This window comes from Zalophus californianus, chromosome 1, assembly GCF_009762305.2.
Source record: "Zalophus californianus isolate mZalCal1 chromosome 1, mZalCal1.pri.v2, whole genome shotgun sequence".
Classification (NCBI taxonomy): Eukaryota; Metazoa; Chordata; class Mammalia; order Carnivora; family Otariidae; genus Zalophus; species Zalophus californianus.
The window spans coordinates 47,657,756-47,729,844 of record NC_045595.1 but is presented as its reverse complement, the minus strand read 5'-3'; the positions used below and the strand labels follow the sequence as shown (position 1 = coordinate 47,729,844).

The 72,089-nt window shown below is 38.8% G+C and overlaps 1 long non-coding RNA gene across 1 annotated transcript; it reads right to left on the bottom strand.

Moving 5' to 3' along the window:
• Positions 1-32,467: 32,467 nt before the first annotated feature.
• Positions 32,468-52,038, bottom strand: LOC113918653. Its single transcript, XR_003518633.1, has 3 exons — positions 51,851-52,038; positions 46,896-47,046; positions 32,468-32,906 (listed from the first exon to the last, which is right to left on the bottom strand). It is a non-coding gene; the product is annotated as an uncharacterized LOC113918653 (long non-coding RNA).
• Positions 52,039-72,089: the final 20,051 nt, after the last annotated feature.

The window sequence follows — 72,089 nt, the reverse complement described above, 5'->3', positions numbered from 1 at the left end:
ATCAGCCCAGAATGTAAATGCCTTGTTTTTCTTTAATCTCTGCTTTCCCTTTTGCATTATTTCCTTTCTATTTTTTTCTTCCATTCTGAGGTCTGAAAACCTGGCAAGTAAATGTCAATACCTACTTGTACTTCCCTATTTCCTTATTATGATTGATTTCCTGAAAACAATCAATTTATGTACATGGTCAATTAGTCTAAAAAACAATGTCACACTATAGACAGTGGTGGTGGTGGTGTTTTTTGTTTTTTTTGTTTGTTTGTTTGTTTGTTTTTGGTCAGAGAGAGAGAGAGAGAGCAAGCACAAGCAGGGGAGGGCCAGGCAGAGGGAGAAGCAGGCTCCCCGCTGAGCAAGAAGCCGAATGTGGGACTTGATCCCAGGACCCTGGGATCATGACTGAGCCGAAGGCAGACACTTAACTGACTGAGCCACCCAAGTGTCCCTAGATAGTGTTTTAATGACTAGAGATAGTCCTTGATAAAAGGAAAATTTTCAATATTCAATGTTTGTGGGTGGGCCCTGCTCCTGGGCTCTGAGGGAAGCTATATTCTAACTAAGGTCAAAATGATTTGTCAAAACCTCAAAGCATGGGTGCTTTTTCTGCCTCAAGCACACATTGTACATCTGCTTCATTAAAGAAAACCAAAAAGGAGCATTTTGAACAAAAGAAGAAGAAAAAAACATCCCTGGTTCCCATTAGATTAAAGTCATATACTAAAAACATAAAATAGAATATGTAACTTTCGGGAGTGTCCTTCATCATAATGATTTCTAACTCTTTACATAAAAAAAGATATTTAACCCTGCACCAAATGTTCTTGCCCCGGAGCACTCTCTTTGTGAAGACTGTATATCACCGGCAGCTGTCCTAACTTGGGCTTTAATAAAACTCTTTTCCTTTTTCTTTAAAATTTTTTTTAAAAGGTTTGTTCATTTTGTGTGGACATCCTGGAAATTCAATATTGTTGTTTTTGTATTCATCTCTCTCTCAACAAATAATTACTGAGCGTACACTATATCTTGAGTCCTATAAGCAAAGAAGAAAGGAGGCAAAAGCCACCACACCAAGTGCCCTAGTATCCTGGAGGTTACCCTTTCTTTAATTTTCATAGATAGATAGATAGATAGATAGATAGATAGATAGATAGAAATTTGCTTTTGTCTGCCATGTGACTGGTTAAGGCCAGTGCCCTCCCCAAGTGCTTTGGACCATTGCTACAAAAAAAAAAAAAAAAATGCATTGCCCCTCTTGTTTTTTATGTCTTGGGACACACTTCCACTTCCAACTTTTTCTCTCATCACTCTGGCCATCTCAGAATTGCCACCACGTGCTTCTATTTTTTTTTTCCCCCGGTTTCATTTGGGACAAAGCTTTTCCTTTACTTTTTCAAGAACCACTAATACTTGATTGCCACCAGGTTATAGAGGAGTCCAAAATTTCCTCTAGGACAAAATTACAATGCAAGAAGGGAAGACTGAACACCCCATATCAGATATAAGTATTCTTTCTTTTCTTTGACCCATCAGCCATATCTTTTTTTTTTTCATAAGTCCTCCACCTGTTCCCTCTGTTACATGTCTTTTCTCACATAAACTCTATTCTCACTAGCCGAGGAGGCACGCATTTTTCTGTAGCCTACTTCCATGCAAAACAGTGAATTTTCTCTCCCACCTTCTCCATCTCTCTTTATTTTCACTCTGCTCTGTAAGAACCCAAAGTCAAATAATATTGTAACAATTTCCTCACCCAGGGAGGACAACACTTTAGTTGACACTAAAGAACAGTTTACCTTCTCATTTTTTCTACTTTGTTTTCAAAGCTTCACTTTGGCATAATCAATGCTCATTAAAGTGTCCCCAGCCCCATTCAAAAAAAAATTTCTCTTTTCCCTCATAGGAAATTCTCATCACCTCACAGAAAATTTAAACAGGTTTAGGCAGTTTGCCAAAGAGTGATTTTATTTATTTATTGTTTGTTTGTTTGTTTGTTTGTTTCCTAACACTCCACCCAAGAGGAAACTAACTGGAACTAACTGGAACTGTAACAAATATATGTTCAAAAAATACTGAGAGTGTAGAAAAGGACTAGTTCTATCTGAGGGAGTAGAGAGGGGGAGAAAATATGCATTCTTGAATATGCCATCTGGGAAAAGGTCTCAATCAAGGAGCTAAGAGACATCTTGACATGTGTGTTAGGGTAGACAGAGGTGGGTTTGGAGTTTGGGAATTGAGCCTTTTAAAAAATACACATATTTTAAAATTATAGTTCATGTGACTGAAAAGGGACCTTTATAATTTTAGGGTGGGAAGCTTGACCAAGAATATATACCCAGGCTATAAAACCTCAGGGACACTTACAAAAATGGGGCCACACACGGAAGTGGTGTGTCTTCTCTTTTACCAGTTATATTAACTCTCAGAGAGTACTCTGGTGTGTTCCAACTTGCAGAGGAAAGCCCACAAATACTTTCACATGAGTCCTGGGCATCATTAGACCATGGATTCTTTATATCTTAGCCCTAAGATACAAAACTAATAGGGTTTCTGAAAACCACTAATAGCAAAGCTCTCATTTCTATAGACAGAGACTATGTCACCAAAGTGACTTTCTCCTGGTTGGTAACAGATCTGAAGCGAGAATCCAGGTGTTCTGCTAACATCTGTGTTCTTTCCACTACTCCAAATTTCAGTATTATTGGCACTGAAGGGTGTCATCCTGGAGGTCTCCTCAACCTCAAAATTTCTGATGATAAAACCAAGCCCCTCTGAGAACAGAACTGAGACGTGCTAGGTACTTGGAATGAGTCACCTACAGTTCACCATCACATTAGTGCTTGGGATAATATATATATTCATAGCTGACTCATCTAGAATGGACAGAAGTGCCACAAATTACTATGGACCAGAATTTCTCATCCTTGGCACTACTGACATTCTGTGTAGGACAATTCTTTGTTATGGAGGCCTTTCCTATGCATTGTAGGATTTTCAGCAGCACCTCTGACCTTTACGCACTAGATGCCAGCCACAACCACCCTCCTACCCTTCTGCCAACCTCCAGACATTGCCAAATGTCTTCCAGGAGACAAAACTGTCTCCCCTATGTTGAGAATCACTGGTATAGGCTACATAGATGATGTCTCCCCAGATTTCACCAATATACCCTGTTGAATTAAGGGAGAAACCCACCTTGCAAAGCCTTGACTGTCTTAGAGAGGGACAGTAATGTCAGAATTTATTGGGAATCGGAAGTCTGATTTATTGTGGGGTTTTCAATGCAGAGACTAGATTAGGATTAGGTAAGAATCAAGATTGAACAGTTCAATAATGGTAAAAAAAACAGGTATTTTGAGTATTTTGAAGTGAGGAATTCAAAGAATCTCAGGGTACAAGCTGCCTGTTGAAGAGTTCATAGGTCTTTTGTGAGGTTCCTGTACTAAACAACTGAACATTTGCAGGGAAAGGGGACCTGTGGAAAGACAAAGCATATAATGAAGACAGAGGAAAGCAAAGTGATGCCAGTGTAGATCACAGGGTGTGGCTTTGGTTCCTGGTGTTCAGCCTGAGTCTGTGGGTGGTTTAGGTTCTCAACTGCCACCCTTTAAACAGTTTCTGATTTAGTGCTCTACCTTGGTCTTTATTTAGATTTAATTTTTTTTTTCCATTGGTCCTAAAAAATACCAAAATGTCCTTCTGAGCCAGTGTGGCAAACATGCTTCCCATGTAAATTAGAATGCCATGGTTTTATTGAGGTCTTACACATTGAAGGAGAATTGTCAAACACTCTGAGTATCATACTTGCCCATTTCTAGTCTGGCAGGTGTGAGGCGACCTTATGAGTTACTCATGTCTTGAGTCCATTACCTTGTTGTTATAAGGATGTCAGCTTTGCATGGAGTCATTAATTCCTTAATTAAATGAATGTTTGATTTTAATTTCAACTGCACTTAAATGCAATGCCCCAAAGCTAGCCCTGCTACCCATGGATCTATACACCCTATTCTCCAGCAGTCTGATTCAGACACTGGCCAAAAATAGTCTGAGGATACCACAGCTTTCCTGTTTCCACCCTACTCAGGGGTATGCTAGTCTTTCAGTGATGCATGTGAACAAGAGGTTAAGGTCCAGGCTGTGCAGACAGATAACCCTGAGTTTATCCAAAGAATGGGGATAATAATGCAAACTCTTTTATAGGGTTTTTGTAAGGATTAAATAAATGAGTGTTTGTAAAATATGTGCGAAAACACAAACACATCTGTTGATGTCCAGCATCTATTTAACATATTTCTACCATGAAGTCCCAGATTTTACTCTGGAAAATCACCTATTCCTCACTCCCAGTCTGTAAGTGTCAGGTAGATCCCAACTACTTCTTCCAGGGGTGAAGCATGTCAACTAGAATAATTTCATTCTATCATATGGTCTACTTGCTTCAGAGACCAACACAATGATTACAACTAGGTGAAAGAGCCCATTATCATGAATCCCTAGCTTTTTCCCTAATTGTGGGAAAGTGGCATTTGTCACTAGACTCAAATCAAAGATGTGAAGCTCAAGCTGCTGGGGCCATCCCAATCCCCCACCTTTCTATCCCGAATAAAGCCTGAGATGGATCACAGCACTTGTCACATCATTTGTGTGCTTGGTTCAGTGGTTTCTGACACCAATTCTATCCCTGGATTTTCAGTTATATAAGCTCACAAATTCCTTGTTTCTTCTTACTTGCAACTACAAAAATCATGGCTGATGTGAATGCCTGGCAAATAGTATTTATTAAGTGCTTTTACTATTATTATCTATAGGATCCCTTTGTGTCTTTCAGGGCCTCCCCCCTCAGTTGGAACAATCTCTATGCAAATATCCAGAAGAAAGTGTATTATTCCTATGGGTCACGGTGGGAAAAGTCCGTGTCATTGATTGTTTCTTAGCTACAGACAGATACTTGTTGCGTTGGGAAAGAAGGAAAGTAAAAATCACTTATCCTTTCTCCACTAGAACATGTTTTAGAAGGGGAATTGGTCTTCCTGTCAGATGCAACATTATCAAAGATTTAATCAGATGACTCTACTTTCTGGAAATGTCAAAAGTGTAAGACTCCTCCTTTTATAATTTCTTAAATGAAAACAGTGCTTATTAATTGCATTATTGATTTGTGCCTTTTCAGTTTCTGAGTCTTCTTATAGAAATAAGAGAACCATGCAGTGAGCTTCCCATATAATAAATGAACCAATTTCCTTGATATTGGATCCCATACTGAAAACTCTCAGCGTTCAAAAAGAAACAAATTTCACTTCACCAGTGGATTTATTTCCTAATTTTTGGCTCATCCTTTCTCCTGATTCTTTCACCTAGGTTCTAACAGAGTATTTGGTAGTTTTGTTGTTGTTGTTTGTTTGTTTTGTTTTTGGGGGGCGGTAGGAATCATAGATATTAGAGAAATTCCAGCAAAACATGTTTGTATACATGGCGGGGGGGGAGATATTGGGGAAAGATTGAGTTTGTTAAACTGACCAGCAAAAAAGTCAAGTTATTCATTGTTTGGTTACTAATTAATGTGCTAATGTAATAATGTGAGGCAGTCAGAAGCTTTCCAGATATTAAATATAGGCTGTGTCTCACTCTCCGTATTAGAAAGCACAAGTTCTCTTGTACAAGCACAAGTGCTTGTACACTTCCACCTGTGTCTTAGAAGATTCCACTTACAGTGAACTATAAACTAGCAACTTCTGAGTTTAGACACGGCTAAATAAACACAAAAGGTCATGTGAAATTTAGTAATGGGAAGCTCATTAAAATGGTGTGGGGAGGCCAGCAGGGGGAGATCTCACACCCTACCACTCCTTGTCAATTGGAGAGCCAAAAGGAAAAGATGAATTCGACCTTACACAGACTTGACCTTGCTGCTGGATACTACTCTACTGCTCCAGCCAGAGAAAGACACACTTTCCTCATCCCCCTTGGCAACAGCTCTGCCAACGAGAAGCTACCACACTGTGAACTCCAGTTTACTCCAATGGACTTTTAGTTCATAACAGTCTTCCCAACTTACCCCTTTTCCTCCATAAAAAAGCATGCCTTTTCTTCCCCTGCTCCTCCCACCCCTGCAACTTGCAGGGTTTTGCCACAGCTTATTGTTCCAAATTGCAATTTTCTTTTATTACCAAACAAACCCATCTTTTGCTGGTAAAATACCTTGGCATTGTCTATTTTTAAGATTAACAGTAAGATGGGGCACCTGGGTGGCTCAGTTGGTTCAGCGACTGCCTTCAGCTCAGGTCATGATCCTGGAGTCTCGGGATTAAGTCCCGCATTGGGCTCCCTGCTCTGCGGGGAGTCTGCTTCTCCCTCTGACACTCCCCGCTCTCATGCTCTCTCTCTCATTCTAATAAATAAAATCTTAAAAAAAAAAAAGATTAACAGTAAGAAGGTGATATTCTTTGCTTTTAAGTTTCCTGCAGTAAAATAGGACATCATCCTGTAGTTCACCCAGCTTTCAGGGTAGTACCATCTGTGAAAAGAGATAACAATGCTCCACTAGCCACTTTGGCCGCAGTGACAGAATCCTAGATTTACAACTTAAGAATGATTCTGCATTCTTTATGGGATACACTGTCAAAATAAAGCCATCCTTTACAGGGACATGTATTTTGCTTTCAGTCATAGAGCAGAGTTCCCCTATCAGTCTATCCACAAGTTTCCATAAGAGTCTATTTTCTAATTAATTTGGAATTGCTAATTTAAAAATGGCTAAGTCCAGGGGACCTGGGCGGCTCAGTCGGTTAAGCGTCTGCCTTCGGCTCAGGTCATGATCCCAGGGTCCTGGGATCAAGCTCTGCATCGGGCTCCCTGCTCTGCAAGCAGCCTGCTTCTCCCTCTCCCACTCCCCCTGCTTGTGTTCCCTTTCTCACTGTCTCTCTCTCTGTCAAATAAATAAATAAAATCTTTAAAATAAAAAATAAAATAAAAATGGCTAAGTCCAAAGCATGTTACGAAAGGGTAGGTGACACTTCCTGGGAAGTCTATAAATCTTGAGCCTCAGATCATAGTGTTAATAAAAAGAAACAACAAGCCCACAATGGAGTTACTTATGCTAAGCCCTACATCAGCAAACCAAGACTTAATACCTAACATAACTGTAGTTTTAGTCTCACCCAGGAATGTGACCTTTAACCAGTCAATCTGGAATTACCTGATCAGCACTAATTAAGTAATTTGCCTAATAAACCTCTGCCTTCCCTCAAAGGAAGGTGCCCTTGCCTGAAATAATGTACTCTTTGCTGGAGTATCTTTCTTGTCCTGCTCCCTTGTGCCAATAGAAGCCTTCCATTGTGTATAGTTCCTCATAGTTACTTTCTATCTATTAAAATGGAATGCTGCCTAATTCATGAACCATTAAATAAAGCCAATAGGATCTTCAAACTTACTCAGTTGAATTTTGTTTTTTAATAATAGCTTTCAATTATCCAATACATTTAGGGGTTTAAAAGTTAATACCTCTTTGTCAAGGGACTCAATATCTGTGCACATGTGTATGTATGTGTGCATGAGAGATACTGTGATTTATAATAAAAAATATATATATATGTTTGGATACTGTGATTTATAATAAGGAATACGTATTTGGTCTTTATCCCTATTTCTGGCATAGAGCTCCTAAAATGCTTGGAATTTCCTAAATAATGAGAGCAACAAAAGCATCTTTTGTTATACTAATGAGGTGATTTTTGGAAGTCTCCTAAGGATGGAGGCTGGCTACTAGTAGAGCCACCCATGTGATTAAAAGCCTGGAACTTTCAGACACCTCTGGGATGGGGAGAGGAGCTGAAGGCTGAGTTCTCTCACCAATGACCAAAGACTTAATCAATCATGTCTATGTAATAAAGCCTCCAAAAAACCTCAAAGAACAAGGTTCAGAGAGCTTCTGGATGGTGAACACGTGGAGTTGCTGAGAAGCTCCCTGTCCTTTCCCCAAACTTTGCCCTGTGCATCTCTTTCATCTGGCTATTTCTGAGTTATATCCTTTTATTCAAAAAAAAAAGGTGATCTAGTCAGTAAAATGTTTCTCTGTGTTCTATGAGCTACTCTAGCAAATTAACCAAACTTGAGGAGGAGGTTGTGTGAACCTCTGATTGATAGCCAGTTGGTCAGAAGTACCAAGAAACAACTCAGAATTGTGATTGGCTTCTGAAGTGGGGTGGGGAAACAGTTTTGTAGGACGGAACCCTCCTACCTGTGGAATGACATTATCTCCAAGTAGACAGTGTCAGTGAATTAAATTCTGGTATCTGAGAATTGCTTAACAGTGTGGGACAGACCTCCCCCTGCCACCACATTAGAACCGGTACCAGAACCCTTTTAGTGTGCATTCAAATAATATGATATCCTAGTCATTTACTTTAGGGATAAATATAAAAAGCCAGTTCGTTAATACAGTAAATTTGGGAGAAATTATATTTGGGTAAAAATCTTGGTATCTAAATAGTTTCTGATGTAAGAAATGCCCCGAAAAACAGGAAAAATGTTGGCTGCCATTTGGACATAGTCAAATATTAATAATTCTAGGTACCCTAGTTCAAATAGAAGATAATATAAAAATAATTTACATTAGGATTGGCATTTATTTAATATAAATAACGTACTTAGTTATTCTGGGATTCTTTGCCTTTTTGAACTCAAAAAAAACCTAAGAAGAAAGAGAAATCGCTACCTGCCATGTGAAATTAGTAGTGGAGTTTCTACTTAATAGATAATCTACTCATAGATAAACAGGAGGCAATTTCATACATTACTTAGCACATCAGGATATTTGAATATAGGCTCTTAAAAGATCTAATATGTGCCCAGTTCAAAGGCAAAACTTAAACCACAGTGGGCCTAAATTAGTATATTTTTTAGGGAGAAAACAGAAGTATGCCATTAATTTTCTTTATGATTATAAGATGTTTCTAAGTCCATTTAATTTAAAACACTAATAATTTCATCAAAGGGAAAAAAAGCAAATAGTGCACATTAAGAGTTATTTAAATATGTAATTGAACATCCATCTAAATAGAATTTGGATTTCTGCAATTGTAGCAGGTCAATTAGAGAGTTAAACTCAAATAATGGTGCATATGATTTAGCTTCCTAAATACTGTAGGCTATAAAATGTATTATTTTAATATACTGTGAGTTCTGAAGTTTTAAAGGTTTATTAACATTTATGTTATTCACTGTGAACTAAAGTAACAGACCAATTACTTATATGGAACAAAGTCCTTAAAATGATTCATGTTCAGAGTGACTGCTTGAAGACAGCACTAAAAAAAACACAATATTGTAATGCTCTGACATTAATACTTCTTTAGGCATGTTGCTGGTAACATCTCAGAGCTTCACCTCATTAGACTTTAACCTCATGTAATGAATCTTGTTTTATTTCCAAGTCATCTTTCCTGTGTAGTGTACAACTATTAAGTTGGGCGCTGTTCCTTCCTCTGTTTTTATTTTACACTATTACTTGATTCTGAATTAGGATCATTTAGTAGTGGAGCTTCCTTGTGGAAATTGTAATCTTTTTCCTCAGCCTACTTGGTGGCAATGAGGGAAATAAATTGTCAACTTTCTGAAGAGCAGAGCTTAACCTCCAAGCGCAGGCTTGCCAAATCTTAGCCTCTGTGGAAGCTGGGTCAGTGAAAGAGTGGCCTCATAAGCGTTCAATACTTTCCCTCATTTTGCAGAGTCCCAGGTCACTGTCCTTTGTAGCAATCAGCTCCCAACTGTCTCTCAATTATTTGAAAATGAATTTTTACTTATAAGGTAGTATAGCATCCAGATAAGGGCTTAGGTTTAGACCCAAACCAACGTGGGTTCCAATTCACCAAGAACTACATGTGTGCTCCTGGGTAAGTTCCTGAACATCTTAGCCTCAGTTTTATTATCTATAAAATGGGAATGAAAATGGTACTAACCTCACAAGATTATTGTGAGGGTCAAATGTGACAGTGCATGTAAGGCTTCTACCACCATGCCTGCCATATATTAAGTATTCAATAAATGTATATGTAGTCCAATAAGTGTGAATAATTAATGATTTATTTCAAATTTTACTTTAGGGCCCCTTATCACAAATCACAACTGTGTATTTTTTTTTTACTATAAATGTCTGTGGCATTATGTGCTTGGTTTGAAGGTTAGCAAATACAAATGAATTTAAATGATATAGGCTGTCAATACCTTTGCCAAAACAACAGTCATAAAATGAATTCAAAACCAAAAGAAAATGGATGTTGGATTACTCCCCTTTCTTATTAGCTGGTCACTACTCCTCCCCCACTGAGTAGTTAACCATATTTTCTACAGGTATTTGGGCAAATCTGATCTAGAGGATCCAGATCCAGATTGCTGCTGCAGCCCTGACCACATCTTGGCAAGACTTCCCAGGTTTGGAGGGTTACAGAGAGGCTAAGAAACCTGCACCCTCAGCTCAGAGGAGGAGGCAGAAAAGGTCAAGATTAGCTGAAAGAGGGGAGCCTGGGTGGCTCAGTCATTAAGCGTCTGCCTTCGGCTCAGGTCATGATCCCAGGGTCCTGGGATCAAGCCCTGCATCAGGCTCCCTGCTCCGCGGGAAGCCTGCTTCTCCCTCTCCCACTCCCCTTGCTTGTGTTCCTGCTCTCACTATCTCTCTGTCAAATAAATAAATAAAAATCTTTAAAAAAAAAAAAAAAGAAAAGATTAGCTGAAAGATCCTTTTTGGGGTGAGTGCCTAGGACACAAACACCATTCTCTGAGCTCTTTGCCAACCCCAGTCACATGGGTGGGCATAGGTGATTGCCAAATGTTCTACTTTATTGCCACATGCCTATGGCTGATTGGATCTGAACTGGATCCATAACAACCATGCCTTTGGGAATTTCTAACTGGGGCTGACAGAGTTCAGTGTCTTCCTTAGTCACCTGGATTAAAGAAATGGAGACTCAGACACTAGGGAGCAGCCCTCAGCTGCCTTATAAATAGGAAAGCAAAGGAAACTCTCCAGAGAGGGAAGAATGAAAAGGAGTAAAAGCGAGATGATGTGCAGGAAGTCTGAAAGAATGTTGGCCTTTGCTCCCAAGGTGTCTAGTTCTACCTGCTGCCTCTTGTACTTCATTCTTGGTTTAGAAGAGCAGCCTACATTTTTATAACAATCACCCCCCTCTTTTTTCCCTCTAAACCCATTTAAGTAAGCTTCTGTTTGATCTGACTAAAGTAAACCTGAACAAAACAATTGTGTTCACCACTGTCCTCTCACTCACTAATTCAGAAAGTTGACTAGTTCTTTAAGGGATTTTTGTCTTTCCAGACCCAGTAAGAATAAAGTACATTGTATGCTCCACATAAAAAATGCAATGGTTGTTCTTTCAAAATAGAACAAAAAAATCATGAATATATCTCTTCAGGGTGTGAGTGTGTGTGTGTGTGTGTGTGTGTGTGTGTGTGTGTGTGTTAGCCACAGTAGGGAAGGGTATAAAAAAATACAAAATACGTTTGTTTCCAGTATTTTGTAAATTTTGGGAAAATACACTGTGAAAGAAAATACTATAGGTAACATACACATTCACAGGTTTTTTTTCAATATGCAATCACACTTATTGCAGTTGACTCTCACAATGGCCCTGGGAAGGAGGCCAGTGAGACCATGAAGCATGAGAAAGCAAATGACTAGTCCAAGATCACATATCAAGTAATTCATCTGTCTTGGATATGAATGCAGGATATATGAATTAAAAGCCTTAATATTTCTTCCTTTTTATTGCTGTTTTATTTATTTATTCATTTATTTATTTGTTCCCCAAAATGTGTTCCATATAGTCTCATGGAATATTCCATAGTCCAATAACTTTGGGAACTGCTAAATACTCAATCCCTCTTTTAGAGATTTACAATGTACACTTATAGATAGTCTGTAAAGAAATGTATTCAACTTCACTGAACCCAGGATTTGACCAACATATTTTCCAAGGAATCATTTTAAAGCATTATTAAACTCATGCTGCCAAAAGAGCTATTAATAAATTGAAGAGTGAATGGTCAGGTTGATTAAAAATTAAGAAATGCTGAACTACAATGCATTGCCTATTTTGCCATCTGTAACTGCTATTTCTTTTGAATATAATATTTTCTTACTGTTAAAAAATACTAAAATACATTAAAATATAAAGAGATAAAAATCAGCTTAAGTCCTATGGCCCAGGGAGAACCACTGACATTTCATTGATTACACTATCATATATCTCTATCCATATCTATATGCAATTACAAAATGGTTTTGCATAAATCAGATCTCATCATGTGATGATTCATCATGACTATCCCCACTTTCCTCTCTTTCTCTAACTCTACCTGCAGTCAACACTGCCCCCATCCCAGATGACCAATGCTGAAAATGTGGTGTGCAGCTCTCCATGATTAGATAGACGAACAAGATATACATACATATATGTATATTTTTTCTCATTTTACAATATAATGTGAAAATTCCTTCAAGTGAACTGGTATAGAAAATAAGAAAACACTTGGTTTCTATAATTAAATAATCTGGGGAAAGATACAGCTTCAGGCATGGCTGCCTACAGAGGCTCAAACAATATCTCCATCTTTCCTTTCTCCTAGAATGATTATTTTCTTAGATAGATTCTTCCCTTGAGGGGGACAAAAAGTAGCCTTTGGCAACCCCAGGGCTACTTCCCTACTGATTTACTTTTATCAGCCAGAAGGGAGCATTTTTATCCTAATAACCCCTACACTTTCACTCTTTCACTCTGGTTGAGTTGATTTAGGTCATCTGCTTTTCTCCAAGAAATCCCCAGGGTTAGGGCGATGCAAATCCCCAAAGAGTTTAGCCCTTTGAACTAAGCATTCAGCCTTTTCAGACCTGATGAAATGAAGATGGTAAATCCCCAGGCAAAACCTGAGAGGAGCCAAGCTAGTAATAAGGTAAATGTACCCTGGGTTACCACAAATAATCAAGGTCTTAGAAACATGCTAAAATATGGAAACCAAAAATCTGAAAACATAATATTCCACTAAACATAGCATGGTTATATTTTTTCATTCTTGGAGAGGTAACTTGAGCATGGAACGTTAGTACCAAATGAAACTACTTACCAAAATGTATCCTGGATATCTTGGTCAGTCATCATGTGGCTGCAAGGAACAAAAGTTATTTCAGCTGGTTTAAGGTGGAGAGGACTTTATCACAAGTCTACAGTAGAAACTTAGAGAACCTGATGGTGAGAACTATAGCAAGCATAGCTGGGTCTCATACAAGAAATTGCAGTTTCTCAAGAACGTTATTGAGGATTTTAGAGTCTTCTATCATTATATTTCTCTGCACATCTGTATCACTCTCTTCTCTGCAGATAAATTTATTCCATATTCTAGAAATAAGGATGTTCATTCTCTTGCTGATAAAACTGAGGTATCTATCCCTTTTCTTTTTTAGTTAACATATAATGTATCATTTGTTTCAGGGGTACAGGTCTATGACTCATCAGTCTTACACAACTCACAGCGCTTACCATAGCACATACCCTCGCCAACATCTGTGTTTCGTGACTTGTTAATTTTAGCCATTCTGACTGGTGATATCTCATTGTGGTTTTGATTTGTATTTCCCCCAAGGCCGAAGGATGTTGAGTGCTTCTTCATGTGTCTGTTGGCCATTTGGATGTCTTCTTTGCAGAAATGTCTGTTCAGGTCTTCTGCCCATTTCTTGATTGGATTATTTGTCCTTTGGGTGTTGAGTTGGATAAGTTCTTTATAGATTTTGGATACTAGCCCTTTATCTTCTATGTCTGTCATTTGCGAATATCTTTTCCTTTTTCTGTAACTTGCCACTGGAATGTTATTTATTCAGGTTCTGATACCTCTTCCCAAAAGTGTCTTGCTAGTAGTTTTGAAACAGAAAAATGCTGACTCCGGCCCCATCTCCATGTGACCTTTTGTTTGGAATATAGCCCTCTATTTCTTCTTTTTATTTGTTTCTGTCACGGTTTCTGTGCATTAGGTAAAACAGCTGCCTCTCCCAGTCTTGAAGGTGAGGCCTTCATAGATGAATCTTCACATTTGAACCTGCCCTGGCTTTTGGTTGTCTCTCAAACCTTTGTGATTGTCCAAGCAGTCTATTTTACTTTTTCCTGACTCCCCGTAGTTGAGCGAGTGACAAGAGGATCAGGAGCCAGAGCCTCAGGCAGCAGCTTTATGCAGATATAGTCCTATGGGACGGCAAGCATAAGCCTCACTGGTCACCGTGCCAGGCGACCTACAAGGTGTCCCTTGCATGGCTGTTGGAAATGTTGGGGCTCCAGACCAGTGTATGAGCTCCTTTCTGGGAGATCCTGGCCAGCGGCAGTGAGGGAGGGAGAGAAGGCAAAGATGGCGTCCTCCAGCCGTTCCCTGAAAGTCCGCAGGCACTTAGATGTGTGCTAAACCTGAAGCCTGCCCCTCAGGCTGAAACTCCAGGACAAGCACTGGGCCTGCTTCACGGAGACACTGAGGTGTGCTTCAGTCCGCTGTCCGTGCAGTGCGCTGGGGGTGGGAGCCTGCCAGGAACTGTGTCTGATCGTGACAGTCCCCGGGCTCGGCATGCAAGCCCCTCGAAGAGCTCCTGGCATTCTGGAACGAGGCAGCTGGGGGAGAGCACGTAAGGAAACGCCCGCCCTCCAGGCTCTGGAAAGGTTTACTGTCCAGAGAAAGTCCCACTGGCCACCAGAGCCAGCAATGTAGAGGTGTCCTCTGGCAGCAGCTGCAAAAACCCAGGCACCAGCTTCTCTCCGGGAGACACATGCTCAGGCGCGAAGCAGAGGGAGACGCCAAGCCAGCCCCTACCGGTCTGCGGCCCCTGAGAGCAGCCCAGCCGACTCCCAAACGTGTGTCCAATCAGAAGCCTGCCCCTCAGACTGTCGCTCTGAGACAAGCAACGAAGCTTCTCCCACGCGAAGTTGGGCACGCCTCTTCAGCCGCTCCCACTGGGCCAGGTGAGTTGGAGCGCTTAAGAGCGTCCCTCTTGCTGCTGCAGCCTTGTGGGTCTCGTGGTCGCAGCCCTGTTGGTTTTCAAAGCTAGATGTTTGGGGGGGCTCCTCTCCCAGGTGCAGGTGTTAATAGTTGGGGGTGTCTGACATGGGATTCAAACCTTTCATTCCTTAGGGCAAAACTCTGGGTTTTGCGTTCTTTCTGGACTACTGCACCAAGAGTGGAGTTCGTGGTGAACTTGTGCCCCACCCACTTTGTTGTGAGCCTCCTCTTTCTGCTGGATGCATAAGGATCCCTCAGCCGGTTTGTTGTTTTGTTTTGTTTTAGAGGGAGTTGTTCCAAGCTGCAGTTTCCATGTTATCATGGGAGGAGATGAGTTCAGGATCCTCTTGCATTTTCATCTTAAACAGGAACCTCATCTCCAGGTAATCTTATAACTCCGGATTGGGACCATCTGAGTAATTTAAAGTCTGTTTCTTAATTCCAAATTCTTGGACTGGGATATCCTGTGTCAAGTATGCATTCCTGGTACAATCAGCTGCAGCTGAAGGGGGTTAGTTTGCATGTTATCCAAGAGATGTCTGAGAAGATGTGGCTGAGGAAGAAATACTGGGCATCTAGCTGCAGGGGTTGGAAAAAATAGTTCTCAGACTTGATCTTGAGGCACTGTGGTTAAGCTTGCTGGTGCTGAAGGCAGACTACCTAAATTTGAGTCATAGGTCCATAACCTAGTAGCTATGTGATTGGGAGATTTTTAAAATCTCATGTGCAAATGGGAATAATGATAATACCTACTTCATAGGGTTGCTCTGAACAACAAAGAAGCTAATTAAGCTAAAACTCTTAGATTCATGGTTGGCACACAGTTAGCACTAAATAAATATTAGCTGTTATTAAAATAGTAGGTCTGTAAGATCTGTGTCCAAACTGACAGTTTCAGACAAGGACTCAGTGAATGCATTGAATGAAATGTACAGCAAGGAGTACTGCAAATAGATTATCCATGGTCTGGGGTCTTAGGAATCAAAAGTACAGGGACTGAAGACTAAAATTCTCCTTGAGGGCAAAGCTCCCTGGCCCCCATGTTTATGAACCCCTGGTTAACCTAGCAGCTACTACACATTGCACTAGGGAGATCTGCTTCAGCCTCCAATGGACTGGTTCTGTTTAAAACTCCTTGTTAAACTGCTGAGACTATTCTTGATCGACCTTATATGGAGTGAGAACCTGTCCACTGAAGTGGTGGGTGGGTGAAGGCCAACATGGCGTATCCTCATTAAGGCAGGGAGTGAAAGGCAAGAACGCCAATTATAGCAGCCTGCAGCCCCTGTGCAGATGCTGCCATCAGGGGCTACCAGCCATTCTTGCCTCAGGGTACCAGATAATAACTTCAGAATAGGAAGCTGGACAGCCAGCCAGGCTCAACTTCTACTTCACAGCACATGGACATGAAAGGCAATACCTTTCAGAACAACAAAAATGTCCTGAAAGCAGCAGGGGGATGGAGTATTTAATAGGTATGTTCTCCTGGTAGGCGGGTGTCAAGGAAGATGGTCTCTGGTTGCTCATTAAATGTTACCAAGACATTGAGACAGAGACGGCACAAGGGGCTGCAGAAAAACTCAAACACTGTTTCACAGCCAGGATGAGTGGACAGGTTTTATTAGAATAAACTTGGCTACCTCATGAGAGGTTCTGTCTTCTGAAGGCACCACAGGTGTGAGATGAAATTACAGAGAAAGTCAAGAAGAGTTTAACAAGTTCACAGATATTCTTAATACAGGTAAAAGTTAGGAAAAGTCAGGCTCCACTTTCACTGGCTCTATGGTCCTGCCTCCCCCAGGACATTGGTTATAACCTTAATAATTATAGGGTACTTTGGAAAAGACTTTTCAGGACTTGTGTTTCAATGCAGGACTCTTGAAAATCAACCCACATAGAGGAGGTCAACCTGATCATGTAAATAAAATGGAAAGCACAGTGCCTGGAATACAGTAAACATTCAAAACTCTGGCCACTTTTTTCTTTCCCTGTTTTGTGTAACTTGCCATCTGGAGTAAGAGTTCCTCATTTATTTCTTTATATTCGTTTGACATACATGTATGTAGTATAACTATGTGCCAGGCAACCTTCTTAGCACTTTATATATAATGCTGCATTTAATCCTTACAATAGATCTATAGGGTAGGGTCAGTTATAAACACTGCTTTACAAATAGAGAAACTGAAAATCAACTGGGTAAATTTAAAGTTCTAATTGGCTTTATTAAATGGTTCTTGAACTGACAGCATCCCATCTAGCAAATAGAGGGATGCTCTGAGTTGTGCAAAATGGAAGGTTTTTGTAGGAAGGGGGTGGGGCAAGAAAGTTATTAGCTAAAGTAAAGAAAGAATTGTTTCAGGCAAGATCACCTTCCCTTTGTGGGGGGGAACAGGAAGTCTTATTAAACAGACTAACTCATCTTCCTTTGGAGAATGGAGAAGGCGCATGTGACAGATAACCTCACTGATGCTGATCAGAAAATTCCTGACTGACTGGTTAAGACTACATTTCTGGGGGAGGTTGAAATTACAATTAGATTAGACATTAAGCCTGGTTTACTAACTTGGGGACTTAATTTAAGTGATGCCATTTTGTACCTGTGGTTTTCTTTTCTTTTTTCTTTTCTTTTTAATACTAGTAAACGGTGAAGCCAGAATTCGAAGCTAAAAATGTATGTTTTTGGTCATTAATAGTGGTCTCTGTTCTTTGAGGACAGAGAGGAAATATATTTATCTCTGTTTTATTTGGCCTCAGGTAGTTCCTCACCCCTAGGAGGCATTCAGTATCTGCTTATTGAACGTTGGAAGAGCAAGCAATACACCTTCTTAAGACCCTGGTACATACCTTTCCCATGTGCACCAAAAGGATTCAGATTCTCACTTAAGAACTTAGAAGAAAAATAACTTAATGGAAAGAAGTAGCTGCTTGCCTGTTTGCTATACCACTTCAGATGGAGACGAGACAGCAAGTGCAATCATAAAAATGTAGAGTTTTAATTCCATTTTCCAAGCACAGAACCAAAATTCAGAAGCTCTATATTGAATCATCTTATCCAATTCCCAGGCTGCTTCCACTTCTCTGTTTGAATCCCTGCTTCTGCCACAGTGGGACAAAAGACATCTTCTGTTAGGATGCTCTTTTTTCATGAGTCTTTTTTTGCAAGGGGGGGGTGAGTCCATCTTCAGGTACAGCTGGATTGCAGACTTTAATGGTCTTGTTGGTATTTGGTTACTCTTCCCTGTCTTCCATCTGCCTTTTTCAATTCTGGTGCTGCATTCTAAGATTCCCTCTTCAACGTAGTCAAACAGCTACATTAGCATGAGATTTTATGCTTCCTCATTTTTATAGCCCATGGGAAAGACAGACTTTCTCAGGAATTCTACACAGTTTTGTTATAATGCATAGGTTTGGGTTGGGTTATATGCCATCTATGAAAAAATCAATTAATAACCACTTTGGATCATGGGAATCAAGTTAACAATCACTTTGAATCAAGGGACTCTGATGTACTGATTGATTTGTGTCAGGGCTAAGTGCTCTACTGCTGGACAAAAAGAATAGATTAGTGGCTTTGCAAACAAGTGCTTCACAGTATTGACATAACAGTTGTTCCTGCAGATGCAAACAACCTCCTTAATAGCTTCCACATTTTTTTCTCGTCCACCCTCCCACTTTTCCACCTTCAAGGTTTGTCTTTCTAAGGACATTTTCATTTGGCTTTAAACTTGCCCTTATTGGAAAATCTAATGGCCATGGGCAGGATCCTGAGATATATAAGAGTGGGAACAGAGTTTTGTCATCTTAAAAGAATTATCAGCCAAGGTTTATTCCCTGAACTACTTATAAGCATCTTTTCTCTCTCTCTTCCCAAAATGCCAAAATGAATCAATTGCTTACAGACAGATAAATACATCTCCCTAGTTGTTAGATTCAAAGATGAGGTTTTTGATGCATTTCCTATTCCCACAGAAGAAGGAAGTCATATAAGGGGACTCCTTGTACTGTCAGGTTGGGAATAAATAAGAAGCTACCATTACGCTTTAAAAATAATTTCTACAAGTAAATTTGAGTAGAATCAATGTTATTTGTGAGAATTTATAAGAGTTAAAGTAATAATACAATGAACACTTTTACCTAGCTCTCACCTAAGAAGATACACTAACATTACTTTTGAAGGTACCTGTGTGTTCCTCTTTTATCCTATCTCAGGTTCCCATGATTTTCATTAAATTTTACCAAACAGCATTCCCCTAAACAACTTACTGATCAGTTTTGCAGATTTCAAATCTACTTAATAAAATCTTAACAATTATATTTTATTGTGACTTGCTTTTTCGCTCATTGTATTTCCAAGAATCACCCACATTATTATACATAGCTATAGTTCATTTCACTGATATATGATATTCAACTGAATGACTAGTCCTCGATTTATCCAATCTATTCTTGATAGATATTTGTACCATTTTCATTATTTGGCATTTATTAACATTTTCACACGTGTCCTGGTAGAAGAGTGGAATCATTTCTTTAGGGATTATCCTAGGGGCTATTTTGCTGGATCATAGGGCTTGCCCATCTTCAAATTTACTACATAATGCCAAGTTGTTTGACAAATTGATCAAAACAATAGACACTTCCACAAACAATGTGTCTGTGTTTGAGTAGATCCACACTCATGCTGACATTGATGTTGAAGTACTTTTCTTTTAATTCCTTTTTTATTTTGGAACACTTTTAGATTTACAGAAAACTTGTGAAGAGAGTATAGTATACCCCCATACCAAGTTTTTTCCATTAACTTTAGTATACTACATTATTATAGTTAATGAACCAGTAATATTGAAACATTGTCATTAATGAAAGTCTATACTGTATTCAGATTTTCTTAGTGGTTTCCTAATGTCCTATTACAGTTCCAGGATATCATTGAAGATACCATATTATATTTAGTCCTTGTGTCTCCTTAGACTCTTCTTGGTTGTGACAGTTAATCAGACTTTCTTTGTTTTTTATGATCTTGACAGTTTGGGAGAGTACTGGTCAGGTATTTTGTAGACTATCTCTCCATTGGGATTTGTCTGATGTTTGTTCTCATGATTACACTGGAACTAGGTATTCTTGGGAAGAAGACCACACAGGTAGAGTGCCATTCTCATCACATGACAGCAACACATATGCAACCAACATGACTTATCACTGCTGGTGTTGACCTTGATCACCTGGCCTAGGTAGTGTTTGTCAGATTTCTTAACTGTAAAGTTACTCTTTTTCCCCTTCTTCCATAATTGTACTATTTGAAAGGACATCACTGTGTGCAGCACCACACAGTTAAGGAGAGGAGAGATATACTCCAGCTCCCTGAGGGTGGCATATCTATAAAAATTATTTGGAATTTTTCTACATGGGAGATTATACTATTCTATTCTATTTATTCAAATATTTACATGATTGATGTAAATTCATCTATATTTATATTATAGCTTGGTTATAATTCAATACTATTTTATTTATTGTGCTGCTCAAACTGTTCTAACTTTGGCTATTGGTAGTTCTTTGAAGACTTTTTAATTTTGTCAGGATGAGTGAGTGACATATGGTATCTCCTTAGGGTTTCAATTTACATTTTTGTAACCCTCTACTCTGAGAATCACACTTGCTAATTTTTCTATTGGATTGTAGGTGTTTTCTTCTCATTTGTTTCTACTTCTTTCTTTTATGCTAAATAATTATTTTTAGTTATATATGTTGGAGATATTAGATAGTGTCTCCCAATTTGGGGCTTCTCTTTTATTTATGGACATTCTTGACATGCTGAGATTCTTAGTTCTAATATAAATAAATGTTGATATTTTTCTTTATGGTTTGCAGCATTGAAAGATTAGTTAAAAATCTCTTCTGTTCCTGGGGCACCTGGGTGGCTCAGTTGGTTAAGCATCCAACTCTCAGTTTCAGCACAGGTCCTGATCTCAGGAGCCTGAGATTGAGCCCCAAGTCAGGCTCTGCACTCAGTGAGGAGTCTGCCTTAGATTCTCTCCCTCCCTCTGCCCCTCTCCCTGCTCACACACCCTCTCTCTCTCAAATAAATAAATAAATACAATCTTTTAAAAAAAAATCTCTTCACTTCCTGAGATCATAAAGATATTCTCCAAAATATTCTTTTGTAGATTGCCTTTCACCTAAATGAAATTGATATGTGTACATAGCGTGAGGTAGGGGTCCGATTTCTATTTTTTCCATGTAGATAATTAATTATCTCAGCACCATTTATTGAAGAGTAAATTATTTTGCCAATGATCTAAGAATATTTCAATAGTGTTTTAAATTGAGTTTCCACAATTGTGTGGATCCTTATCTAGAATCAATATTTTATTCCATTCTTCAACTTTCTGTCCCTCTTAGAATGTCACATGTACTTAATTACTAAAGCTGTATATATCTATCTACTTTATTTTTTTTTATTTAGTAAGGAAAGTTATTCAAACATGTCATCTTCAGGACTAACTTGGACATTCTTTGCCATTTGCTTTACATAGAAATTCTAGTATCTTTTTGTCAATTTCCACAAAGATCAAACCAAAACATAGCAAAAGAGTTGATGGAATTTAATCTATAGATCAAGTTGGAGACAATCTCTGTACAATATTGAGTTCTTTGCAATATTCTAATCCATGTATGTGGCATATCCCTCCATTAAAGTATTGTTAGTGTCTTTCAATGAGTTTTTAGGATTTTTTCCATAATAATATTGTCTTTTTTTAAAAAAAGAATCTCTGTACAGCTAACATCTATTAAGACCACCTGGTCCATAGAATAGACTAAATATGTATTTGATAAAAGGAAGAAAATAAGAAATAGAGGGAAGGAGAGAGAGAGACAGGAAGAAAGATAAGCAGGGACCGTGTCTTCTAGGGCCTTGCAAGCCAATGTTAAATTCTGTCCAGGAGATGGGAAATCAGTAAAGAGTTTTAGGGAAATTTAAAAAAAAAATCAAATATATCTGGCAGTCTCAAGAAAAATGAATTAGGGAGGAACAAGAATGAAGGTAGTAAGATCAGTTGAAAGGAAACTGCACTGCTCAGATGAACCATTTGTAGAAAGTCTGCAGGGTCAAGCAAGGTTGGAAAGAGATATTTATGTATTTGGCATGGAGAAAATAAAGGAGTGACTTATTGAGAAAGCAAACAATTTTAGGAATATTCTATATAAGAATGCACTATAATTTATATCTGAAAAAGTTAGAGCAATTTAAAATTATTCTTTTAGAGGTTTCAGTTCTACTCTGGAACTTCAAGAACTTGGTCAATCATTCATAGGGTATAACAACTTGAGAGTTTAAGTTCCTATGTGTATGTCATTTTATCCAAACTGGTTATTTCTTCATTTTATAGGACTTATTTCCTCATTTTTATATGACTTAATTTGATTTAGATCACTGAAGTGCCACCTAATAACAAAGGGTTATGATTATGTCTTTTCAGGTATAAGAATAACCTTGGTATTGAAACAGAACTGGCCTGATAGACACTAAATGAGTTTAAAGTTGCAAATTTGGAGGATATTCTCACTTTCTTTGGATAGGAGATATGGATAAAACAGATGGAAATTACTAGATGAGGAGAGATTGGTGAGAATGGAGAGAGAAAAAATAGTATTCTACATGTAGACTCCTATCATTAATTTAATCAAGATTTCCATAATATTTTCCACTCATGGCTCAACTAACATCCTATGTGCCATAAGGTAGCAGCATAGTTAGACCATTACATGAATCCTACTATTGGACAAATCCAATGCCTGACTCATCTTTGAGCTCCCAGTGTCCAGAATGGGGCTTTGCACATAATAAGTGCGTAATACAGCATGGAGCACTGGGTGTTATACTCAAACAATGAATCATGGAACACTACACCAAAAACTAATGATGTAATGTATGGTGACTAACATAATAAAATAAAATTAATTTAAAAAAAATAAGTGCCCAATACAGCTGATGTTTCAAAGGGAATAGTTCTATCATTTTACTTGAAAGAGCCAGTGACTTGTAGGCACATGCTTATTGTCCCCTGGAAGTACTCCAGCCCTGCAAATGACCATTTTTGCTGGGTTCCTGGGATCCCCATTAGGTACCAAAAGGGTTCTTATTTGATCTACTCAGAAATAGCTTCATAAGAAGGCATCAAAATTAGGTCATGTTGGTATTGAAAAGTATCAGGAAATGGAGGCAGATTTAAATGTTTGTACTATTTATATGAATATCAAAATCATTTTGTCAAAAGATCAAGAAACAAAGTATCAGTTGGTCTCTTCTCTTTTAGAATTAGCCTTTCATAAATAATTCTTCTGTTTGTGGCTAGTTAGGTGAAGCCAAGAGCTGACTTCTCTGAGACAAATTTCAGTTTTTCGCCCTCTTAAAATGAGGTATTTGAGAAGCAATACCACTTACAATTCAAATCAGGCCAAAGAGGCACAATTAGCATTTTTTCCAAGATTTAGTTATGAATGTTTTCAAACATACAAAGTTGTTTATTGGCAAAGTTGAAAGAATTTCACAATAAACATAAAAATACCTGCTGCCTACATTCTATCACTAATATTTCACTAAACTTGTTTTGTTATATATCTATCCATTGATCCATATCTCTATCCATGTGTAAGTCCTTCTCATGTTTAAGCATTTCAGACTCATTGCAAACATCATTAGGCTTTCCTCAAATATCTCAGCATGCCTACCATTTACTAAAAAATTGTAAGACACTGCACTGACCACCTCATGGATTATGTATAATGAGACAGTAGTAGTTCTCCAAAGGGTGGGCTGCTGTGCAAATGACATATAGCCATTACCAGAACCTGAGCCAGGATTTTCTGATTTTCTGTCTTCTTTGCTAACACCAAACCTTGCCATCAAGATTGGGAGTGCTCAACTTGTTGCATAGATCATAATTAGTATTGTTTATTATAAGATAGAGAAGTTATTTAAATAGAGAAGCTTTCATGTAAGATATGTAACTTGGCTGGATCATGAGCTACAAGTAGAATTTCAATACTGATGCATCTAGCACAGGGCTCTGCCCAAAGGAAATACTTTAATGAATTTTCAAATCTATTTTAATATTTGTACACATCCTTCACTCATTCAGTACTTATCTAACATGATTAACCTGAATTAGTGTAAACATCTTTTACTCCCCAGAGCCCTTGCTCTGTGCTTCTTTCTCTGATGCTCAAAGATTATACAGTATAAAATAAAAAATAAGAACCTACTTTTTCCCCACATTAGTAATGTGCTTCCATTCTCTGCTTCTCATGCTGACATTTTAATTATTGGATATACATCTTACAGAGTATAATGTGCATAATCTGGTAACTGTCCTTCCTGCCCTATTTAGGAGTTGTGGTTCTTAAGTAAAGGAAAAAGAATAAGTATTAGGGCAGGAATTTAACTAGTGACTTCAAAAATCAATATCTATGCAGCAGAGGCTGGGTAAACAGTTTTTTGGCTAGTGTGTTGAACACCTTTTAAGTGATAATGTGTGTATCTGTGCCTCGTCTGCTACCATTATGATTAATAATTTTGCTTTCAGTTTCAAAGAGGAAAATCTAATAATCTGGTAATAGATCCATCCAGAAAGTGCCAGGTTAACTGATTTTCCCAACTATTGGCCAATACATTGATATTGTAGTAAGTCTTAGTTTCTTCAACATATATGAGACGAACTATATGTAAAGTCACTGATGCTGTTTTTTACCTATGATTGGCTACTCAGCACCTAACAATGGTCCTGGTACATTCTATAAATATGTCTAATATGTACATCTTACACTATTATTTACTCTAACTGCAAAATCATTTTGAAATATATGAATATAACAATGTACTTTAATATTATTATAGACTATAATAACATGAAATCAAAACCTACAAGAGTATACAGAATAGGTAGTTACTTTCCTAGGGTTGCTGTAATAAATTGCCACAAACTTGATGGCTAAAAAAACAGAAATTCATTCTCTCACAGTTCCAGAGGCTAAAAGTCTGAAATCTAGGTGTTGGCAGGACTCCACTCCTTTCTGGGACTCTGGGGGAGAATTCTGCCTTGCATCCACCAGCTTTTGGTGGCTCCAGACATTCCTTGTGGATGCATTACTCTGATTTCTGTCTCTGTCTTTACCTGGACTGCTCCTCTGTATCTCTGTGCCCTTCTCTTGTCTGTCTCAAATCTCCCTCAGCTTTTCTTTTATAAGGAAACTTGTCTTTGGATTTAGGGCGCACTCAGATAATAAACCTCATCTTGACCTTCTTAATTCCACCTGCAAAGACCCCTTTTCTAAGGAAGCTCACATTCACAGACTGTATGGGTTAGGACATGGACATAACTTTCTGAGGGCCACATTGAACCCACTACTCATTCAGTATTTTGTTATACATTCATAGTACTTTACTGTGGAATAATGCAAATCAAGAGAATAGTGTGCAGCAAAGATTTTATTTATTTATTTATTTATTTAAATTTTTTTTAATTATGTTATGTTAGTCACCCTACAGTACATCACTAGTTTTTGATGTAGTGTTCCATGATTCATTGTTTGTGCATAACACCCAGTGCTCCATGCAGAACGTGCCCTCTTTAATACCCATCACCAGGCTAACCCACCCCCTCCATCCCTCTCCCCTCTAGAACCCTCAGTTTGTTTCTCAGAGTCCGTTGTCTCTCATGGTTCATCTCCCCCTCCTTTCCTTGCTTCTCCTAATGTCCTCCATGCTATTCCTTATGGTCCACAAATAAGTGAAACCATATGATAATTGACTTTCTCTCCTCCAGTTCCATCCGTGCTGATGCAAAAGTCGGGTATTCATCCTTTCTGATGGCTGAATAATATTCCATTGTGTGTACGGACCAGATCTTCTTTATCCATTCATCTGTTGAAGGGCATCTTGGCTCTTTCCACAGTTTGACTATTGTGGACATTGCTGCTATGAACATTGGGGTGCATATGGCCCTTCTTTTTACTACATCTGTATCTTTGGGGTAAATACCTAGTAGTGCAATTGCTGGGTCATAGGGTAGCTCTATTTTTAACTTTTTGAGGAACCTCCACACTGTTTTCCAAAGTGGCTGTACCAACTTTCATTCCCACCAACAGTGTAAGAGGGTTCCCCTTTCTCCACAACCTCTCCAACATTTGTTGTTTCTTGTCTTGTCAATTTTTGCCATTCTAACTGGTGTAAAGTGGTATCTCAATGTGGTTTTGATTTGAATTTCCCTGATGGCTACTGATGTTGAACATTTTTTCATGTGTCTGTTAGCCATTCATATGTCTTCTTTGGAAAAGTGTCTGTTCATGTCTTCTGCCCATTTTTTGACTTGACTATTTATTTTTTGGGTGTTGAGTCTGAGAAGTTCTTTAAAGATCTTGGATACCAGCCTTTTATCTGTAGTGTCATTTGAAAATATCTTCTCCCATTCCATGGGTTGTCTCTCTGTTTTGTTGACTGTTTCCTTTGTGCAGCAAAGACTTTAAATGAACACACCGTATTTAAGGAACTGCTGAGAAGTATAGCCAATGTATTTTTAACTGAGACTGCAATTTCCCTTTGTTAATATCTTTGCTCTGTATAATGTATCTGGAACTCAAATCATCTGAAAAATGTAGCAAACTATTGGTATAAAGAAAATTTCATTATTTACCACCAACAAAATTAAGTTAAAACTACTATAGATCTTAAAGCTGCAATTGTAATTACAGAAACAACTTATTAGAACATCTCCTCTATGAAGGTGGGAATCACTGAGCAACTCTTCAAAATTTCTATAACCAAGGTTGTTGGCCACTAAACTGAAATCAGTACAGTTATGAGACACAAGAGTTAACATAAAAACTATGCATCTGATAGCTTTATTGATACTTTTCCCTCCTCTAAGTGAGAACATCAAGTGAAATATATGGATTGAACACTTTTTTCAGTAATTTAATGACAACTGAATTTGGCACATATTAAAGGGATGTATGTAACCAATAGCTTGAATTAAGATTAATATTCTTTCATGTTTTTCTTCTTTCATTCCCTGAGCAACCTCTAAGTTAATGACTCCATAGAAACCTAACACAATTATTTGTGTGGCAAGACAGAAAGCTATTCTGGACCAAAGGTATGATATGAATTATATTTGCTTTTGTGTCGGGGGGGGAAATCATTCTTTCTGAGCTATGCAATAGCAGATGACTGTGCTTTCATTTTATTTAGTGGACACTGCCCCCAGATTGGAGCTGTAGGTTGACTGATTATTTTCATTTTTCTATGCCATTCTGAACTCGTATCTGTTTTCTGATCCTCCATAGATATTTTAGAAGGATGGTAGTCAAATGCCATCAAACTGAAAGCTGAATTTGGCAGGGCTTTGATATGTGAAGATAGGGGTAAGGTAAGGTCTTTTAGAAGCAGTGAGTAGTGTAAAACGAAGCCAAAGATATATCCAAGAGGCCTGGGTGAGGAGATCACAGGTAGAGGAAGACCCATTGGTTGCTTCACTACAGGATACAAAGGGAAATGAATGGGACATGGGAAGGGAAGAGGAGGAGTGTGCAGTGGGGTGGGGGAATGGTGACAAAGATTGCTGAAAACATCCAGATTGAGTGTTCACCATCAGGCACCACATGGTTGAAACAAATGTCCACTTCTCTCTACTTTTTAGGGTGTTCTACAGTTATTTTGTCCAAATGGAGCTCTAGCATTTCATTGTCTCAGGTGTGAGGAAATACAGTCTACAGGTCATAGAATGAGTTTACCCATTTGAAAGATATTTGTTGAGTATCTACGATGCCTACCAGGAAAACAAACAAACTATATATACCTCTACTTCCCTTTCCCATCCATTCCTCACAGGATAGCCAAGAATGAACCAGATAGTGGTATTATCATGTGTAAGGGACCCACAGAAAGTCAGAAGGATCTTCTGATCCTGGTTCAGCCTCAAGCTGTGGTATGTCAAAGAGTTGAATTGGATGAGATACAGTTTTAATTTTGGACTGGCCTGTTCTTTTTAAATCCTAAAAATGAGGCCATTTTGTAAATATGCGAAAGTTTCCAGAGGAGCTATGTGATTTACCCAGGGCGTGGTGGTACCAAACAACATGTGCTAGAAGGCACTTTTTAAAAAATATGGACAGAGATGGGTGCCTGGGTGGCTCAGTTGGTTAAGCGACTGCCTTCGGCTCAAGTCATGATCCTGGAGTCCCAGGATCAAGTCCCACATCGGGCTCCCTGCTCAGCAGGGAGTCTGCTTCTCCCTCTGACCCTCCTCCCTCTCGTGCTCTCTATCTCTCATTCTCTCTCTCTCAAATAAATAAATGAAACCTTTAAAAAAAATATGGACAGAGAAAAATGAAGGGGCTATCTGTTTGCATCCTACTGAGTCCAGCCCTCTCTTATATTGATTACAGGTTTGCAATTATAGAAATGAGAGCTATGAAGGAAATGAGCATGGTCCCTCAAAGCAATAACAAAAGACCTTGAGTTAGACTAGAGGTAAGGCAAGGCATTATTGAAGAAGTGATTCTATACCTGAGATGAAAAGAGTAAGTAGAATTTACTAGTGAAAGGGAAGAATAGGGAAACTGGATAAAAGAGAAGGGCCATATGGTGGCATCAGCATATGCAAAGAATTGGTAAGAAGTGGAAGCTTGGTATCATCAAGTAACTGAGGATCACCAGTGCAGCAAGATGTTAGAAAATAAGGGGGAAAGTGGCAAGACATGAGGCTTTGGAGTAGCCAAAGGTTACCTCCTACCTCTGTCTTTAAGCCTTCAATAAGAATATCATTGTCTAGGGAGTGTGCACAGTTGGATGCACATTCATTCCCTCCAGTGGGTGGTGGGATAGGACAAACTGGAAGAACAGTACTATTCATGCTATGCAACTTGTCAAATATACATTTTCCTTCCTTGGAGCCTTTATTATAACACATCGTATTTCTTTTAACTTCATTTACCTTAATCTGTCTGGTATTATTGTTTCTGGTATCCTTGTTTAATCCTCTTCATTAAATTGTAAGCTCCTAGCCTAGTACTCTTATAATAAATATTTGCTGAGCTCAAAGAAAAAGCATTGCAAATACCATGCTTATCCATGGATTAGCAGCAGATCACCAGGCCCATGGGGCCCTGGTGTTATTTCAAATTGCAGTTAAAATGTGTGAAATGTATTTCTGGCCCTTGGAGTTTCTTTCCTTTTCATGTATCAGCATTTTTCATAGTTCTTATTTTTGTTTTCTTTTATTTTTTTTATTTTATTGTGTTATCTTAATCACCATACATTACATCATTAGTTTTTGATGTAGTGTTCCATGATTCATTGTTTGCATATAACACCCAGTGCTCCATTCAGTACGTGCCCTCTTTAATACCCACCACCAGGCTAACCCATCCCCCCACGCCCCTCCCCTCTAGAACCATCAGTTTGTTTCTCAGAGCCCATAGTCTCTCATGGTTCATCTCCCCCTCTGATTTCCCCCCCTTCATTTTTCCCTTCCTACTATCTTCTTCTTTTTTTCAACATATATTATTTGTTTCAGAGATACAGGTCTGTGATTCAACAGTCTTACACAATTCACAGCGCTCTTTTATATTTTTTTAAAAATATTTATTTATTTATTTATTTGAAGCTGGGGGAAGGAGAGGGAGAGAGAGAATCTCAAGCAGACTCTGCACTGAGTGCAGAGCCCCACTTGGGGCTTGATCTCATGACTCTGAGATCACGACCTGAACCAAAACCAAGAGTCAGATGCTTAACCAACTGAACCACCTAGGCAATCCTGTTTTCTTTTGTATTTTACGACATTATTTCATATATTCAACATCCCAGACCTTATATCCATTCATTCATTCATGCATTCATTATTCATGCATGCATTCATATATATCACAGTTGGCACTAGAAAGTATTTAAGTCAGCATTTGTGAGAATAAATTAATAACCCTCCCATCAATATGAGCATATTACTCAAAGTTTCTGGATCTCAGTATCCTGATAGGACTGAAGATAGATACCGTGATGTTTAAATGAGATCAACATAACATAACATCTGTAATATGAACTCGTGAATCCATGTCACCAACCATTATTCTTTCTGTAATGTTATAATGATGATAATTGGGGTGGGGTGGTATGGGAATGCCTTTACCAGTTACAGATTTGATATATTTTCCATGTAGTTTAATTACATTTGGTACTGATTTAGTTAACCCATCATTATAGTAAGTGTGACATTTCCGGTATTCTGAATCCCATGATTACTTAAGTAAAACCATGAATAACAATAATTGCTACCATTTACTGAGTGGCTACTAAATGCTGAATTGTGGGCAGTACTTTATATACATTAATTTATTGCATACATCAACCTTGAAAGACAGGTATTATTAATCCCATTATAATTGGGAAAGGTAAGGCTTAGATAGCCATCCGCCAAAGGCACCTTGCTTATAAACTATGGAACCTATGTCTGGCTTCATTATGAAAAACTGGAAGCATGATTTCTTATGACTCCTTTATTCCGTGTCAGGAAGCTGTCTTCATGTCAAATTCCATGAGATCTACTCCTCCTCCAGTATCAGTGTACAACTTATTCTAGCACTTTCATATTAGTATCTTCTGTTTACTATTTTTTCTGACATTCTTCCTTAAAGACAAGGAGGATAGGATTTGTATATATATCCTCTTTTGTTTAGAATAGGTTCAAACACACTGAATCAATGAGTAAATGGATGAGTGAGTCAGTGACTGAATGATAAAGAATGGCTAACAGCCACATACACATTCATAGACATATTTGAATGCTACCTTGAAATGCAAATCTAGTTGTTCTAATGACTTAGAAATTGTTACAATGGTAGGATTAGAAAGCAGGGAGCTGTACTCCTGGACTAAACTTCGAGAAGACCTAGGTCTAGTGCTAGATGAATAAAAAGTCATAAATAGTTGTAATTATAAATGTTTCAGCACCTTAGTTTTCTCATCTCTAAACTAAAACTATAGGACTAGATTACTCTGAAATATCTTCTTGTTTTAACATTTTATGACTTTGGATTTGAAGCAGTTTTTCTTTCCTTCCTGTGTGTACAGAACACTCTACCTCCCCGCCTACCATGCAGATAGGTGGGAGACATGTGACTAATTCTGGTGAGCCATGGGTGAAAGTATAAGGAAACCTGTTCATTCTTCTTCTGCCTTAGCAATAAGAAGCAATACAGAGGAGATGGCAGAGGAAATAAGATGGAAGCTTAGGGAGAGCTTCCCTGGAGAGAATTTCCATTAGAAAAAAAAAGGGGGGGTGCCTGGGTGGCTCAGTTGGTTAAGCATCTGACTCTTGCTTTCAGCTCAGGCCATGATCTCAGGATTGTGAGATCAAACCCCATGAAGGGCTCCATGGTGGGCATGGAGCCTGCTTAAGATTCTCTCTCCCTCTCCCTCTGCCCCCACTTCTCTCTCAAAAAAAAGAAAGAAAAAAAAAAGACATCCTCCAAGTCTTGATAACCACATTAAGTCAAGAAGCATGGAGGTGAGAAAGCAAAGAAATTTAAGACTTAAGAAAATTTGAGAACAAATCCTAAGTGTGGTTATTGGCACATACTGGGAAGTAGATTATGATTAAAAAAAAAAAAAAGGCCTGTGACTTAACATGAAACTTAAAATGGCCCTTGGTCTACCAATTCTAGTGGGATGAGAAAGCTGTGTAGCCCCTAAAGAGAGCATATGCCCCATGGCAACTTTAAATGTGGCCAAGAAGGATAATGGAAAGAAAGAGCCTCCAAGAGGATGAAGCCAGGGAACATGAATAACAGCAGCCTTGTCAGCCAAGTGTTGAGAAGGTGGAGTCACAAGATGGGAGCAGATGTGAACTTCTTAGATGATAGGGATGACCCACAGAAGCTGAACCCAAAGCAGACCTGCGTAAGCCAGAAATACCTTTCTTTGTCTTAAGCCACTGAGTTTTGGGAGTTGGTGTGTTAACCCGGCATAGACAAAATTAATCTGAACATTACAGATCTATCTTCCATTTCTTTAACACAGAGTAGCTTATATCTTACCAACCATACATTTGGCCCCTTATTTTGTGCAACACAAAATTTATAGCTGGTTCTTGATGACCAACAGATTCCCAGATAAAAGTCATTCCTGTTAAGGTAAAGCATACTAGGGCATGGGCCATCTCTAAGAGTTAAGATCTAAAAAGTCTTTCTAAAACATCTTGCGAGTATTCAGGGAACAAAATACTGGAAGAAACTGGTCATTTTCCTGATTTTAAAACATTACTTTTTAGTGCCATAAACATGAAATACCATATTCATGATACAGTAAGTTACTTTAATAAGCCGGATCCTTCTACTGCATGTATGACATGAAGACATTGTGAGAACAATGTGAAACCAATATTGGAGCTATTGAAATGCAGTCCGCCTTTTGGTGGGCATCCAGGTTTGTCACTCAGCAGTGATTAAAAGCTTAGGAGCTGCAGAGCTGTACGTGGCAATACTTTGAAGGTGTCAAGATGAGAGTCCACTGGAGACCAAGTCCACTCATATACAAGGGGCCCCTGAGAGTTTATTTTAGAACTGTGTTTCTGATCTTGCCGACACTAACACACTTTCTTTCCTAAAAGCAAGACCCCTTTTCCATTTATCACAAGGACCAAATTCATTGTCTTGTATCCTTTAGTAATTAGTGATGTACGCATATTTACTCCCATTTAATAAGTGAGGAAATAAATGAGCATCAAAACATCCAAGATGTCAGGCCTTTCTCCAAAAGGGTCTCCAAAGCTTCGTATATGGAACTGCCACAAACAGCAATATGAAGGGAGACCAGAGAACTGCAAGAAAAAAGGAAAAAAATTTCTCTATTCAGCCAGCATCTTTTCTCCACAAAAATTGAGTCCTCTATCCTTGCTTCCTGGATGAGAATAAGGCTTCTTAAAATTAACTGGAATACAACAGGCACAGAAGGGCCTTAGTGGCTTGAGACTGAAGTAATTGAATTCATGGTTAGGTACTACCCTTTCAGAGTTTGAAATCAGCCTCCAAAAGAGCTTGAAAACATACATTTCCAAAACAACCTATTCAAAGAAGCCATAAAGAACATAAAAAATAAGCTAAAGGCATTTGCTACTTCAAAACAATCATCTCCTTTTAATTCACTATGGGTTTTAAATATTGTGCTAATCCTAGATATGCTATCTTAAAAAAATTAGAAGTGCCTGCCTACCTCCCAAAATTATTTGAATGCGCAGCGCCTTTCTAGTATTTGGGAAGCAATTTGATTATTATAGGGGATTACCTTCCTGACTAGGAAAGTGAGGCCCAGAGGTTTAATGACACACTGCACCCATCAGGATAGACAAAGTCATGCTGCAGTAACCATCAATGCATGAATCCCAAAGTCTTCAACAACGAAGTTTCCTCACCTCATTCCATTGAGGATTGGGAAGAGGGCTCAGCTGAACAAAGTCCTTCAGGAAATCAGGCTGAAGGAGGCTCCCTTGTAGACATGTATTTCTCAGAAGGCAAAAGTGAGGAGCTGGGGGAAGTGTATGGCAGTTCTAAAACTTCTGTTAGAAGTGACACATATCACTTCTGTGCACATGTCATTGACCAGAAAAAGACAAAGGCAAAGTCTAAGCTCAGCAGTGTAAGTTTCCCCAGTGTGCCATCTTTCATTAGCCAATCCAGTCTCTTCCACCATTTTATACCAGGCTTTCCACCCTGGGGGACTTAGAGAAACTATATCAGTGGGTCCCCTGTCCTCTGGGGTATTAGAGGGAGGAAGAAAAGCCAGGTGAAGGTGTTTGGTCCCCTGGCAACCCCCCTGTAAGGTCACCTCCAGCTTGCTGTATTTCTGAACCCTCAGGCCACTGCTTCTCTCAAGGCTTTTTTTTCCTCTATAGAATTCCCTCCTTCCAGGTTCTGGTTCCTACTCCCTGCTCTTATCCAGTTATGCTTAGATTAGTAACAGCTTCTCCACATTTCTGACCCTGTTTTTAGACTACTAAACCTGTATTCCATCCTGTCTATAATTTATAAACAGTCCCTTCATAAGTAACAACAGCTGGATTTATCTTAGTTTGGGTATACCATTGGTTTTCTGTTGGGACTAGGGAAGGGCAACAAATTATCAGTCAGTGATCAATAACTTGGTCTTCTTTAAGTCCTATGATGACATAGTGGTTAAAGCAGGAAAGAGGTATAAGTAATGAGACTTCACTGATTTTTAGTGACAATATATCAGGAACTATTCTAAGGACATAAGAACATACCTGCCAATGCCTGCCAAATAATTGAAAGTGTGGTTCTTTTTACCTGCAAATTTCTCAGAACAGCATGGTAAGAACTTAAAATCTGAGAATATCTTCCAGGCATTTCTGAGAATATTAAAAAATTTGTTGTCTGCTCTTTTCCCAAATAATCCCCACTGCTAATTAGCCCAAAGTCATTCCTAAATAGTGTAGCAGGAATCCAAGAGATGTGCTTTTAGATATCCAATGTATTAAACATTGAATATATTGGGGTTTTTATCTAAAAATCATTTCATCAAAGCTTGTCATACTATCTTTATTGATTTGTTACTGGCCACACTGTTCATTAAAATGCCAGAGAGCAAGGATTTAATTTTTAGTGCTCTTCCAGGTACCAGATTTTTTATCTCTTAACAGTATAATTCAAGGTCAAGGGTGCTTATTGTGTTTAGACAGAAAAGCAATCAAAGTAGCTTGGGTTTAAAAACACAGAGAGAGGGAAGTTTGAAGTTTTTGCTTACCCCAAGGACTACGGCTTTGATCACAATATGCTATCTGAGTAGCCTCCGGATATTTGCTGAGGTTTTAAGGTTTAGAGTGGGAGTTGTCTTTTTTCCTTTTTTTTATTTCACTAGTTGCAGAAAGAGTGATAGTAATTATTGCCTTTTATTCCCAAGCAATTTTGCTTTCTGATTGACTGCATTTTAAATGCGGTGATCTATCTCCAAGGTAATCTTAAAGTCAACAGCCTGCTTAATTCACTACTTTCTGGGGCATAGGGTTCAGTTTAGAAACATCTCCAGCCAGGTTCACCTAATCTTAAAGTTCTCCAGAAATAAGATGTTCAGTATTTTATGTTTGATTCCCATGAACCCTGCTGGACCTTTAGGAAAATCCAATCAAAAGGTGACATCTAGTCTTTTGAAGACACTCTACTATGAACTTCCCAGACCAGAGATTATAAAATTATATTTCTAGTTATGTGCAAATTCTAAAAACTCCCAATTAGTTCATGAGAAAAAGAAAAACAACTCCACAGAAAGGTTGTAAGTAGACATTTTCAGAAAAGAGAAGGAATAAGGTCAATACACATGGTAAATGGGCCCAGACTATTAAGAAAGAAAATATAAATTAAGTAAAAATGAGATAGCATTTCTCTTGCCCATCAGAAGGACAAAACTTATCTGAACACTAACCCAGTGCTGGAGAACATAAGAGAAAATGACTGCTTTTGTGCATGGTTGGTGCAAAGTAAATGTACCTCTTTTGAAATTTGGCAGTGTTTATGGAAATAAAAAAGTAAAATACCAACTTGTGATCAAGCAATCCCAGTTTTGGTAGCCCCTACAGAAATGAAGGCAAGAATATATGTACAAGGATATGTATTACTTTATTTATACTTCTAGAAAACTGTGGACAACCTGAGGCAGGAGGGGTGCAATAAATTAGTTCTAAAGTTAGCTGCAATGTAAAGAATGACTTAGATCCATATCTACCAATCCAGAGGAAGGGTAGTGAGATATTTTTCTATGAAAAAAAAAGGTTGCAAAGCTATGTTAATTGAATTTAAATAAAAATAAATAAATAAATTATGGCTTATGGGGAAAAAGAAAGAGATATATATATATATATATATATATATATATATATATATATATATATATATAATGATTACATTTTTATAAAAATAATACCAAAAACTGGCTATATGGGTGGCAGCCAGTCTCCAAGCTGGCCCCCCAAGGACATATGCTTCCTGGTGTTCAAGCCCTTGTGTAATCCCCTTCTACAGTATATCAGAGTTGGTCTGTGTGACCCACAAAATACACCAGAAGTGATGGTATATGATTGTTCTAGGTTGAGTCATAAAAGACATTGTAGCTTATGCCTTGTTCTATTTATTTATTTATTCATTCATTCATTCATTCATTCATTCTGATAGCATCCAGTGACCATGTTGTGAGAACCCTCAAGCAGCTCTATGGAGACATTCACGTGGTAGGGAACTGAGGCCACAACCAACAGAGATGGAGTCCCCTTAAAAGCAGATTCTCCAGGTTTAGTTAAACCCTCAAATGACGATAACTTGCGTCAAAACCTTAACTTTAATCAGGAGAGACTTTAAGGCTGAACCACCTAGCTAAGCCATTCCTGGATTCCCGACTCTCTGAAACTGTGATGTAATAAATATTTGTTGTTTCTGTAAGTGCTAAATTTCTGGGTAATTTCTCGCACAGCAACAGTTCACCAATACAATATGGAAAAAGTTATGGAAGGACACATCACACTGTTAAATTGTTTACCTCAGCGAGGTAGAGGTGAAAACGATTTTCAAAATGTTTTTATTTCCATTTTTATATTTTATGCTCTAAAGTTACCATGCAGAAGCAGTTAAATGCTCCAAACAGCATTCTGGTGACCTAGTCATTCGACCAACAAATACTGAAAATATTGACTGAGTAATTATTCTGAGTCAGGCACTGTTAGATGTAAAGGTTTAAAAGTAAATAACACTGTGTCCTCAAGAAGACATTTGACATAGGAGACAAAAACTGATATTTAATTTCTTCCGTCTTCAATCATAATCAGTGTTATAACGGTATTCATCAAATGTCATTGAAACATAGCGGGAAAAGAGCATAATTCAGTTGGTGGAAAATTTCTGAAGACTTTGCAGAGAAATTTATCTCTAAGGTACATCTTGGGGGACCTACTGGAGTTTTCCAGGAAGGGAAAAGGGGGTTGGGTGGGAATAACACTACTGGAAAATACTAGAACTTGAGATTTATATAATTTCTGTTATTCTCTCAACATGTACTTCTTCTGCATGTGTCTTCACCATCACAGAAAATAAAAATGAAGAATCTGTGTTCAAAAACATAAGACAAGTGATCCTTATTTATTTGTAAATTGATTTAGTATGCGATATTAAGGGGAAAAAACAGCTCTGTTTTTTAATTTCAAAATCCATTTTTGGGCACCTGGGTGGCTCAGTTGGTTGGGTGACTGCCTTCGGCTCAGGTCATGATCCTGGAGTCCCAGGATCGAGTCCCGCATCGGGCTCCCAGCTCAGCGAGGAGTCTGCTTCTCCCTCTGACCCTCCTCCCTCTCATGCTCTCTATCTCATTCTCTCTCTCAGATAAATAAATAAAATCTTTTAAAAAAATCCATTTTTGATGGAATCTGATGATCTAGAACAGAATCAGAGAACATAGTAAGTACCTTGTTTGGGATCAACCCTTACACAATGTATGGCCACTGTCCAACACAGAAGTGTTCACCTGCATTATTACCAGGAATACTCCAGGGCTGGAGACTAAATGACTGGCAGGCTGAGTGATGTTACTTTATAATCAGTGCCAATTTAATTGTACTTGCAACTCTGGGTTGTTTGGATTAACTCTGCCTTTTGTTTTTCACAGCTCTCCCTGGTTTTCAAAGACAGCAGCGCTCATAAGCATCCCTAAAGTTACAAATGGTAATTACAAATAGGACTTTTATTATATTTTTTTAAAGCTCACATGTGTGCAGAGCAAATATCAGGCTCTTTTTTTTTTTTTTTTTTTTAGAAAATGGGATCTTTCCCAGAATATAGGACAAAATGTCAAATAAGTGAAAGGATGCCATTCTGCTCTCCATCCCTGTATCTCACCCTGTGATAATGGAGACCTTAGGGATTCATCTCCATTTTTTTTATTTTTTTATAACAGTCAATTTCTGCATTTATACGAAATGAGAGTTGTGTATCTTTTATCTGTTTTATGCCATTTGGATAGGAATAATGAACTGGCATTACAATAAGAAAATTGACAATTCTCTCAGTGCAACTGTTGCTGTTACATCTCTTAAATTCTAGACACTTATGCTCAGGTCAGTGCAATAGGGGACAGCTGATTTTGTCATTTGCATAGCTGGTTCCAAAGACAGAGAACTGTAGAATTTTGGAACCAGAATGGGGTTATGTAAATTAAGATTCTACAAATTGGAACTGACAGTAAATCTGACTCATTTTTAGCTTAGCCAAACAAATAATGTATTGACTTAAGTAATGGGAACTCTAAAGGCTGGGATCACTTCAAGGAGGATTTCAGTCAAGTCTGGTGGATTTTTGCTGTCTGTAGTCTTATTCTCCCACCATGAGTTGGACTGACTCCATTCTCGAAGAAGCTTGCTCCTTATAGCACCCTGATGGCTGCTGAAATTCTCTGCTTGCATTCTCTCAGGGTCAAATCCATCAACACAGAGGACCTCTCTTTTTTTCCAGCATCTCCTGAAGAGGACAGTGCCATTTGCTGATTGGATTGCTGTATCCAGTGCAACACCAATCATATGGCCCAGGGAATAGACCTCAGGCACGGGCCAGCCCCTGGACTTAGGGGTCAGGTCAAAATCATCAGAGCTCTAAGGTCAGGGAGTTTATTTCCCTCCAAGATTCATATGTTGATGCCCAGTCCCCAGGGTGATGGTATTTGCAAGTGGGGTCTTTAGGAGGTGATTAAGTTTGGATGAGGTTGTGGGGGTGGAGCCCCATGATGAAATCGGTGCCTTTTAAAGAATGAAGAGCTCAGAGTTCCCACTGTCATGTGAGGACACACAAAAAGATAACTATCTCTGAACCATAAATTGAGCTCTCACCAGACACCAAATCTGTGGACAGTTTGGTCTTGGACTTCCCAGACTCCAAAACTTCAGGATATAAATGTTTGTTGTTTAAAGTAGTCAATGGTATTTTTGTTATAGCAGCCTCAACTAAGACAGACTTTCAGACTGCTTATGTCATTTCCCCTGCTTCTCTGACATTTCCTTGTCTCCTAAGCTTTCCAGAATTCCAACAAGAGAGAAGAGGGCATTTAAAGTCTACTAACATCTTGGACTTCAGTATCAGCAGAGTACTTTCAACTCTGCATACCACTCTCTCTCCTTACAACCATCTCCTGCTCTAGGGCAGAGATCAGCAAACTCCAGCCTGTGGGCCAAATCCACTCTTCCACCTGGGTATTTAGGGCCCATGAGCTAAGTGATTTAAAAAAATCCAAAGAAAAGTACTATTCATGAAACAGGAAAAGTATATGCAATTCAGATATCAGTGCCCTTAAATAGACTTTTATTGGACCACAGCTACAATCATTCATTTATACACTGTCTAAGCCCGATTTTATGCTGTCGTGACACAGTTGAGTAGTTGTGACAATGCATCCAGCCAGCAAAGCTGAATGTATTTACTATCTGGCCCTTTAGAGAAAAAGTTTGACAACCCCTGTTCCGGGCAGTTGTTCTTCCTCTTGTGTTACAACACTGCGATTACCAGAGGTGCTGTAACAAACAGACTCTCCACAGAAAGCCTGATTTTAGTTCAGGAACACTGACTCCTGGGTTGGGCCCCAAGGATCTGCATTTGTAAATTTCTATGATTGCTTCTGTGAACATCTTCCAAAGGTCACACTTCAGAAAAATCATATCTTTCCCATAAAATATTCTAAGGAGGAGAATCTTGATAATATACATTTGGATATTCCTTCAACACAGCCTTCTGTTAGGAAGCAACTTAAGGGCATTGGCAATTAGGAAGACAAAAATAAAGCCAAAGGTTATTTTCAAATTGATAATGGCACCTCATCAAAGGCAGTAGAAAATCATTGGCTCTTTTCCTGGTCCTTTCAGAGGAGTTTTTGGAGATGAGACAGGCTGCCAGGTTCAAAACCAATGTTTTATGGTCCTCAGGAGCCGCAGCTTTAGTGGAGATGAGAGATGACACTTTGTGGACTAGAGACAGCAGAGCTTAAGGCAAGGTACATCAGTCAAGAGAAAGAACATGGATCCCTGAGCTCAACTCATCCAGGAAATGAGTCATGTAAGGGACCAGGAAGTCAACACCTACCTGGAATGACTGTCAACCCAGAGGGGCTTAAAGAGCAGGTATCAATGATAAGGAAAAGATGAGAGTATGGGAAACCAGAGCTTAAGAAATGTGTCTTAGAAATGGACATTCCATTCAGGGACATATCCTCTGTTTACAGGAGGCTGTAGTGGGGCTTTAACCTAGATATTTGATTCAGACACTTCATTACACAAATATTTTACTACCATGTGCCAGATCCTGAGCTACCAAAAGATCAGTGAACAAGACAGACATGGTCTCTAGTGCTTAGATCATCTATCTACAAAGATAAACATTAAATGAGATACAGTATATATAGAATAATTCTGCAGTTCTCTAAGGGTGGTCCCCTGAGCAGGAGCATCAACATTACCTGGAACTTGTTAGAAATGCAAATTCTCTTGGGATACTTGGGTGGCACAGTCAGTTGAGTGTCTGACTCTTGGTTTTGGCTCAGGTTGTGATCTCAGGGTCGTGAGATTGAGCCCCAAGTCAGGCTCCCCACTCAGTGCAGAGTCTGCTTAAGATTCTCTCTCCCTCTCCCTCTCCCCCTCCCTGCCATGCTTTCTCTCTCTCTCTCAAATAAATAAATCTTTGAAAACAAAATGCAAATTCTCGGATGCCATCCTAGATCCCTTGAATCAGTAACTCTGGGGGTGAGACCTAGCCATCTGAGTCCAGTAGGTGATTCCGGTGCAAGATTCAATGTTCTGCCCTCAGTTGCCTCATTTATAAAATAGGGTTAGTAATACTTTATATGCTTACAGATACAGCCCATGCTATACTGGGGATGAAATTCTTAGTAACAGCCCATGCTGCTTCTTAACCAAGGCTGCAGGGAGGATGGTTAACGGTGTTACACACAAGTGTCCAAAGCTGTATAGAAAGGACCATTTTCAGTTCTTCTCAGATCTTAAAGACCTCTCCCTACTTCAGGGGCTTAAAAGTAGACTCCCATCAACACAACACATGGACAGTTACAGAGAGGAACAACTTCAATCCATGCAGAAATAAAGCAGGGAGTCACCAAGCTACTGCTTTACAATGCCAGTTCCCTGCTAAAAAGATAGACTCAGAACCTTCTAGGATCATTCGTGAGCACCCTGACACATACATCAGACATCCTGGGGCACATTGCATGAGAAAACAGCAGTATCATTTTTAACTAGATAAGTTTTTTTCCCTTGGTACACAAACTGGAAAAGTAATAGAGACCGGGTCCAGATTCCTCAGAAAGGAAACACAGTCTGTATTGTATTATCCATAGGTATTGTCTAGAAGTGGGTGAACATGCTGTATATAATTTTCCTCACAGATTGACCCAATCTCAATAAATCCTTTTCTCATGTTTGAAAAGTCCTGTAACGGACACTGTTGTTACATATCCCATATCCTCCAGCCCACCTCTTAGTTCACTTGTTCACACTCACAAGCTCCCCTGTCCATCAAGTGCCAGCCTCTACCTCTGACTCCCTGCCTGCCTGGGGGTTTTGGGGGAGTTTTTGCAGCTCCTGGGACCATTCAGACAGAGCACTGTGAGCAGGAACTCTCAGTCATAAGAAATGGGTCCAGCTTCCCTGTCTCCCCATGGGGCAGTTCCAAAACATATTCTACAGGGAACCTCAAAGAGGCCCTGGCTGGATTAGGTCCCCATTGCCCACAGCGCTACCCAGCCATTAACACACCTCCATTGGTATTTCTATCATGTCTCATTTTCCCTGGTCCCTCCTCCGTGCTTCCTGATAGCATCTTCCAAATTGACTATTCACACCTAAGTCCCCGTCTCAGGTTGACTTACAGGAGCAGGCAAGTTTACACAGCTTGAACATGGTAGAGCTGTGTTCCAAATGCAGGCAACCCAACCCCACATCCTGTGTTATTTTTCACTATATTTTACTTCCTCAGTGTAGTCCCTTAAGTTTGCAGAAGCACTGATCCTTGTCCTCCATAATCTAGGAGATGAAAAGTTGAATCTCAAGGCATCTGGTCCCCAAACTTCATGAACCTGATCAGAAATCGTTGGGAGAAAATTGTTTCTTCACTAGAAGAAAAATCCCATTTTTTATTTATAAAACTATGGAGAACCCTCAAACCTGAGAACACCTCTGTGTCACCAAACCAGCTCACCATCAAGAGTATTGTTTGATGCTTGTCTCTGGGGAGACCACCAAGCACTGTAAATGCATTCTGGTTTTTCAAAGATGTCCCGTGTAACAAAGGCACATTCAGTATTTCTGCCCATTGAAACATTGTTGATATTGTTATGCATCTCTGCATTTCAGAGACAGCCAGTCAAAAAGCCAACTTAAATTACATGTATTTAAAAGGAGCTGCACTTCAGCTCATCTAAATAATTCTGTACAAACCTATAAAGAAAATAGCAGATTTTGGTAAGCAGAATAATCCCAGAGGAAAGTACCAGGAAGAAATAATGCTCTCAGCCATTCTCAGAGACAAGTAGAGAGATTAAAATGCCTTTGAGATCCCTTCCATCTCAATGATCCTGCAATAAAAAGAGGAGGTGGGAACAAAACCTCCATATCCATGCATTAGCTCTATTTGAATCCCTTTTCTCCAGAAATCTTCCCTTCTGAAATTTACAAATGTTATCAAGCCAACAAGAATGATTTCAGCTTAGGGTGGCAAACAGAAAAATGGGTAATGTAGATTTACTCTTAATTATCATATACATTGTCATCATTGTTGAAATATTTTGACTTTTATTTTTACTCCCCCCGCCTTATTTTTCTATATTAAATTAAATCTGACTTGGGGATCCCACTAGCCAGAGTGATAAGAAAGTAATTTAACTCTTTTTTTAAGGTGTCACTCTTCTTAGGTTGTATAAGAATCCAGGGGCATTGTGCAGTGTTCGAACAATTGGTGAAGGGCTTGTTATCTTTATTCAATCATGGTAACCACCAATATGTGAATTGTCCAGTGGGATCCATTGGAGACAGGCTGGGTCCTTTGTGCCCACTATAGGACCCACAGCTATTTAAATAAAATGGTCAAAGGCATACCTCTCTCTCTCTTTTTTTGAAGTACAGTTGACACACAATGTTACATTAGTTTCAAGTGTACAACATAACGATTCAACAGCTTTGTACGTTTTCTTGAAAGACTTAGAGAGAGAGAGAGAGAGAGAGAGTACAAGCAGGGGTAGCTGCAGGTAGAGGGAGAAGCAGGCTCCTCACTGAGCAGGGAGCCTGATGCAGGACTCAATCCTAGGACCCTGGGATCATGACCTGAGCTGAAAGCAGATGCTTAACCAACTGAGTCACCCAGGCATCCCAACAACTCTGTACATCATGCTCACCACAAGTGTAGCTACAATCTAGCAGCATACAATGCTCTTACAATACATTGACTATATTCCCTATGGTGTACCTTTTATTCCTATGACTTACTCATTCCATAACTAGAAACCTGTACCTCTCCCACTCCCCTTCAGCCATTTTGCCCATCCTTGCACCCCATCAAAGGTCAAAGCCACATCTCTTACGATTTAGGCCCCCAGCATCCTTAAGGCCCCACATCATCACTGAAATAGTGCTCTGTGGTGGGCACTGGTGCTCACCACCCCTAGACCAAAATAGCCCTTTTTAGCCTGCAGTGTACTCCAGGATTCCTGCTTGACTTCTCTTTCCTTTCCACCATAGAATCCCCTTCCAAGAGAAGTACTCTCTCCTTTCATTGAGCTTGTAGAAACACCAGTGCCAGCTCTCTTTCTGTGGGTGGGAGTGAGCAGGTGGGAAAAGAAATAAAAAACAGTCTTTTTTCCCCTCCTAATGCACCATATTCCACCTGCAATATCTAATAATAGCCAAGAATTCTGCCTCCGATTTAATGAAAATAACTATGCGCTAAGCTAAGTATGAAACCCATGATGTCTCTTCTCAGTTTTATACCGTGCAATATCTGTCCCTTGTTCTTATAATAAAAGGCAAATCCCTTACCATGTTCTGCCAGACCCACCATGTTCCAGCCTTTATCTTCCTGACACCAGGGGTCACCTTGAACCCTCAAACTCCAGAGTCATTGGCCTCTGCCGCACTTCCTCAAACACAGAAAACTCATTTCCTCCTTAGGGTATGGGTGTTTGCTCTTCCTTATATCTGGAATTTCATTTTCTTTTTCTTTTCTTGGTCAGCTCTGTCTCATCAGTTAAGTCTCATTTCAAATGTTGGAGAAATCTCAGCCACCCAGTCTACAGTAACACTGCTCCACCTCCATCCATTCATTTACTCATTCATTAGATGATTTTTTAAGTTTTATTCTTTGTTAAGGTATAATTAACATACAGTGTTATATTAGTTTCAGGTGTACAATATAATGATTCAACAATTCTATACATCACTCAGTACTCATCACGTTAAGTGTACTTTCAAACCCCTTTATCTATTTCACCCATCCCCCTGCCCACTTCCCCTCTGGCAACCACCAGCATGTTCTCTGTATTTGAGTCTTTTGTTTGTCCCTTTGTTTGTTCATTTGTTTTGTTTCTTAAATTCCACATACGAGTGAAATCATATGGTATTTGTCTTTCTCTGTCTGACTTACTTCACTTGGTATTATACCCTCTCTTGGGGTGTATGTGTGTGTGTATATATATATATATATATATAGGAATATTACTCACCATAAAAGAAAATGAGATCTTGCTATTTACAACATCATTTGATAAATGTTGAGCACTGTGTTCCAATACTGTTCTTGGCCCAGGGGATAAAGCAGGGAATGAACTTGGCCAAGTATGTACTTGCCCTCATGATACTTCTATTCTAGTGAGCGTGTTGGACAATAATCAGAGATGGAAGAGAACTCCTGAGGAGCATTACTTTCCTGGCTTTCTCCCTCTGGTACTGCCATGAGCTGGCTGCATGCCTGCATGGAAGATCACAGCTCCTGCTGGAATATCCTCACCACACAGCCATGTCCCAAATTCTTATTATTGTTTCTTCTCCTTGAGTCCCTCCTCATTAATCCCAGGTACTACATTTCCCCCCTATAGTTTCTCTATAACCTGCCTGCACTTTTAGAGTCACTTTATTCAAATTCTCAAATTGCCCAATGCCAGGAGTCTAGGAATTATGAAAGACCTCACTGGGAAGATGGTAATTAGTTAGAAACCTGTAGGAAGTGAGGGAACAAGCAGAGGGATAGCTAAGAAAAACTTTCTAGGAAAAAACAGCAAATGCAAAGAACCTGAATTAGTTTTGTATTGCAGCCTAGTAAATTAAAGCAAACTTAGTGACTTAAAAACAACGTGCATGTAACTCCTATAGATCAGAAGTCTGGGCACAGGATGACTGGGTTTTCTGCTCAGGGTCTAGCATGGCTGAAATCAAGGTACTGGCTGGGCTGCTATATCACGTGAGGCTCAGGGTTGTCTCCCAGCTCATTCAGGTTGGTGGCAGAATGCAGTTCTTTGTGGTGACCTGGCTGAGATCCCGTTTCCATGCTGGCTGTCAGCCAGGGGCTGCTGTCAGCAACAGGCCGTTTGCATTCACTGTCATGTGGCCTCCTCCACCTTCAAGCTAGCAACAGAGAACTCTTCAAATGTCAAATTTCCCTCATGCCTTGAATCTCTGACTTTCTTTGCCTCTGACCTCTGGACCCCAATTTAAAGGCTGATGTAATCAGACCAGCCCTCCCGCCCCCACCCCGCAAATAATCTCCATATCTTAAAGTCAGCTGGTTTTGGACTTGACTTATACCTGCAAAATCCTTTTACAGCAGTACCTAGATTTGTGTTTGGCTAATTAACTGGCAGGTGGTGTGTGTACATCAGCGCCTAGGAATCTTAGGGGACCATCTTGGAATTCTGCCTACCACAGAGCAAACCTCCTGTACTTAAAGAATAACAAGGAAGCCAGTGTTCTAGGTCTCCACAGGCAACCAGAGCATTGGGCAATCAGGACATAGAGGTGGTGGGGGCAGAGGAAGGCGCAGCAGCTGATGACAGGCCACTGCAAGGACTTCAGCTTTTACTCGGAGGTCATAAGCTATTGAACTTAGTGGCATGACCCCACTCATAGTAGAAGTATTACTCGGGCTGCATGGAAAGTAAGCTGCAGGGAAGGTAAGAACTGAAGCAGAGAGACCACTTAGAGGCTACTGTGATAATACAAATGAGAGGATGCTGCTTGGACCAGGGTGGAGATGTTGAGGGTTGAGAATGAGTCAGATTCTGGATACAATTAGCATAACAGGTTTTGCTAATGGATTGAATATGAGCTGTGGGGGAATGAGGAGTCAAGGTTTATTCTTCATCCTCCTGTCATTCTCTTAAATTATTTTATGTATTTATTGCTCTCTTAAAATACTTTATCTACTTATTTAATTATTGTCTGTTGGCTCCTCCTACAAAGGAAGCTCCATTCAGGGAAGGATACTGTTGTCCACTGCTGCAACCCTGGTGCCTAGCATGGAGTCTGACACAGAGTAGGCATTTGATAGACACTTGTTGAATACATGAATGAATGACTGAATGAATGAACAAGTGACCTTTGAACTTCAGGCATTCGTGTTCTTTTCACAAGTTATTCCAATACAGTAGGAATGGAAAGCAGACATCTCCTTAAATTACCCCAGGGGATCAGATCCAAACTTACCAAAGTATTTTGTTCCAATATATTGGCCTCATGATGGAAAAATAACTGATTTTGCCAATTGTTTACTTGACTTACCTTTTAGATTGTTTCACATCTATGTGTTTCAATATTCTCTTCCATCACTTGGGGTTTCAATTAAATGGTTCAAGTTTTTCTTTTTTTTTCTTTCTTTTTTCTTCCTTATCTCCAACAGCCATATTTTCCAGTTTTCAATTTTGTAGACTTTCTGGAATAGAGTTCCAATGCACCCACTGAACAAAATGCATTGCCAGTTTTCAAGGTAATGTTCCCTTGGTTCCTTTTTTGGGCAGTATGAGCTTTGCAAACAGCAGAATTTCATGACAACCTGCCCACGTTGTGCTTAGAAAACCACTAAGGCTGGAAAGAATAAGTCAAAGAGGCCAAGGCCTGATAGTCAGTGGAGAAAAGAAAACCTGATAAATTATAGGAATACTAGATAGTGAGATAAAATCCAGCCTAACAAGGGCTTTTTTTTTTTTCTTTTTTTTTTTAAAGTAAGCTCTATGTCCACAGTGGGGTTCGAACTCACAGCCCTGTGATCAAGAGTCGCATGCTCTACCGAGTGAGTCAGTCAGACGCCCCAACAAGGCCTTTTAATTGGCAACACATGTTAGTCATCAAAACCATGAAAAGATTATTACAAGGATATTCATAGTAAATATATAAAGTGGATTATTAATAATGAAAAGAAATTGTGCAAAGTCCACTTTTTTATTCATTTCTCATTAGTTTTTAAGGCAATTTCTAATTTAAAAAAATAGACCCTGATCAAGGACAGATTAAGATTTCCTACCCAAAAGTGAAATAATCCTAAAACAATAGATCTTGGACCACCTGTTATTAGTGGAAGTGAGTAATGGTTTGCAAAGCTTTCTGAATATTTAGTGATTGGTAAGGCAAATTTTCTCCTCCTTAAGGTCTGGGAAACATAAAGTTGACTTTTATGCACAAACAGGTTAGACCATTTTATGTGCTAAGTTGCTAAACCATTTTCCTTCTTAAATGACTGAACACAATGCCTAGGTGAGGCTATCTTAAAAGCTGCATGAGTTTTTGCAATGTGCTCAGTGTTGTGGGTGTTTGAGTTGCAAATGATGAAATAAGCATCTCACTGGAACACAAAGAGAACTTGCCAAACTCAGGGTCATGCTCTCTGACCCTGCAAGCCAGGGGCCCTCTATTATCTCCTTGTGTAGGTAGAACCTGTGTTTTCTTCTGCTCTGTCTTCTTTCCTAAAGGCCCTGATATTATCACAACATTAAGTTATGATAATCAAGAGGTGGAGAGGGGGTAGGGATGGAGTAAAGGAGAAGGAAGGATGAAAGGTAGGAAGGATGGGAGGGTGGGAAGGAGGGAGAGGGGAAGGAATTCCATGCCCCTTATATGTAACAACTAGGCAGAAACTTGCAAGAAACTCAGAATGCTCTTCTAGCTCTTAGGATCAAGTAAGTTCTTAATCAATTCAAAATTAGCAAGGGAGGGATGAGCTGTGTGGCGGAATCACAATTCCTTTGAATTTAAACAATTACATTTGGTTGTTAGGAGAGAGCAGAGCAGATTGTGTTCTTTGGGATGCAATACTAAACACCCAAAACCAACTTAAGAAACTGTCAGGAAAAATGTCATTTAGAGACCTGCAGCTTTGCCAATGCCTTTCTACTGAGCACCTTCAAGTATCTCACTGTGTTATTTCTTTTATTGTTGCAAAGGCCACACAGTAAAAACTGGTCATGCTAAAAACAGATTCTTTTTTAAGGATCCGCAGGGACATATAAACACTCTGCGTGTGTGTTCTTTAAAAATACTCAGTGTGAACAAACATGATAGACTTGACTGGTAGGGAAGCCTCCATAATTTTCCTTGATGCCTGGAACAAACAAGGAATTCCTTTTGTACGCCTTCCCCCATTGTATTCCTTACCTCCCAACAAGTTCTCTCTCTCTTTTTTTTAATTTTATTGTTATGTTAGTCACCATACGATATATCATTAGTTTTTGATGTAGTGATCCACGATTCACTGTTTTCGTATAACACCCAGTGCTCCAGGAAGTACGTGCCCTCCTTAATACCCATCACTGGGCTAACCCATCCCCTCACCCCCCTCCCCTCTAAAACCCTCAGTTTGTTTCTCAGAGTCCATAGTCTCTCATGGTTCATCTCTCCCCCTGATTTCCTCCCCCTTCATTTTTCCCTTCCTTCTCCTAATGTCCTCCATGCTATTCCTTATGTTCCACAAATAAGTGAAACCGTATGATAATTGACTTTCTCTGCTTGACTTATTTCACTTAGCATAATCTCCTCCAGTCCCATCCATGTTGATGTAAAAGTTGGGTATTCATCCTTTCTGATGGCTGAGTAATATTCCATTGTATATATGGACCACATCTTCTGTATCCATTCATCTGTTGAAGGACATCTCGGCTCTTTCCACAGTTTGGCTATTGGAGACATAGCTGCTATGAACATTGTTAAAATGGCTATGCTACCCAGAGCAGTCTATACCTTCAATGCCACCTTGATCAAAATTCCAATGACATTTTTCAAAGTGCTGGAACAAACAATCCTAAAATTTGTACAGAATCAGAAAAGACCCCGAATCGCCAAGGAAATGTTGAAAAAGAAAAACAAAGCTGGGAACATCACGTTGCCCAATTTCAAGCTATATTGCAAAGCAGTGATCACCAAGCCAGCATGGTACTGGCACAAAAACAGACATATAGACCAATGGAACAGAATAGAGAGCCCAGATATGGACCCTCAACTCTCTGGTCTAATAATCTTCGACAAAGCAGGAAAAAATATGCAATGGAAGAAAGGCAGTCTCTTTAATAAATGGTGCTGGGAAAATTGGACAGCCACATGCAGAAGAATGAAACTCGACCATTCTCTAACACCATGCACAAGGATAAACTCAAAATGGATGAAAGACCTCCCATCCAGTTCTAAGCCCTGTCCATGTTATCTCCCTAGTGTATCTCTTCTTTCTCCATCACCAGTGACATTAATTTAGCCCACGTTTCTAAACCTCTGGCAAATGATGCGCCTAAACTTACACATTTTCTAAATTTATACATGCATTCTCAATGCATTTTGTTCTTTAGATGCTTTATTCTAGTTTCTTTTCTCTAGTGTTTCCATTTTGATATTCAACAGCCCTCCACTCCTGCCAAAGGTCAATCAGTTTTGGCATTCAGGAACCACGCCTTTTTCTTTGATCCTATACATTCATCTTGGGATATCTTTTCCATTCTTAAGACTTTTGTTATCATCTAGATGTTGATAGTTTCTGGATTCTTATCTCCAGGCCACTTTTTCTTGCTAAGTTGCAGACCTATATATTGAATCCCTACTTGACTATATTGAGTATATATTGACATTTCTACTTAGATATCTTACAGGAACATCAAGTTCAACATGACATGACCCAAACTGTACCCATTATCTTATTCCTAGACCCAAAGTAGTTCACAAGAAGGGTTTCCCTCTTATTTAGTGGCATTAAAACCAATCCCATCTAGAAACCTGGAACTTACTCTGATTTTTCTCTTGACCTCATTCCTGACATCTAATCTGTCAATAAACATGTCCTGGATAACTCCAAATTTCAAAACTCTCCATTGTTATCCATTTTACTGCTAACACTCTCATTCAAGCCACTGTCCTCTCTGGTGAAGATCATCCCTACAGGCATCATACAGGGCTCCTAATTCCAGGCTTGCTCCACAAACATGCATTCATCATGGTGAAGCCAGAGGGTCTACATACAATTATCACATTATTCCCCATGTCGCTGAGTCTTTTTGATGGCTTCCCTTTACTTTAGGCCCTGTCTGCCTCTCTAGGTGTATTTCCAACCAACCTCCCCTGATCACAAAATGAACTGTTTTTGGTTTCCCAAATATATGTGCCATTTTCTCCCTCACTCCTAGATCTTCACACTTGCTCTTCTCTGTAACTTGTACATTCTTCCCCAAATTTGCCTTCCTCTGGCTGACTCCCAATCAGTCTCCAGTTTTCAGATTATACTTCACTTCTTTTGAGAGACATTCCCTGAACTCGTGAATGGGTCCTACACTGTTGTTTCTTGGTTTTCTGTGCTAATTCCTAGTCCATAGGACACAGAGCTCTATCTACCCCTTACTGCTGTTAACACCATAGTCTGGCATAATGCTTGGAAAACAGGAGGGACTTAGTAAGTGTTTGTTGAATTAGTCAATCAATTTATATGTTTACTTCTCTGTTTTTCTCATGAGACTGTGAGTTTTGTAAGAGTAGGTTGTCTAACTCTTACCTCTGGGTCCCTAGTACCTTGCACACAATAGACATTCAATACATATACATTAAGTGGATGGATTCATGGATGGAGGAATAAATGGTTGGTCCTAACAGAAAAAGTTATTTTTTAAAAATATGTCAAATAGTCCTTTTGGAGATTTCACAGTAAAGCACATAGGAGGTTATCAAAGTTGAGTAAGAAAAAAAGTCAGAGGAAAGAAGGGATAGGAATAAAAGCTATGAAGAAATAAGCTAAGGAGAAAATGTCATGATTCACCAATCAAATTATATCTTTATGCCTGTTATTAAAATTGTAAAATATATCTTTTGTGAAATATATCTTCAGATAATTTCTTTTAACTCTTTCAAGCCACTTCGGTCCCATACCAAGCTGTCCTATTCACACCTGGGAGAAAATGAGACTTTATTTTTGTATCCCCTTATCTCTAGCAAAAAAATAGTGTACCCTTATAGATGAGGAAAAAAAAAAAGAAAGGTAAAGGAAAGGAGGGAGGGAGGAAAAAAGGAAGGAAGAAGAAATGAGATAAGGGGAAACAAAGGAGAAAAATATGCTAAACTGATCATTAATGAAGAAGCTTAATATTTTCCCCTAAATATCAATTCCAAATTCATGACATTGAACATAACGCTTTATTATTTTTTTAAATCAACTAAACTTGGGCCAGTTATTTATTGTCTTAAACTTAGTGATTAGAGCAACACTATTTACTCACAATCAGCAGTCTGAAAGGGTTTGCTCTGCTTGATGTCAGTCTTTGCTCTCTTTGATGTCAGCTGGGGTAACTCAAAAGCTGGGGCCTGGAATCATCTGAAGATTTGCTTATATGTGTGATGTTGATGTTGGCTATTCATTTGCACCTCAGCTAGTATTGTAGCCAGAACCTACACATGATGTCTCTGTGTTGCTTGAGTATCTTCTCAAAATGGTGGTTATATTCTAAGAGGAGTTGTCCCAAAGAAGAGATCCAAGAGGAAGCAGTATAGCCTTTTATGACCTAGCTTCAAGTCATGCAGTATAAGCTCTGCTTTATTCTATTCATTCAAATGTCATAAAAACCCACCTAGCTTCAAGAAGAGGTGAAAAGAGCTTCCATCTTTCTATGGGGAAGTGCCAAAGTCAGTAAAAATGTCAAAAATTGCTGTGACCATTTTTATAAACTGCAGTCTGCCTATACAATCTATATAAAGCTAGTTCATAAGTGATCTTTCATGAATAGAATCTGAAATGGAGAGGCCTGATGGGGAACTCCACAGTGCTAGAACAAGACTACCATGGATTTAGGAGCCATCAGAATTGTGGGCAGCTTTATTTCTGCTTTTACTCCTTTCTCTCCTGATAATGGAATGGCATATTCTGCCTACTCTTTACCTGCCCTCCTCTCATACTTAGACCTGAAAGGCAAAATCATAGGGTGAGAGTGAATCTCTTCCCTGGACCCCAAAAGAAATAAACATAGGCAGCTGCCAGGAAAGAGTAATGAAGCCTATCATTTAGTCTGTCATGATGCAGTGTGGCAGTGACTTCAAAGAAGACAGACACATGAAATAGAAACACAGAGACTCAGAAACTATAGGGGGGGAAAAGAGACAAATGTCAGAGATTCGATCCTGAATGTGACAAGGAAGGAGGGCTTGGATTGTCCTTGCCACAATCATCATTTTATTGGTTCAAGACAGATAATAGAAAGCCAAGATAGGCTTGAAGAAAAATTACGTTTATTCCTAAACCTCTGCAAGGAATCTGTCATCTAAGTGAAAGCTGTAACCCTTATATTCTAGGAAGGTCAGTGTTATCAGAAGGGTAGACAGAAGAAGGAACTCTCTGGGACTTAAATCTAGTTCAAGTTTATTTACAACTTCGCACAATTCATGCTATATCCACATTCCTTTACCACATAGCTGGTACTGTAGACCATCAATTTTCCTTCATTTTCTGCATCTCAAGAAAAATTGGAAAAGGCCATATAAGTGATGATTTGGGGGACCTCTAACCTTGTAATATTCTCCATAGAGGCTAAGAAATACAGGGGAGAGAAAACTGTTATGAATTTTGTGGTTCTAATTCCTTGGCTGAAGACTTTAGGGCTTCTTCTCAACATGGCATCCACTTTTCTTTCTTTTTAACAACCACCCATGTTTCTTAGAGATTCATCCCTTATCCACTCTTATTTCATGTGGTTTGAGTAGAGGTTGCACCTGAGATCGCAGGTGGACATGTGAGTCAATGATTGGTTTGGGCTTCAGTATATAACTCAAATAGATCAAATCAGAGCTAATCCTTCGACTTTCTGGAATGAATGTTTGCTTTGATGTTGTAAAAATATAAACCTGGAAGTGCCAGAAGATAAAGGAAGCTAGGATGAGAGATGGAAAAGAAACTGGATCCTGATGACACCATTTGAGGCCTTGGGTCCAACTCTCTCTGAATCTGCCCCCTGGACTTCTACATTATGTGAGCTAATTAATAGTTTTTGATAACACCAGTCTGAGTTGTTTTATTCTACTCTTTGTGTTATTTGAAAAGCAGTAGATAGCCCTTTCTACCCTGACGGGGTCAGATTAATTGGCCTTGGTGTACAACCCTTCCTCTAATCTGTGTGAATCATTCTACTATGGGTATAGTGGGTCTGATCCCATGTCTATAGTTGAGATTATGACCACAGCAGCAACAAGGATTTTTCCACCCTCACCTCAGGCCTCTGCTTTGGCAACCAGATTGTTCAGTCAAACTTAAGAATAAATTTTATTCATAACCGTTTTTTTTTCAAATTTAGGCAATATTTAGAGTGTTTGTGACCACACGAACACACAAAATGATGGCAAAAGATGGTGGACCCAACTTTCCAATTGTGTGGATTTCATAACTAACTTGGAAAATAGGGTGACATATTGAGAAAAACCCTATGTTCAAAGCTTTGTTCTATTTTTGATTCCAGATTTGTAAGCTATGTGATCTGAGGCAAGTCACTTTGGCCTAAGTTCCAATACTAGGGATAAGGACATTATAGTCTATTAATATCGATGTTAAATATCAATGGTAGGGTTATTACTAATCTTAATGTTAGAATCCAGTTTATTCTGACCTTATCCTTTTGATTGTCATCCCTCAAGTACAGAAAATAGTTCAAATTTTCATCAGTTTTATGATCAAAATGTTACCAATATAGTAAAATCCAACATTAAAATGCATGAAGTAGAGCACCTAAGTTTCTAGTATTTGTTCTATCACAAACAAATCTATATTCCTCTTTCTGTTGCCTATCACTATTTTTAAAATTCTAAAAATGCTCTGTTTCTTTAAAGGCTCACTAAGCTATTTTGTATGGGATTTTGCAATGTTCCTGAGAACCAGATGAATCCACTAGGTCATATGACCTTGGAGACAGACACATTTTTTAAACAGTAGACTCGTGCATTTGGATTAGGACAATGGCTATGGTACCATATGCTGAGGGAACAATATGTTGAAAGATCATCATGTGTGACATCATAAAATCCTGGAAAGAGAACAGGACATTTATCAGAATAGCCTAGAGACAGCCTGACTCCCTGTCTGCTAAACTTATATCCATGAAGCAAATCATATTGTTTACTCAATTGGTACCTAATGAGAGGTACAGATAGGAATTATTTTTTTGTAACACTCTGTCTTCTTATATTTACTTGATTGGAGAGTAATTTCAAAGGAGCCAAAGATAATTAATTTCTCTGAGTGGGTACACTGTTTGTGATTAAAGTAAAGCAAGAAAAAAAAATAGCTTTATGAAGCCAAGATCTGGAGGAGAAAGAATAAGCTATGTTAGTTCTCTCAGTGACTTTGGGAGTGTGCATGGTAAGCTCTTGGTGCACTGAGGACACAATATGATAAGTGACATGAGCTACTTTATTCTCTAGATGTGAGACACATCAGCCTGTGCTGATGTTGTCACCAGCTAATACTTTAAAGCCTCATGTTTACCAATGAGCTTGTGGACCCAATGATTAAGATCTTTTTGATTATGGTTTATCTTTATCACCAAATGAACTCAATCCTTCAAGGAAGCATCTGTTAAATGATACAACTGTATCTAAGTCACTGTACTCATGGGGTGGTTGTCAACTCTACCAACAAAGCACAGTCCTATAGCTGTTTGTAGTTGACAGAAATTAGGAGAAACAATAAAAAAATGAGTCTTTGCTTCTCCCTTCTTGTCATGCCACATATTCAATTCATCCAATAAATCTTCCAAAATATATCACACACCCTTTACTCCCCAGGACATCCATATCTACTCCCTACCCACTGACTCTATTCTTTCTCAGTGTTTCCACTCTTGCCAGAATTCATTTTCTACAATTTTGTTTAAAGTTTAAACTCTTTAACATGACCTCTAAGGTCCTTCTACTGTTTGATTCTTGTTTTCTTTTTTTCCTTATTCCTTTTTTATTTCCTACCTCCCTTGAAATTCTTTCTCTTGTCTCTTCACACAGTGGATGACCTTCTTAATCTTCAGGATTCCCATAAATGTTTCCTTTTCAGAGAGGTCTTCCTGATCCCATCTCTACAGCAATTCAGGGTGCTCTGTCATAATCTTCCCCCACTCCCATTTATTCCTTCACAGTATATAACTGATCTTTTTTGTTCATGCATTTGTTTCTGTGTTAATTATCTTTGTCTCTCACTAGACTGTCTGCTCCATGTGAGCGAGAATCCATCTGCATTCAAAACACCACACTCAATAAATGCTTATTAAACTGTTAGAATCAGTTGCTCAGACAATGTCAAGCTTTCAGTTCTTGAGGAAGAACCAGACTCCAAAGTAGATGGCTGTCTTATGTCCCAGGATGTTAGAGCCAACTTGTGCCTTTCCCTTGCCTCTTCTGCCATCTCAGTCCATTTCTCAGTCTCCCACATACTATCAATGTGGCTCAGGCAAGTTCTGCCACCACTCATTGCAACTTCTGACATACAGGCAATCACATATCTGTGCCGTGATGGTTAATCTTATGTGTCAACTTGGTGAGGCCGTGGGACCCAATGGTTTGGTCAAACCCACTAGTCTAGATGTCCCTGTGAACCTATGTCTGTTGTTGTCGTTGTTATGTGTTTAGTGAACTCAACTTGTATCATTTTTTTTAAAGATTTTATTTTATTTATTTCAGAGAGAGAGAGAATGAGAGATAGAAATCACGAGAGGGAAGAGGGTCAGAGGGAGAAGCAGATTCCCTGCTGAGCAGAGAGCCCCATGTGGGACTCGATCCCAGGACTCCAGGATCATGACCTGAGCCGAAGGCAGTCGCTTAACCAACTGAGCCACCCAGGCGCCCTCAACTTGTATCATTTTTTAAGACTTAATTGTTTAGATCAGCAAAATTGAATGTACAGTACAGAGATTTCCCATAAGCTCCCTACACCCCACTCACACAGCCTCTCCCACTATCAATATTCCACACAAGAGTGGCATATTCATGGGGCGCCTGGGTGGCTCAGTCATTAAGCGTCTGCCTTCAGCTCAGGTCATGATCCCAGGGTCCTGGGATCGGGCTCCACATCGGGCTCTCTGCTTCGTGGGAGGCCTGCTTCTTCCTTTCCCACTCCCCCTGCTTGTGTTCCCTCTCTCGCTGTCTCTCTAATAAATAAATAAAATCTTTAAAAAAAAAAAGAGTGGCATATTCATGAAAATCTATTAACATATATACATACATTATTATTACCCTAAGACCACAGTTTATATTAGTGTTCATTCTTGGTATTATACATTCTATGGATTTTGACAAGTGTATGACATATATCTACCATTACAGTATCATACAGAATAGTTTCACTGCCCTAAAAATCCTAAATGGTATTTTGAATTCATCCCTTCCTTCCCCTAAGCCCTAGCAACCACTGATCTCTTTACTGTCTCCATAGTTTTGCCCCATGATGTCATAAAGGTGGAATCATTCAGTATGTAGTGGTTTCAGATTGGTTTCTTTCACTTAGTAATACACGTTTAAAGTTCCTTCATGTCTTTTCATGGCTTAATTGCTCATTTCTTTTTAGCACTGAAAAATATTCCATTGTCTATATGTACTACAGTTTATCTACTCACCTACTAAAGAACATCTTGATTGTTTCCAGGTTTGGGGAAGTATGAATAAAGTTGCTGTAAACATCCATGTGCAGGTTTTTGTGTAGACAAAAATTTTCAGCTCATTTATGTAAATATCAAGGAGCATGATTGCTTGATTGTTTGTTAGGAGTATGTTTACTTTTGTAAGAAACTGTCAAACAGTTTTCCAAAATGGATATATTATTTTACATTCTCACCAACAATGAATGAGAGTTTCTGTTGCTCCACATCCCTGCCAGCATTTGGTGTTATCTGTGTTCTGAATTTGGGACATTCTAATAGGTATGTAGTGGTATCTCATTGTTGTTTTAATTTGTAATTCCCTAATGTATTATGCAGAGCTTCTTTTCATATGCTTATTTGTCATCTGTATGTCTTCTTTGGTGAGGTGTCTGTTCAGATCTGCTGCCCATATTTTGTTTTAGGTAGGCTTCACTCTAGGTGTGGAGCCCAATGCAGGGCTTTAACTCACCACCCTGAGATCAGGACCTGAGGTGAGATCGAGAGTCAGATGCTTAACCAACTGAGCCACCCAGGCTCCCCTCTTCTGCCCATTTTTAAATAAACTTGTTCATTTTCTTCATACTAAGTTTTGAGTGTATTTTGTATAACAATCAACAATCAGATAGGTCTTTGGCAAATATTTTCTCCAAGTCTGTTGCTTGTCTTATCACTTTCTTGAAGAAGGTTTTTTTTTTCCTTTGCACATGATTAAATTTTTAAATTTTTAGTGTTTTACTGAGGTACAGTTGACATACAATGTTTTATTAATTTTAGGTGTACAACATGGTGATTCAACAATTATATACATTATGAAATGCTTACCGTGATAACTGTAGTTACCATCTGTCACCATATAAAGTTATTACAATATTATTAGCTAAATTCCCTATTCTTTACTTTCCATCTCCGTGGAGACTTATTTATTTTATAACTGGAAGTTTGTACCTCTCTATCTCCTTTACCTGCTTCTCTCATTTCCCCTCTCCTCCACCCTTGGTCAACGACTACATTGTTCTCTGTATTTTTGAGTCTATTTCTGGTTTTTTATTTGTTTGCTTGTTTTGTTTTTTACATTCCAAATATAAGTGAAATCATATGGTATTTGTCTTTCTCTGACTTACTTCACCTAGTATAATACTCTCTAGGTCCATCCATGATGTTGCATATGGCAATATTTCATTTTTTTTAGAGAGAACATGTGTGCATGTGCAAGTTGTGGAGGAGGGCAGTAGGAGAGGGAGAGAGAATCTTAAGCAGGCTCTGCACTCAATGCAGAGCCTAATGCAGGGCACAGTCTCATGACCCTGAGATAATAACCTGAGCCAAAACGAAGAGTTGGATGCTTAAATGACTGAGATACTCAGGCACCATGTTTCATTCTTTTTTATGACTGAGAATATTACATAAACATATAAACAAACATACATATGTATCTTCCATATCTTCTGTGTTGTCAATAATATTCCATTAAACATAAGGGTACGTATCTTTTTGAATTAATATTTTGTTTTCTTTGGATAAATACCCAGAAGTGGTATTACTAGGTTGTATGGTATTTCAGTTTTTAATGTTTTGAGAAACCTCCATACTATTTTCTATAGCGGCTGTACCAACACTGCAAGAGGGTTCCCTTTTTTGCACATCCTTGCTAACACGTGATATTTCTTGTCTTTTTTTTTCTGAAATACATTTTTTTATTGTGATGTTAATCACAATACATTACATCTTTTGTTTTGGATGTAGTGTTCCATGATTCATTGTTTGTGCATAACACCCAGTGCTCCACGCAGAACGTGCCCTCTTTAATACCCATCACCAGGCTAACACATCCCCCCCCGCCAGAACCCTCAGTTTGTTTTTCAGAGTCCATCGTCTCTCATGGTTCGTCTCCCACTCTAATTTACGCCCCTTTATTCTTCCCCTCCTGCTATCTTCTTCTTTTTTTTTTTTCTTAACATATATTGCATTATTTGTTTCAGAGGTACATATCTGTGATTCAACAGTCTTGTGCAATTCTCAGTGCTCACCATAGAACATACCCTCCCCAATATCTATCACCCAGCCACCCCATCCCTCCCACGCCCCCACCACTCCAGCAACACTCAGTTTGTTTCTTGAGATTAAGAATTCCTCGTATCAGTGAGGTCATATGACACATGTCTTTCTCTGACTGACTTATTTCACTCAGCATAACACCCTCCAGTTCCATTCACGTCGTTGCAAACGGCAAGATCTCATTCCTTTTGATGGCTGCATAATATTCCATTATGTATATATACCACTTCTTCTTTATCCATTCATCTGTCGATGGACATCATGGCTCTTTCCACAGTTTGGCTATCGTGGACATTGCTGCTATAAACATTGGGGTGCACTTACCCCTTCGGATCCCTATATTTGTATCTTTGTGGTAAATACCCAGTGGTGCAATTGCTGGATTGCATGGTAGCTCTATTTTCAACTGTTTGAGGAACCTCCATACTGTTTTCCGGAGTGGTTGCACCAGCTTGCATTCCCACCAACAGTGTAGGAGGGTTCCCCTTTCCCCGCATCCCCGCCAACATCTGTCGTTTCCTGACTTGTTAATTTTAGCCATTCTGACTGGTGTGAGGTGGTATCTCATTGAGGTTTTGATTTGGATTTCCCTGATGCCGAGCAAGGTTGAACACTTTTTCATGTGTCTGTTGGCCATTTGGATGTCTTCTTTGGAAAAATGTCTGTTCCTGTCTTCTGCCCATTTCTTGATTGGATTATTTGTTCTTTGGGTGTTGAGTTTGATAAGTTCTTTATAGATTTTGGATACTAGCCCTTTATCTGATGTGTCATTTGCAAATATGTTCTCCCATTCTGTCGGTTGTCTTTTGGTTTTGTGGACTGTTTCTTTTGCTGTGCAAAAGCTTTTTATCTTGATGAAATCCCAATAGTTCATTTTTGCCCTTGCTTCCCTTCCCTTTAGCAATGTTTCTAGGAAGACATTGCTGCTGTTGAGGTCAAAGAGGTTGCTGCCAGTGTTCTCCTTTAGGATTTTGATGGACTCCTGTCTTACATTGAGGTCTTTCAACCATGTGGAGTCTATTTTTGTGTGTGGTGTCAGGAAATGGTCCAGTTTCATTCTTCTGTGTGTGGCTGTCCAATTTTCCCAACACCATTTGTTGAAGAGACTGTCTCTTTTCCACTGGACATTCTTTCCTGCTTTGTCAAAGATAAGTTGACCATAGAGTTGAGGGTCCATTTTTGAGCCCTCGATTCTGTTCTATTGATCTATGTGTCTGTTTTTATGCCAGTACCATACTGTCTTGGTGATGACAGTTTTGTAATAGCGCTGGAAGTCCAGATTTGTGAAGCCACCAGCTTTGCTTTCCTTTTTCAACATTCCTGTGGCTATTCGAGGTCTCTTCTGGTTCCAAACAAATTTTAGGATTATTTGTTCCATTTCTTTGAAAAAAGTGGATGGTATTTTGTTGGGGATTGCATTGAATGTGTAGATTGCTCTAGGTAGCATTGACATCTTCACAATGTTTGTTCTTCCAATCCATGAGCATGGAATGTTTTTCCATTTCTTTGTGTCTTCTTCAATTTCTTTCCTGAGTATTTTATAGTTTTCTGAGTACAGATCCTTTGCCTCTTTGGTTAGATTCATTCCTAGGTATCTTATGGTTTTGGGTGCAATTGTAAATGGGATCGACTCCTTAATTTCTCTCTCTTCTCTCTTGTTGTCTGTGTATAGGAATGCCGCTAATTTCTGTGCACTGATTTTATATCCTGCTACTTTACTGAATTCCTGTATGAGTTGTAGCAGTTTTGGGGTGGAGTCTTTTGGGTTTTCCACATACAGTATCATATCATCTGCAAAGAGTGAGAGTTTGACTTCCTCCTTGCCGATTTGGATGCCTTTGATTTCTTTTTGTTGTCTGATTGCTGTGGCTAGGACTTCTAATACTATGTTGAATAGCAGTGGTGACAGTGGACATCCCTGCCATATTCCTGACCTTAGGGGAAAAGCTCTCAGTTTTTCCCCACTGAGAATGATATTCACTGTGGGTTTTTCATAGATGGCTTTTATGATATTGAGGTATGTACCCTCTATGCCTATACTGTGAAGAGTTTTGATCAAGAAAAGATGCTGTACTTTGTCAAATGCTTTTTCTGCATCTGTTGAGAGGATCACGTGGTTCCTGTTCTTTTTTTATTCATGTATTGTATCACATTGATTGATTTGCAGATGTTGAACCACCTTGCAGTTCAGGGATTAATCCCACTTGGTCATGGTGAATAATCCTTTTAATCTACGGTTGGATCCTATTGGCTAGTATTTTGATGAGAATTTTTGCATCCATGTTCATCAAGGATATTGGTCTGTAATTCCCCTTTTTGATGGGGTCTTTGTCTGATTTGGGGATCAAGGTAATGCTGGCCTCATAAAATGAGTTTGGAAGTTTTCCTTCCATTTCTATTTTTTGGAACAGTTTCAGAAGAATAGGTATTAATTCTTCTTTAAATGTTTGGTAAAATTCCCCTGGGAAGCCATCTAGCTCTGGCTTTTGTTTGTTGGGATATTCTTCATTACTGCTTCAATTTCCTTAGTGGTTATATGTCTGTTCAGGTTTTCTATTTCTTCCTGGTTCAGTTTTGGTAGTTGATACATCCCTAGGAATGCATACATTTCTTCCAGGTTATCCAATTTGCTGGCATATAGTTGCTCATAATATGTTCTTAACTTGTTTGTACTTCTTTGGTGTTGGTTGTGATCTCTCCTCTTTCATTCATGATTTTGTTGATTTGGGTCATTTCTCTTTTCTTTTTGATAAGTCTGGCCAAGGGTTTATTAATCTTATTAATTCTTTCAAAGAACCAGCTCCTAGTTTCCTTGATCTGTTCTACTGTTCTTTTGGTTTCTAGTTCATTGATTTCTGCTCTGATCTTTATGATTTCTCTTCTCCTGCTGGGTTTAGGCTTTATTTGCTGTTCTTTCTCCAGCTCCTTTAGGTGTAGGGTTAGGTTGTGTATTGGAGACCTTTCTTGTTTCTTGAGAAAGGCTTGTATTACTGTGTACTTTCCTTTTAGGACTGCCTTTGCTGCATCCCAAAGATTTTGAACAGTTGTGTTTTCATTTTCATTTGTTTCCATTAATTTTTTTTAATTCTTCTTTAATTTCCTGTTTGGCCCGTTCATTCTTTAGTAGGATGCTCTTTGGCCTCCATGTATTTGAGTTCTTTCTGACTTTCCTCTTGTGATTGAGTTCTAGTTTCAAAGCACTGTGGTCTGAAAATATGCAGGGAATGATCCCAATCTTTTGGTACCAGTGGAGACCTGATCTGTGACCTAGGATGTGATCCATTCTGGAAAATGTTCCATGGGCACTAGAGAAGAATGTGTATTCTGTTGATTTGGGATGGAATGTTCTGAATATGTCTGTGAAGTCCATTTGGTCCAGTGTGTCATTTAAAGTCTTTATTTCCTTGTTGATCTTTTGCTTAAATGACCTGTCCATTTCAGTGAGGGGGGTGTTAAAGTCCCCCACTATTATTGTATTGTTGTCCATGTGTTTTTTTGTTTTTGTTATTAACTGGCCTATATAATTGGCTGCCCCCATGTTAGGGGCATAGATATTTACAATTGTTAGATCTTGTTGGATAGACCTTTAAGTAGGATATAGTGTCCTTCCTCATCTCTTATTACAGTCTTTGGTTTAAAATCTCATTTGTCTCATATAAGGATTGCCACCTCAGCTTTCTTTTTGTGTCCATTAGCATGGTAAATGGTTTTCCACCCCTTCACTTTCAATCTAGGGGTGTCTTTGGGTCTAAAGTGAGTCTCTTGCAGACAGCATATTGATGGGTTGTTTTTTTATCCAATCTGATAGCCTGTGTCTTTTGATTGGGGCATTTAGCCCATTTACATTCAGGGTAACTATTGAAAGATATGAATTTAAGTGCCACTGTATTGCCTATAAGGTGACTGTTACTGTATATTGTCTGTGTTCCTTTCTGGTCTATGTTACTTTTAGGCTCTCTCTTTGCTTAGAGGACCCCTTTCAATATTTTTTGTAGGACTGGTTTCGTGTTTGCAAATTCCTTTAGTGTTTGTTTGTCCTGGAAGCTTTTTATCTCTCCTTCTGTTTTCAATGACAGCCTGGCTGGATATAGTATTCTTGGCTGCATATTTTTCTCATTTAGTGCTCTGAAGATATCATGCCAGTCCTTTCTGGCCTGCCAGGTCTCTGTGGATAGGTCTGTTGCCAATCTAATGTTTCTACCATTGTAGGTTACAGATCTCTTCTCCGAAGCTGCTTTCAGGTTTTTCTCTTTGTCTCTGAGACTCATAAGTTTTACTATTAGATGTCAGGGTGTTGACCTATTTTTTTGATTTTGAGAGGGGTTCTCTGTGCCTCCTGGATTTTGATGCCTGTTTCTTTCCCCAAATTAGGGAAGTTCTCTGTTATAATTTGCTCCAATATACCTTCTACCCCTCTCTCTCTTTCTTCTTCTTCTGGGATCCCAATTATTCTAATGTTGTTTCATCTTATGGTATCACTTTTCTCTCGAATTCTACCCTCGTGATCCAGTAGTTGTTTATCTCTCTTTTTCTCAGCTTCTTTATTTTCCATCGTTTGGTCTTCTATATCACTGATTCTCTCTTCTGCTTCATTTATCCTAGCAGTTAGAGCCTCCATTTTTTATTGCATCTCATTAATAGCCTTTTTGATTTTGACTTGGTTAGATTTTAGTTCTTTTATTTCTTCAGAAAGGGTTTCTCTAATAACTTCCTGCTTTTTCAAGCCCAGCTAGTACCTTTAAAATCATCATTCTGAACTCTAGTTCTGACATCTTACTAATGTCCATATTGATTAGGTCCCTGGCAGTCAGTACTGCCTCTTGTTCTTTTTGTTGAGGTGATTTTTTCATCTTGTCACTTTGTCCAGAGGAGACTAAATGAATGAGAGAACAAAATGCTAGTTTACAGGGTAACAACGTCCCAGAAAATATACACTAAACAAATCAGAAAAGACCTGAAACTGGGGGAAAAGAAAAAGAAAGAAAGAAAAAAGAAAAAGTTAAAAACAAACAAAAACCAAACCAAACAAAACAAAACAGAATATGATCAAATATAATCAGACTGGTGCATAGATCAGAGCCACACACTAGATTTTGGGTGTATTTTGGTCTGTTAGAAGAAAGTTTCTCCCAAAATTTTAAAGAAAGAAACACTTATATATATCTATATATATATAAAAATAAGGGTTAATGCAATGAAGGGATGGACTATGACTGTAAAGATGAAAAGTATAAATGATTTTATAAAAGGAATTGATAAGAAGTTGGTTGAAAAAAAGAAAGAAGAGGATTTAAAAAAAAAAGAAAAAAAGGGGGAGAATGTGATCAGGCAGGAGACTAGAACAACGCCATACATTAGAGTTTTAGGGTATATTTTGATCTGTGAGAAGAAACTGTATCTCAAAACTTTAAAGAGAGAACAACTTATATATATATATATATATATATATATATATATATATATATATATAAGGGTAACTACTATGAAGGTATAGAATATGACTCTAAAACTGAAAAATAAAAAAGATTTTTTAAAAAAGGGATTGATAAGATTTTGGTTGAAAGAGGGGAAAATAAAAATTAAAAAAAAAAAGTTACAAAATTAACCTTGAAAGACTAAAGAATCATGGTGAAAAAGCCATGAATTCTATGTGCAGTATTCCCCTAGAGCTGGAGTTCTGTGGTTCTCATTGATCGGTAAACTTGGTCTTGGCTGGCTGTTCTTGCTGATCTTCTGGGAAAGGGGCCTGTTGCTGTGGTTCCCAAATTTCTCTGCCAGAGACGGAATTGCCCCCCCTTGCCAGGGCCAGGCTAAGCAATCTGCTCGGATTTGCTCTCAGGAGCTTTTGTTCCCTGCAAGCTTTCTGTACAGCTTTGGAGGACAAGAGTGAAATGGCGGCCTCCCAATCTCTGTCCCAGAGGAGCTGAGAACTAGGGGCCCCACTCCTCAGTAAGCCCCCAGACAAAGCAGTTAATCACTCCCATCTCCCTGGTCTCTGGCTGCACTCCATGCTCACCCAGCCTGTGACCGAGTGTTTCTATCTCTGGCACACGACCCAGAGTGGAGTCTCCAAACCCAGCAGATCCCTGCGGTGTGCTCCCTCACCACTCCTCCCGGGGGAGGAAAGGGAGTCTCCCTGGATCTGCCACTTGTTGGGTCCCTCCTGGAGGAGCAGTGACCCGACTGTGTCACGGATCATGGTTATGGCAACCCCGAGCTGAGAGCCCATTCCTGGGCTCCGTCTCTGCAGCCGGCTTCCCTGCTCCAGTACCTGGGAGCTCTGTTGCACTCAGGCACCCTCGGTCTTCCTGTGACCCCAAGGGTCCTGAGACCAGAGTGTCCCAGAGAGGATTCCACCCCCCACTTAGCCACTGGAGTTACATCCCTCAGTGGAGCCAACTTCTAAAAGTTCTGATTTTGTGCTCTGCAGCTCTATCACTTGCCAGAAGTGGCGACTGAGGCCCCCTCCCCCACCGGCTATCCTCCCGAATATTGCCTCGGATTCACTTCTCTGCACGTCCTACCTTCCAGAAAGTGGCCACTTTTCTGTTCAGAGAGTTGTTGCTATTCTTTTCTTCGATCTCCTGTTGAGTTTGTAGGTGTTGAGACTGGTTTGATCCCTATCCAGCTGAATTCCTGGGACCAGACAAAATCCAGGTCTCCTACTCCTCTGCCATCTTGCTCCCAAATCTGATTTGGTTACACTTTTAACAAAATTAATCAAGGCCAGTGGCTCTGCACTTTGATGCTGTTTGAATTACCTGGGAATGTTTGAAAGATTGCCATTTAATCAGAATCTCAGAAGTGAGGCCCAGACATCAGAATCTTATAAAAGCTTTCTAGGTAGTTCTATTTTGGCGCTAGAGATGGGAACCCTAGAGTCCCTAGAACCCTCAATATACGGTAATCGGCAGCTCTTCATTTATGATATTTAGGAGAGAAAAACATAAAGAGAGAATCTCTCCTCTGTTAAATTTCTTTTTTAACTATGACAATAGTACAAGAAAAATATACATTTAAGAGAGACAACTATGAATATGAAATTTATCAACCAATAAAGGAAAGGCCATACGTAAAACAAAATATTGGTGTAATAATCTTGGTGAAGGCAATTTCACTTGTTTAACCTGTGATGAGAGCAGATAAAATATCTGAGGAAAACTACTTAATTCCAATAAGATGGTGGGAAATGATCATGGTAATAAGATGCTTTCCATTTCTCTAGTGGTCATAAGCCAGGTTCCATGTCAAAGAGCAGCATTTCACTAATGACAACATAGTTCTGGGAATTCAGAACTAATGATATGAATGCACAAGGAGTTTGAGACCAATAGTTCACCAGATATCTAAGGGCTATATTTAGAAACCTGTCAGTACTTTCTCACTGATCCTAAGTTAAAAATGCTCCATAATCTTGCATATATATATATATATATATATACATATATATATATATATATATCTTAGCCATGTGGTTGAATTGTAAATCACTTGTTTAATTGACTAGTGTCAAATCATACTCTATCCTGAGCATTCCAATAGAGGATTTTTGGAACCATTACAGGAATAACATCTTGTTTTCATGGAGAGACATAACCAAGTTACAGCAGACTAATTTTACATGTGTGGCCAATATAGGAATAGAGACCCATACCTTGTATTTTCTCTAAGTGCTTCCTGGCTGCTGATCCTTAAAAAGAACAAAACAAGTGGTAGCGGGATAAGTGGCCAGAACAACTTGTAATTTCATCATAGTCTTGATCAATCTCTTCAAGTTGCTCAGCCCAGTAGTGGAGACAAAAAAATTTTCAAATGATCAGATATATTGCATGGGACAGGCACTTGTGTCCAGCTTGTCTTAAGCAAGAGGAGCAAATTTTCCTACATGGCCTTGGCAAATTCCTTGGACTCTATAGCTTATGACCAGGTTCCTTTAGGAAATAAATTTGAGTTACTGATGACCAAATCTTACCCTCCATGCTCTCTCTCACCCACATCTATACGTGCATTTGAGAGAGTCTCCGCCTTCTGTGAGAGATCAAAACAATCATCAGGTTCTATTAGAAAGGAAAATTAGAAATTACTAATAATGAAATATAAAAAAAACCAGGAACATGTAGATAAAAATAAAGTCTCTAAATATTGAAGTCAGGTAATGTGTAATGTCATCTTTACTATAAATGTACTCTCTAAAATCGGTTGGTCAGAAAGCTAAGAAACCAGGGGCTCTTGGGTGGCTCAGGCTTTAAGCATCTGCCTTCGGTTCAGGTCATGATCCCAAGATCCCAGGATCAAGCCCCTCATCAGGCTCCCTGCTCAGTGGGAAGCCTGCTTCTCCCTCTCCCACTCCCCCTGCTTGTGTTCCCTCTCTCATTGTGTCTTTCCCTGTCAAATAAATAAATAAAATCTTTTAAAAAAAAAAAGAAAGAAAGCTAAGAAGCCAACGGGAAAAATCAGAGTCAAAAGTCTTATTTCAAAAAGAAACACACTGTTTCCTCAAAGTTTAGGATATCTACACTCAAAACACAGAAAGTTAGTGATTGACTACAACTTCCAATACCTGTATCTGCAAGAAAACTGAACAATCAAAATTCAATCAAAATAAAAATAGTGAAAAAAAATTTTAAAAACTGAAATAAAGAAAAAAACAACAAAAAAAGACAAAATAAAAATAGTGATAAGCCATCCAATATTTATAGAAAACATTAGTAAATCATTTGTTTAATTCATTCCCCTGCCAATCCTAGAGTAAAAATAATCTGACCACAATATATTATGCAATTTATGTCTTCCTGAGAAGTTATACAATAATAAATTTTTTATTACTCAAATCATATGAACAAAGTATAGGACAGACTTGCTATAAACAGATTTACAGATTGGATCTTAAGGAAATAAGTTTTTTGGCCATGCAATCATTACAATATAAGAATTTATAAGTTCTAAATTTTATATATCAGATTTTCTTAATGTAGAACACAATAAATAAGTAAATGATGTCATTTACATTTCTCACACAAATATTCAAATAAGGGGTAGTGAATTAAAGAGATTTTCTAAATGCTCTGAAATATTAAGACATTGATCATTTAGAGGGTGCTAACCTTCAAGAAGAAAGTTACCAAGGGTGCCTGGGTGGCTCAGTCAGTTGAGCATCTGACTCTTGATTTCAGCTCAGGTCATGATTTCAGGGTCATGAGATCAAGCCCCATGTTGGGTTCTGCACCCAGGGGGAGTCTGCTTGTCCCTGTACTTCTGTTCCTCCCCTCTTTCTCTCTTTCTCTCTTTAAATAAATAAATAAATAAATAAATAAATAAATAAATAAATGTTGAGGAAGATGAACGTGACCATGTGGGACATTTTCCTTCATTGAGACAGACTGTCCTCAAAAGTAATTACTTAGTGAACAATTTAAGGATATGCCATGGGGTATTCAGGCTGGGATGCTGCCCTAATTCAACGAATTTCCTCTATACTAGAATGTTTGTCTGTGTGTAAGATGTCAGTGCATCAAATGCCACATTCTGTCTTTAATCTTATGTGGGGTATGACATCCACCTCTACACAATTAATAATGAGAGGTAAAGAAGTGATAATTTAGACCTACTGGGAAAGAATGCAGATACTTATTTGTTCTTACAAGTTAAGTGCAGGTTTCCTTCTACCTGGACATATTGCAGTCAGAAAGGACAGAAAAAAATGTGAAACACAATAGCACTGATGAAAATACCATTTAGGTTTCTCATCCAAATGTGTAAATTGTCTTCACTCAGGATCTAGACAAGGAGTTCTATTAAAAGAGGGTCAGTAGTGCTGAATACATATTGTGTGTTCAATACATTTGTTTTCTCATTGGTTTGATCAAATAGCCATGGCATGTACTTACCCTATTCTGCTTTATTTTACCTGGATAAATGAAGAGTGACCTCCTCTAAGTCATTTTTTTAAATATATAAAAACAATTAGAAAAAAAGAAATAAAGGAGAAATAAAAAGCAATTTGCTTTATCTGAGTAATTTTCAGAGTACTAATTTTGTATCCCCAGTGAATCACCAATTATTTTATGTGGAATGTAGGGAAACATTTTTGAATTTGATAATTCATTTTAATTACAGATTAGAAAAATATATAACAACATTCCATACATTAACTGCAACTTCCTTTTAAAATAAGTCCATATAACTAAAATAAATGGAAACAGCTTAAAGAAAAATACTGTCTTTATAATAGTACAGGTGGTACGCAAAATGATGATAATTATGGTGTTTGTATGCACATGACCAAAGTTGGAAACACCGGGTTAGTGGAAACAAGCAAGGAAAAAGGAGGACCTATATAATAGTAATTTTTAGATGAGATTTGGCCACAAATTTCCAGATTGCAAGCCACTGAAGCACAACTAAAAGCAGAGCTGTTCAGATCTTTAACAAACTTTTGAGATCATTGAATATCTCTCTTGGCAACCTGCAGGGAACTGCTTTCCATGAGGGTGATTTCACCGTGACATTCTCATCACTGGCAAACAGTGTCAAGTACTTTTTTTACCGTGTCAAATTACCTCGCTATTTCTTTGTAAGTAGCAGCAGGTAGAACACTATTCTCTGAATCCAGTAGGTGACATTCTGAGGGAGACTATCTGGGGACTGACTTGGGGTGACACAGCTCCTGTCAGAAAAGTGAGAGCCATACTCCTTTCCTTCTCTGAGGTGCCTGACGTGGCATAGGAAGTAAGAGATGCTACACAATGTCCAAGGATAACCTGCACTAAAATCATTCCCATTTTGTGATTTCAGAACAGGAGTGCTACAATAAATTTGAAGCCCCCCTCAATGGCTGCTAACTTCATAGAACATTTAAACATGTGATATAGTTGCTTCCTTTGGACCTGTCCCTTTTTAAAAAAAGATTTTATTTATTTATTTGAGACAGAGGAGAGAGAGCACGTGCACGATCTGAGGAAGGGGCAGAGGGAAAAGAGAGGGACAAGCAGACTCCTCACTAAAGGTGGAGCCCGACTCGGGGCTTGATCTCAGGACTCTGAGATGATGACCTGAGCCAAAACCAAGAGCTGGGTGTATGGATCTGTCATTTTAAAGTGAATTATGTAATGTTATATAGACTCACCATGTCTCAAACAGGTGGATCCAGAGTCTGGATTTGTGCCAAAGAATAGCTCAAGAATGCTATTGTGCATATAAAGCAGATTAAATTCCTTGCTGAAGCTAAATAGTGCTTCTATATCAAAGACTTGCAGGTTTCCCCAAAGCCCCTCTTTACAGAAAAGGAGAAGTAAGAGAGTTTGGACAGCATTGTCTGATAAAGGCTGCCAATCAAGAGGACACTGGTGAACTCCTTATTCAAGAGTTAATGAGATATTTACAAACTAACTCTGTATTTTTACTTAATTAAGGACACTGTAGCACAGTTGAGATAGAAATTATTAAGGAAAGGCAGAATGCAAATCCATAGGAGAGGTAACTAGGACTTGTATTTATTATTTTGAGAATAGAAAATAATGTAATAATTTTGCGTAAGTAGAAGACAAAAGTTTCTAAACATAAGGAGATGACTCTTCAGTGGCTGAAGCCTGAAGGACATTGCTTCTTTAATGTTCATGCTTTTAAAGCTATGTTCATCCTTTGGCATTGGAAACAGGAATCAGAATGTCTACCAACATGCACTTGGTTAACTCGGTAACCCTTATGTAGAAATTAGTTATGTAATGTGGAAGACATGCCTCAACTTAATCCAAGTTATTTTTATTTTGGTGAACTATGCCTTTTCACAAAGGTTACCTATTTAATAACAATGCAGATTTAATTATTTTACAGGTTTTCAATATATCAAATAGAAATATAGCATAGAATTCCAGTTTGGATAAAAGATTAAAATAAACTTTGAAGTCATAAATCACTCTAGGAGTGGGCCTATGAATTTTTGAAAGCACAAGAGGCATGCCTTCTCTTGGGCTCAAAAATGCCAACCCAAGCTAAGTCAATAACGAGTTGGGTAAAAGGGTATCTGCTAGTGAGATATTTAAGTCAATCTGATCAATCCCCAAATATTTATTGAATATCTTCAGTGGACCCAATAATTAGCACAAATATTTCTGAGACAGCAAACCAATTTTTAACTGGAATGCCTATGCTGATTTGTTCATAGAAGTTAACTGGAGAAAACCATTAAAAATTTTCTGAGTCTGAACCTGGTTTCTGTAGGACTATATGTTTGGATATACTGACAATGTCTTCTATCAGGTGATAGGAGAAATTATAAGCCAGGTACCATGAACTTGTCATCTCTGTTCTAGCTAAATCAGTGATTCTCAACATTGGCTACACATTACCCTGGGCAGCTTTTAAAAATACTGATACCCAGTCTCTACCGTGAAAGATTCTGATTTGATTGTTCTAGATGCACCCAGATGTTAACACTTTTGTGAAGCTTCCCAGGTAACTCTGATGTGCAACAAGAGTGAAGAACCACTGCTAAAGAACATACAGAGTTCAGAAAATCTCAAGTCTCCTGGGATCCATTTCTAAGCTTTAGGTCTTATATATGGTGTTTCCAGGAAGCTGGCCTTATTTTTTAACAGATCTGGGAGACCACTGAAGAAGAACCATTTCTTTGAACTTGGTAAATGGCATCTAAATCCTTGCAATGTATTTGCCATTAAAAATCCTAAGAAAATACATGCTAGTTAACAGACACTGCACTTCCACGCCCCATCAACTCTAAGTGACACCAAAAAAAAGTCTTATTAGTGATTCATATTTTACGCATTTATTAACCTGACTT